Here is a 72089-nt window from a genome sequence, read left to right on the forward strand (position 1 = left end):
GAACACGTCCAAACCCGACAGCAGAAAGAAAGCCATTTAACAATGGAGTTGATGCCCATGTGTAGTATGACCGAGAGGAGGAGTCACTCGATCCTGTGACTCCAAAAAGGCTTCTTTGAAGAAAAACAACTTCTAACACTCCAAGACCAACACTAGATGGCGGTATAATGCACAGCATGTGGATCTGCAGCTACACATGCCATCGTTCACATATAAATATATATATATATATACAGCAACACATATATATTTACATATCATTTAACAATGAATTAACTGTATCTATATTGTTAAAAAGTAGAAATACATGAGCGTATATTATCATAGTTTCCTGCCTCCATTATTTTCTGTGATAGGGTGTTGCAGCACCAGTGGTTGGCCATGTGTGGTGCTAGACTTACTACAGATCTGAGCTTGAGTACATTTATTTATTATTGTTCTGGATTCTGGTTTTAGCTATCCATAGTAACTTTAGAAGGGCAGTTTGTGAAAAAGAATGATCATACTCTTTTGTGGGTGGATGGATGTCTCTCACTAAATCGCTTCTTAACCCTCCCATTTGTAGTAAGTATATCCCATTTTGCAGGCACTTCCCCGTACCATGCACATTAACTACTAAAACGTAGACATGATAGTGTGGAAAGCTCCACAGTCGAGGTTGTGATCTCTGCGCAGAAAAAATAGGAGGAGGAGAAGGAGTAGAAAACCTTCACAGACAGATTTGTGTACAGCATTGTATTGCGCGTTGAGTGGTACTATTGTAGTACTTCTAAACAGATTACAAAATGCAGTTTGTGAATAGTACCTGGAGTCTTTCAGATTGGGCCACTAAAATACATAAGTATCAATATCAATTTGTCAACATTTTTATAATGCCAGATACATCCCCAAAACTAATCAAAATCTTAAGTAGTGAATGAGTAAGTCTGCAGAGGCCACCGAAACATCATAAAATCAAGCAATAAAGGCAAGGTTTTGTGCTCAACATCACTAAAATAATCCCTTTCACTGAAGCAAGGAACATATTTTCATGGGTAATGATTCACCAGACAAAACAAACATAATGTAGTACTTTGTGCAACCCTATCTCGTGCCTCTGTGGAGGGCAATGGGGTAAGAAAAATCCTGTTCCCAAGAACTCTTCCACACAGGCCAAGCAGGCAGCCAAAGCCATCCCCACAAAGGTCCTAATTTCATGGATAGTCCCTTGGTATCAAGTGGTTACTAGGGTATTATTAAAACAAGCCTGGCAGTAGTATGTTACCTACTAAGGTACTGTGAATATCATCCTGGACATAATGCAGTATACACTAGGGTATTGTTTTTTTTCTTCTTTTTTTAAACACTTTTCATTGAAAGTGTAATCTTCATACAGCATAGATGGAAAAATTCACAGTCGTTGTATATCAACAAATCAATGGATCATTAAATTGAAGAGTAGGTATTCACCAACACAAAGGGAGATGGAACATTTATGTCCCAACATCATTTTGAACTTTCTCGTTTTCATCTCTGACCCCGCAGCCTCCCAGGTTTCCCCTCCCAAATCTCCTCTTATCAGTAGTTCCATTACTCAGGACAAGCCCCCACACTTTTTCCCATGCCTTAGGGCAGCCTCTACTTTTATAAATTACTTGCTCTGCCCTCTGACACCAGCCCAAGACAGGTTCCGAGTCTGCTATGTCTGGGAGGAGGGGAATTGGATTGCCCCCAGCCCTTGCTATGTTGTGCTTAGCTACTCATGCTGCCAGCTTTAGTCAGATCCCCCGATACTTGCACCATGCAGCTTCACTGGAAATCCCCAACAGCAGCCACTTGGCACCCAGAGGAATTTCTAGAGATGAGACTTGATACATTATCTTTGAACATTAATGTTGTATAAGCGGACACTCCCAGAGGATGTGAAAGAATGTGCCCTCTCCTGCATATCCCCTTAGGCACAGCTGTGTGACCGTTCTGCCTATCTTACACATCAATGTCTGCTGGTAGTAGGCCCTGTGTAGTATTTTAAACTGAACCAGCCTAAACAGGGTGCATATGGCTACATCTCTTGCGTTCTGAAGGGCCTGCTCCCAGTCCTTATTATTGAGTTCCCCAAGATCTCCCTCCCATGCAGCCTTCAACTGTTCCATTTGGTCAGGTGAGTTATTAACCAACTTTTTAGAGAGCACCAACACCCCTTTTTTCATATATAGTTTCAGTGAGTACTCAGTCTTCCAAAGGGGTTGACTTTGGCAGTTGTACTCCCTCTTGTATATGATTTTTAAGGGCATGTCCAAACTGCAGATAACCTGAAGCATTCAGATTCTGCTAAATCACATTCCTGACAAGGGTCTTAAAATTGGATTATTGCTTGACCTCTCCAGCTATCACTCAGGTGCTCTATACCGATTAGCTCTCACTTCAAAAACCCCTCTAGTCCCACCACCTCAGACAACAGATCACTGTGCCAAAGCGAAGTCAGGCCAGTGAGCCTCCCTTTCCAACCTAAGTAGTTGGTGTCCACCTTCCGAGCTCTGACCACCCTCCGGGTATACAGCGGCAGGTAGTTCTTTCTTCTCACCCCATATAAGACAGCTTCATTTGCCCCACAGCTTCTCTGTCCATCCAGTAGGCTGGGTTCTGGTGGTCCACAAAAGCCCAATCATTAACTGTTAGGAGCTGTGAGGCCCAGTAATATCTCAGGATATACCCCTCTCTGCAACTTGGCCAACACTATTCTTGGTGCACCACCTCCCCATAGCAATTGGCAGACCTCCCGATCTATTCTCTTAAAACCTTTGGGAGGGATCCTGTAAGGTGGATTCTTCAGGACATCTAGAAATTGTGGTAAGTTCATAATTTTATAGAGTGCCGCTCTGCCCATCAGTGTCAACAGAAGGTTGCACCATTGTGTCATGCCTCCCCAGGTGTGGGGGGGGGATATGCTTCTATGCAGGAATTCCTCGGGGTCCTGTGCAACATAAATACCCAAACGCCAAAAACCCTTTGCAACCACCAGTGCCCTGTGATCTTGAGGCAGTTAAGGACTTGCCCGGAAGAGAGGATAGATCACGGACTTAGACCAGTTTATTGTGTAGCCAGAGTGGTTCCCGAAAATTCTAAATACCTGCATTATCCTGTCTAAGGAGTGGGGGGGCTGCATGACGTAAAGGACGTTGTCAGTATAGAGGGAAATCCATTCCTCCCAGCCACCAGGTGCCCAAATTCCTCATATCAGTTGTTTCCTGATGGATCCAAGCTGCCAACTGCTCGAGAGCCAAAGCAAGTATCAGGGGAGAGAGATTGCATACCTGGCGAGTGCCCCTCCATAAAACAAAGCTATGGGACATCACTCTGTTAACTCGCAGCCTATCCTCGGGGGACCAATAGAGCAGTCTAATACAGGTGCAAAACCATGGCCCAAAGCCCAGCCTCGTCAAAGTAGAAAGTATGTAATTCCATTGAATGGAATCAAATGCCATCTTGGTATCTTAGGCCATCAGGACTGCTTCGTCTGCTGCTGACCCTTCCTTCAAATGAAGGACCCCATAGACCCGTTGAAAGGTGAGTAGGGTGCTCCTATTGGGCATAAAGCCCAATTGGTACTGATGCACAAATGAGGTGATTATCCCCACGAAGTCTGGTCATCAGAGCTTACATCAACACCTTAGCATATATGTTTAATAGGGTTATTGGCCTGTAGGAACTATAGCCCTTCGGCGGTTTGCCCTCTTTATGTAGAACTAGAATAGTTGCAGGTCTCCGATCCTCAGGTAGGCAGCCTTCTTTGCATGCCTCCTGGAACATAGCTAGCATAGGTCTGGCCACCATGCCCAACATTCCATTATACAATTCGACCAGCAAGTCGTTAGGGCCTGTTGCCTTTCCCGACTGAAGGCCTCGCAATGCACATGCCAGATATTCCATCAGATCTGTCTCTAGTGCCTCCCCAGTGAGTCCCCTAACGGAGATATCTTACAAGTCATCACAGTCAGCACCTGTCAAGGATGCCGGGGAAGCATAAAGGCCCTTGTAGTAAATGGCAAATGTCTCTGCTATTGCAGCATTTGTTTTCTGTAATGTACCTGGCCCGTCTTCTATTTAGAGTACCCAGAAGCACTCTTTATTCCTTTCATCTAGCCACGCCAGCATCTTACAGACTTTATTGCCCAGATCATACAGTTGGCACTGCCTCGCCTATTCATGCTCTTGTGCAAGGTTTTCCGCAAAGGCATGGAGATCCTGCTAGCAAAGCTGCAGTCTGCAGCAATTGTCTGCCGTATTGGTGGCCTGGGATTCACTTCCAATTCAGCTATGTCCTTTTCAACAGCAGTGCATTCCAACCTAGTGTTGTTGTTTTTTGCCACTATCAAAGACTGGGCCTGACCCCGTATCACTGGCTTGAAGGCCTCCCTAAGGGTGAGCACTAATGCAACCAACCCCAGATTTTCTTTAAAGTAGAAGTCTGTGCCTTCCCTCAATTTGTCTTGTGTCACCCTGTCTCAGAGGTACTAGGTATATATTTTGGTAGGCAGCGTAAAGTCTTGAATTGGTCCCTTCGATTGGACCTCATCCGGGTAGTGATCAGATGTACCTCTGTGACGATGAACGGCAGATCTTAATTTGATTGCATGGGCATGAAGAATAAAGATGTAGTCTATGCAGGAGAAACTTCTAAGTGCGGGTAAGAAATGCATGTAGTGCTGGCGCTGGGGGTTGTGTTCCCTCCACAAGTCTGTCAGATCCAGTGGGGTCATGAACTGAGGTAGAGGTCCCACCCACCCACATCCCACCCCTGTCAGCGCCACTCACCTTATCGATCTCTGCATCCATAACCGCGTTCAAGTCTCCTCCCAATATCAGGATCCCCAGTGTCATCCCCAACAGCAGGTCGCCCAGGTCTGGGAAAGTCACCCCATGGAGCTGTGGTGGGATGTACAAAGAGCACAAGTTCAGTGTAGTACCCTCCTATGTCCCTGCCAGCACCACATAGCAGCCGTCGGGATCATACCACACCCAATGGAGGGTGAAGGGTATTGACTGTTTAATGAGGACCCCCTCTTCTCTAGAGTCGGTGATGTAACCGGCAAGGGACCTCAGTACATATCAAACCTGTCTAGGGCTCTATAGTGGTTACCCGAGAGGTGCGGCTCTTGTAAAATCACTGTCTGGTGCATGCCATAGCAGATTTTGCAGTACTAGTGCATGTTTTATCTTGCGACCTAGACTATTAACATTCCAAGACCAGATGGTCAAATCCTGGGTTGTGTCATATGTCGTTAGCTGATATGATAAAGAAGCATTACAGTCTGCCACCGAGGCTGCACCCCCAAGCCCCTTTGGGGTCTCTTCATGGATAGAAAAACTCAACTCTTAACCCTCCCTGCAACGAAATGAGGGCTACATGAAACCAAAGTGGCTGTAAAAAAAACTGTAGAACTTTCCCCTTGAACTTCCTCCCACTCAGCAACCCTGCGCTGTGAGTTCTGAACAACCCACCTCCTCAACTTGCAGGGCACCTGTCGTCCCAAGAATGAAATCTAGTAATGAGGATAGGCTAACGCTGCCTATGTGGTAAAGGTTTGAATATGCATAATCATAGAAGTATAACATCCCCCATACAATTAAGAAGCATTCGTACTAAGAAAGTCTTGTGTCAACAATACTCTAAGAAGTAAAGTTGCCACTTGCCATCCCTTGCACTGCTGCTCCCTCCAGAATCATATGCATTAAGTCTAGTGTGTCACAGCTCCCCCTTAACATTTTCTGGGTACCTCTCACGTGTCCAGCAGGGAGGGCTGTGATCAGGGTTTCCCAGAGAAAGTAGAGGTTCTAATTTCCAATTCTGCAATGGGCGGATTCATTCTGCGTTCCTCTTGCCTGTCATTCTCCAACCCTTCATCTAGTCCCACGCTTCCTCAGGTGTGAGAAAGTGCCATGTTTCACTGTTGGCGATCACTCGTAGCTTGGCTGGAAATAGCATCATGTATTTAACCACTCTGGCCCTCAGTGCTTTCTTGATTTCATCAAAGCTTTTACGCTGGTGCTGCACTTGTAAAGTAAACTCCAGGAAGAAGCAGATAACTGCATTTTCCGGATATAAGTCACCATGAAACAAGGCCACCTGCAGTATAGCGTCTCGACATCTGTAGTTTGGGAACCTAGCAATTATTGTGCAAAGAGGGGCCCGATGCTTTGAAGGAGGGCCAAAAGCCCTTTGTGCCCTCTCAAAGAAGAAAAAAATTGTCTCTTTGGTTTGAGCTTGTTGAGATTAACATCCTTCAAAAAAGGGTGCATACATGGGCCCTCCCATTCCCTCCGGAACTCCAACCACTCTTCTATTTTTCATCTGAGCCCAGCCCTCCTGGTCTTCCAGCTTAATAGCCATAGCTGCACTTTGTTTTTTAGGGTCTGCATTTGTTCCTCCAGGCGACTTGTTGTAGAAAGCAGTCAATTAATGTGTGTCTAAGCCACTGCCACCTTTTCTGAGATCTTACCGAAATCCATCCTGAGGACATCGACATCCACAGTTACCACGTTTATTTTGGGCTCTATGGGTTCAATAAAGCCCAGTAGGCCCTGAATTGCAGCCATTAAGGAGCTCTTCCACTTGCTGATGTTCTCCACCAGCTCCCACGCCCACCGCCCCCAACAGCAGCCCATCCGTGGTGAACATTTTCACTGCTTACTTGCCCAGGGTGTTGAGTTGCGCGGACCTCTGAGAACGGCCCACCATATCCTGGGCCTTTTTTCCACCGCGTAACCCACAGCAACACACACCTTCAGTGAGTATGTGGAAATATTCATGGCCAGAGGTGGCTGCAAAGCACCGCTCCCGCTTTGCAGGACTGGAGGCCACTGCGTAAATAAGTTGGTCTTCCCCAGGATTTGTTGCAAGAGCACACCCCAATCTAACCAGTGGATGCCACCTATATCTTTCTTATGGCTGGGCCCCAGTGACCCTGCAGTCTCAACTCAGCGCCGCCCCATGGGGCCCTCACTGCTGCAATGTAAAACTAATTTTGAGTGGGGTGAGGGGGTTTCACTGCCAGCTGCATCTCCGAATGACTAACCGTCTTGACCAACAACTCCACCTCCACCGACAAACCATGCTGGGTCCCAACAGGACCGCAGCAACTCTTTTTATAGAGGTCCTGCAACAGCAACAGCAGGACCGAGGCCCAGAGAGGGGGAAGGCAGGATGTTCCCAGCCTGCTGACTCAGATCAGGGGGTCCTGGTGGTGGGGAGTCCCAACACTCCCAGATCCCCGCTGATGCTGTTCTCCTAGGGCCGCTCCATGTCACTGCCACCGGTCAGCAGCTTCAGCCCGGCCTTCACCGCAGTGCCGCTAGGTTGCCCCAGTGCTCCCTCGGGACAGACAGCCGGGATCCAATCTTGCAACCTTCTGAAGTCCCTCAGGAAGGCGTCCTGGCACTTCCTCTGTGTGATGCCGGCACCACAGCCGCAATGGAGGGAAGAGGAACAGATCTTTCCTCCCCTCCCGCCAATAAGCCTCCTGCCCCACTCCTCAAGGTCTCTTGGGTGCAGTCAGCCATTTTCTCAGCTGCTGAGCGGATGGGGTGGCACTTGATTCCTCGCCAGTAGGTCGTCCTGCTTGGCTGCAATCACACAGCAGGAAATTGGAGGGCTGGGCTGTCTTGGCCTACGGCAAAAACTACAGGCACTTTTAGAATGTTACACGGATGTCGGGGATTGCTCAAGGGCAGCGTTGGAGGTCCGTTAGCCTGCTGGAATCTTTGTCGGTGGCTAGCCATGACCCTCACCCAACGATATTGTTAAACGTAGCCGACATATGGTTCTTTCTATATTGAGACATTCTTAAACTACCCTGATTATGAGGGGTTACATTTTGATACTTGGTAATAATTAGCCTGGCTATGGCGCTTTACTAACTCGAAGATTGTGGATACTGGTCTTGCTCTGGTGGCATTGTGAAAATCTGCTGGCATACATTTTGCTTAATGAGGCTTTTTGAACCCTATTTCTTTTTACACAGCTGGGTTTTGTGAAAACAGCCAAGGACAACACCACCTAGTGCAATGCATAAAACTGCAGTTATTTTTCTCAGCATGGGATTTTTGATGGACATTTGTAAATAAGAATCTGCATCAAAGAGGCATATTTTTAATATGTAGACATTTTTATCTTTATCAGTTCAAAACTGTAACAAAAGCCTGGCCATGCACCCGCCTAATTATAGCCTTGTGTACTAATGTAACACACTTAATATTATAAACTATGACCTGGTCTTTGAAAAGAAGCACATCTAGTTTGCAAGTAATTGGGAATAATTTAGATGAAGAGATTTCAATAGTTCAAAGGGGTGTGGCTTAATGAGGTTTGGGGGTGTGGCTTAAGACTTACAAGAGTTTCTGAAATAAAAAAAGATGGAGGTTCGAGTTGTGATCTTGAAATACATCTTCTGGTGACTTTAAAAGACTCTAGAATTATAGGGAAACATCATTAAGACCCATAGTTTCAATCATGAGTTGATAACCTTGATAAGGACTTAATCAGGTGCTCTTTTAGTTCGAATATATTTTAGTTTAGCTCCACAAAAATATTTAACAGATCCTAGGACTCAGAACATACTAAATAGGTACCTAGGTTGCCACCTCTGACATTACTCTGACAAAAAAGGTGACAGTACTTGCAGTCCGGTAATATTTGGCATTTTTGCCAACAGGGTCAAGAGTTTTTCTTAAATATTTGTCCTCAACTAATTTCTACAAGAGTTTAGCTCTGTTTAATATATATTCAATACATATTGTTGAGCTGCCATATTTGTTAACCTTTTAAGGCAACACTGGCCAGTATTGACTTTGCATTGTTAAACTTATGGGATGATTTTTTTTCCTCTTATCAGCAAAGTGAATGTGGAGGTGATTAATGGAGGTTATAGATTATGGGTGCGTCTACCATCCCAAATGGGAAATAATGTATTTGAATTGTAAATATATCATATAGATGTAATTTTAAATGTCGTTTGTATTATATAATAGTGTGCATTTTAATCTGCTTCGTACTGCACAAGAACAATTATAACTTTTTATTGAATATGCTACTAAACAAACTTGTTTACTGGTTTGATGAAGGTGAGGGTGGGTTGAATGAATGCAGGTGTTTATATGAAAGGTATCGGACAAAGGATTTACAAGACATCCTAAAGGTACTATGGAAAATATAAATATTCTGAAAAGTAAGCATTCTTGAAGTCCTTGAAATCTATCTAAACATTGAGATCGCTCTGTGTTTTATTAACCTCTTGACTGCTGGTTTGTTTGCATGCTCCTGCACCACACCTTCTCTACTACTGGTACAAACCTTGTACAGGCATTTTAGGGGGTTCTTATTTAACTTTTGATCTCCATGGCCAGGACTTACGTAATGGCATATTATGATGTAGAAATACGTACGGAAGGCCGTCAAGGATTTAAAAGAGCTTGAGAAAAGTTGCAATAAATAGATAGGTAAGCCACGTACATGCCTCACAATGTGTTTCACCTGTGGGTCACAGGCTCTTCAAGCAATGGGATAGCTCAGGATGGTCAATTTCTGTTGTAGTGATCTGTGTATAAACTCCCGGTCACAATTTTTAATGCTATTTAAATAGCTTGGTGGTTGCCTGTGCTTGTTGTCCATGTATGCTTGTGGGTTCGCACGCTCTAGGTTACTTGTGTGTTATGTTGATTATTTAGTAACAGTATAAATCTAACTCCAAGAAACACTAGGGATCTCTACAAAAAAACATTTTAATGTCTGCAGGACCATCTGAAACTTGAGATGCTGTGCACAGAACATTACTGTGAGCATGGAGCCTGCATGTGTTTTTACAGGTCCTTACAGCAACAACAAAAAAATATATATATTATTTTTACTATAGAAAGGCAATTAGCCCCAGTGGTAAGTACAGTGTTACATGTTGACAACTCATCAGTGTCAACTTCTGAATAGGACTACTAACTATAGTACTTCAAGACGTCAAATGAATTGCTCCACTAAACCCACCTTGTTGCTCAAGTTGAATGTAATGTAATATCTGCACAAAAGGAAACTTTATCAAGTTGTAACTTTGTTGCCCAAATGTTTCTAGTGACAGTTTATGAACACACGCATGCTGCTGTCCTCAAAGCAGCCTTCTGAGGAAGAGGTGTGGATGGCTCTCAGAAAGGAAGATAAAAGACCTGCAAGGGAAGAGCTCTGACCACCTCCTGGTAAAATGGCTAAAAAGGGTATGAGCCAAAGGAGAGCTACAAAGGGGAAGCCACACATAATAGAGGCTGGTCTTGTATTTTAGCAGAGACTGGTACCTCAGGCAGAGAGCGGGAAGCTGTTGCCAAACATTTTTTTTATGTGGGCGTTTAGCCCCACAGGTAGCAACACCTCTGGGATGGGCTAGAGAGATCCACACAACAGGAGAAGAGTTTTCCCATGATGAGTTTGGGCTCAATAGTGTACCCTGAAACAGCTAGCTGCCATACTCCACAAGAAACTGTCATCAGGTGAGAGTGACCTGGTAGTCAAATTGGCTAGTTAGCCACCCTACACCCTGAAATCGTAATGGCCATAAAAGTGGTACCCCGTGTACCCACACCTCAGATTAAGTCTGCCCTGCTGTTCCGTTCAAAGAGAGGCTGTACCAAAGACTGGACTGTGCCTGCTGCACCTTGGGCTAGCAAAATGAGGGCTGTGCCTATGGTTTCCTGCTTGAAGAAAAGTGATTCCTCAGCCCTAGACAGTGAAGGTGACTCTAAGACTCAGCTGACTTCCTGTTACAGCGACTGGGCCATAAAAGCTGAAGCAGCCGGCCTGGGAGAGTTGAAGGCCAAGAATGTTCGACTGCCACTGACCACTACCGTCCAAAGTTGCACCCGAGTCTGCTAGACCCAGTAGAGTCATCAAAGTGCAGTTTGGTCACTTAACACAGAGGTTATTGTAAGTTAAAAGGAACAGCTGGTTCTGCTGCAAATAGAGACCAGTAACAACTGTTTTTTCAGATCAACTTCAACCGGACATCAAGGGACAACCATCCCTGAGGCCAAAGTCACTGCACTGTGTTTGTAGACAGAGGGGTGAACACAGGAGGACCCCTTCTACATTGGCCCAGCACCCTTGAGCATCTTCAGCATCTGTATCCCTTGCATACAACCACTCTATTGATTCCTATGACTGTTTGCCAATAAATCCTGGAACTGAACTAGAGACTGCTTCCCTTGTAAGGTAACAATTCAACTGGACCTTAATGGTCCCTGCAGCAAGTTCCCTGCGGGAGCTGGGCAACACAAGAGTGCCCTTATAGTCATTTTAGAGTCACATGTTGTAGCTAACCCTAACTTGTAAGTTGCAGTAGAATAAATAATTTAATGAGCTAAGTGAAAATCTGTGATTTATTATTCCTTAAAAAATACACATCTCCGGAACTCTGCTGTCGATTTATGTTGTTGGGTGTCTATTTAAAGATAAAATCATTTTTTCTTCTTATTCACATACAATTGTTCGTTTAAAAAGCCTGACTGCTCAGAGCCACAGCTACCCAGGACTGAGCTAAGGGTTTTAGAAACTATCCTGACTGGACCGGATACATAATTGGGTCTTTCAAAACGAGGTCGGCAACCAACAACATATAATGAACCACTCTCCTCCCACTCCTCATATGATACATGGTGGTAAACAAATAATTCTAGTTTTAATTAAAGACTCTGCAGTACAGATGAAGAATAACTTGTAACGTACTCAACAGTGGTCAATAACAGAGTAATACAAATGTGCTTTATAGATGCTTCCAACTGTGAACATTACTGATAATTATTAAATAATTTCATGGTGATGAATGACAATGTGTAAACTCAGAGGACTGGTAAAATGCTCTGTATCCCAATTCCAGCCATTTTATCACTTTCCCAGTGTCCTGCTTTAAGCTTCAAATGCTGAAACCATGTAATATTAAGCACCCGATATTTCCACGTACAGAATTGTGGAAATGTAGGTCTTATTTAGGAGAGAAATACTAAACTGTCCTCTTCATGCATTCAGTCTAGACACATTCATGCTCAACAAGGTTTGAATAATCAGGCTGAGGAAACAGCAGGAAAACGAGGTTGTTGAATTAAGGCTCCATAATAACCAAGGATCCACTTTAGGAGTTAAACACCAATCTCATCTTTAGCGTCTGAAGGAACCAAAACAATAGCAGCACAAATTATTTACAAGGGAGTTTTATAACATATACCACAAATCAGCAGCTTTTGAACTTACTGCCACATTCCAAAATATATTCACAGAGTCCTCAGGTGGGTGGCAAAACCTATAGCATACACCTCAGTCTGGGCCCCGGGAGGTGACCCTCCCTATACAATGCAGTCAAATGTACTTTGTTTTAATTCAGTATGCAAAGAGGTTCCGCTATTGGCCATTCATTGAGGAGAACCCCTTGAGATCCGGCTGCAGTTTTATAGAGTCAAAACAAATCCCAATTGATAAATCAGTAGTTAAAGTTAAAAGGAATCTTTTCAAGTCAACTTCTATAGGAAATATTACTCTTCTTCTCATACTTCCGAGTTGATGAACGTTCTCCTCTTGTCGTTTTCTAGGGATGGATTAAACAGATTGCAGGATTTTGTTCAGGCCGTTATGAAGAATTTGCTGCCAGAACTCTTAAGTGCATTGTCTCTTTCAATTTTTAACTGCCCTTCAGCTTCTTGACTCCTTCATTCTGGCTCGGTTGGTTTTCTCCAAGTGGGAAAAGAACGGGTGCAGTCGTCTCCTTCGAACGATGCTGTTTTCCCTTCCTCTTCCACTCTTGGCATCTTTGGAAAAATAAATCAAGAGGAATATGTTGAAGGGATAGCAAAGTGGTAAACAAACTGCAGCAAAGCCTGTACAAGACAATATACAAAACACCGCCACAGATCAGGGCTGCACATTCCTTCCTCCAGGTGCATGACTTCCTGAATATGGCGCTGCAGCTTTAATTAACAACATTGAGCTCTGCATATTGATTGGGAAGTATCTCTTAAAGGCACAGTCTCGGCAACAAAACTGACTTCAGATTACAGTTTATTTGGATTTCCTTGTTTTAATCGGCTCATCTCAATCTTGGTTCAGGCACTTCTCTAGTTATGAATTCAAACTGGCTATACAGAAGGGATAAATGTTTCCAGCTAGTTTTTCTGCCATGCACACTCTTAACCCTCACATTTCATGAGTTAATAAATTCCAACTCCCTCTCCCTCTCTTACCTCAACTGTATACATGTTACCGGATCTGACAAAGGAGACGTGAGGTCAGACAAAAGTAATGAGCATGGGAATGCTCACTTGGAAGCAACTTAAAATGTCTTGAGTATTCTCTTACTATCTCCTCTTTACTTTTACTCATTTCTCTATTCTTTTCTCGCCGATTTCTCATTTTAATCTACTCTGTCCCCTCTCCTTAATTTCGCTTTGCTTTTCTTTGTTTCATGTCTCCTTTCCATCTCTTCATCTCTTTATTCCAATTCTGCCTCGTCTCTCCCTCGCTTTCACCCTCCCTCCTCTCTCTTCAGTCTCCTGTCTAATTCTCTCAATCCAGCATCTTTTCGATGTATCCATTTCCCTATCCTTTCTACATGCTGCCTCACCCTTATCTCTCTTTGCATAAGCCATTCTAAGTTCTTGTCCTCTCTTCTCCATCCTTTCAAACTCTTTGTCCCTGTTGACTGATGTTACCTGGGGGCCGCCCCCAGGATAACCTCAGTGTCCCCGCCCGATTATGGGGGAAGGAGGACAATCTGCAACAGTGATGTGCTGTGGTCGGCCACTTAGATGAAAGTTTACTGAGGGCTGCTTGCCACTCTCCAGTGAGTGGCCACTTGCTGCAGAATATTTCATTGTCAGGCCAGGTCACAGTGTTTAATTTGTGCCAGTGGGTGTAGGTGGTGGGCGCTGGCACTCACTTTTGGTGATCGAGTTTTATTCATCCTGAGTCTTTAACCCAGAGCAAGAGAGAGAAAGGCCAAAAGGGAGCTAAAGGGAAGTTAAGGAAAACAACTGAAATAGAAAAGGGAGCGTTTGGTATTAAAAAGAACCTGTACAAGTGAGATGAAGAGACGGGAATGTTGGAAGAGAGAGCCATTTCATAGAATCAAAATTAGAAATTATTGGTATTCAGCAAAACGCGCATTTGACAGCATTAGCGCTGGGTTCCCAAGGAAAATGGAAATCTCAGGGCCCATGCGGTTTTTTTGTTTTACAAATTTACCACTGTAGGTTAAGCAGTGCACATAAAATGAAAATCAGGCTGGTGGATGGTGATTGCACGACTGACCCTGAGCACCTGTGCTTTAACAACTGTATAGAAGCACATATAAAACATATTTGAGCGATTGTATATAATACCAAGGAAAAAAACATTCTGGTAATAATTCTGGAAGCATTTTTCACTAGGCCAGTTTCCGACCCACAGAGCCGCCTTATGACTTTCATTATCCCTTCAGACACAAAATTATGAAGCATGGCATAATATTTATTCTCATTTTTTTGTCTCTGTCTACTCTGATTTTCCTCATACCAGCCTTTCTCTTTCCCCGTCTACTTTCTCCGCACCATCTCTACATTTCTCTCTCCCACCTTCTTTGCCACAAAGCCTCTTTTAAGTTTCCCTCCACTGTTTACCACATAGGTATTTGTGCTGTGGTAAACGCAGAAGTGGGCTCAATATTGTTTTCCAGGATCATACTTTGGCTTGTAATGGCTGGGCAGGTGCGATCTTGATGAGAAAATGCATCATGGTTGAGTTAGGTGTTGCCACAGAATTCTAGGATTCGTTTTCATTGTAATAATTTAGCAGTGGGAGAAATTTTGAGCTAACAAGTGTGTGTTAAGCCATCTGTGACTTAGGAAGCACTTGTCTTTTCAAAGAGATATTTTGCTTTGGGGCATTTAGAGGAGGTAGACTTTTATAGTTCAAAGTTGAATGTAGTTGAAGATCATATCATACGCAGAATGCCTTGGTAACAGAACTCCATCACATCTCAAGACTTTGTGAAGTATGACAGAAGAATGAGTCGAAGTTGCTTTACCCACAGTGACAATACAGTCACCAGTTCTGAAGATATAAGAAGATTCAAATTATGAGTTGCATTTACTGCCGAACATGTTCTTTAAAACAGCCATCCCCTTAATTTAGTAGCTTTGTTCTATAAGCCCTAGTACTATTATCTGATCAGTGCTCATTTCCATTCAGTTACCCAGCAATAGTGAAAGTTCATGAAAAGAGGCTGCTACATCCATCAACTGAGTTCCTGTAATCAGGCAACAATGTCCAGGCACTGTGTGCACATCTTAAGGGAGGTAATCCTTGGCATTACCATTGTCACTGGAACATCCAGGCTCCAACATTCCCTCAGGATTTTCTAACCAATACTGTGCTCATGTGTGATTCAGAAAGTTAGTAAAAGGAGATTGCATGGGGTGTGGGTGACTTCATGGGATGCTTTCCCACTAGGCATCCTTCCAGGACAGACACAGGAAAAAGGACTATCAGTACAGTACAGTGGTGCTGATATCTAGGTAAAGTATTGAGAAACAGCTATTCCCAATCTTGAATAGAGTTCCAAGGTGCCAAACCCACTATACCCACCTTTTCATGGACGTAATCAGAGAAAACCGATGAGACCGAAAAAGGAAGCCCTTCTTCAAATTTAAATATAAATGTATGCATGTGCAACTTATTGTGCTTATTGTATGTACCAAAATCTTCAGTTCATCAGATGAATTACTTGAGATAATACCTATTCTGCGCAAAGATGGGTGAGATAGACTGTCATCGACTTCCGCTTTGCAGGGACTGTCTGAAGAAACACTGTAAAATTCGGCCATAATTTGAGTGCATTTGGCACCTACCACTTGAGTAGCTTGGTGCCGCTGCACCAGCTGCACGTCTGATAGCAGCGTCCTCGAGAGGGGCCATGTCTTCAGAACCTTATAGCAATAGTTATGCTCTGTGAAGCCCAGAAGAGGGGGTCGCCATCCCCTGGGTTTTGCAGAGCAGGACCATGGAAGGCCCATGGAGTGTGCCAGTGGCATAGCAAATATGCCATTGCCTTGGTGCTCACTTAGATTCTCCCTGGATATCAACCTCAATCTCAAGGAAAACAAAGACAACCTGGAGCCAGCACTCTCTTATGAAGAAAGGGAAACTGTTTCTTCCCAAAAGGGACTTCAGAACTGCTGTTCAAGCCTGCATACTCCTGCATCTCGATGGCAGTAACATCCTACTCCATAGCCTCCCAGACTCCACACTGGCACCCATTAAGGGCATCCTGTGTGCTGCCACAGCATATCTTATCTGGGGCCTGGAGTAAACAAGGCAGCAGGCTTTTTCCATCTATGCAACCAGCCTGGCTCGTGTATACTCTTTCCTGGTCCTCAATGGGATTGGGTGGTTATAAGGTCTGGGATGCAGGCCTCTGGCTGTGTGTGGCAGGTGATGGGGAAGAGAAAGAATGTGCAGAAATAAGGTTATCAGAGGAAACAGGTGCAAGGTGAAAGAAGACAAAGCGAGAGAGTGAGTGGAAGACAAGTTACATATGTGAAAGAAAATGAGAGGTAAACAGATTGAGAGGGCTGTGAAAAGGAAGGGAAGCTGGCAAAAGAGAAATGGCGGATACATATAGAACACAGCAGAAAAAGGATGAAGGAGATGTGGAGGAATTAGGAAGGGAGAAAGAAAAGGAGGCGAGGGTAAAGAGGAATAGGGAAAAGAAAAGTTAGGAAGGAAAGGAACACTCAATGATGAGTTAGAGAGGGAAAGCGAGTGGAAATGGATAAGGAAGGGGAAGTGACAGAAACAAAGAATAAGTTAACATAAGGATGGAGCTAGGGAACAAAGTAATGAAAATTGGGTGCAGCAGTACCAGGATCCAGGCATTAAATGAACCCTGTGCACCCCCATTTGGAATATCTTTTAATACTGATCCAGGTGTTAAATAAGGAAGTGATGGCCCGTTTTTTCTTTCTTTAATACATATATGATTTTTTTTAAATAAAAAAAAAGTCACAGGGATGTTATAGTTAGGTTCTGAATTTATTCATACAAAACCATAGAAATTCAGCAGTTAAGAGCTAGTTCAAGTAGCTATAAACTTGTACCCTAAGGTAGCTATAACTCGCGCACTTGCCATGCACAGTTTTCTTATGAATAATTTTGCAGTGATAATATCAACAATGCCATACAAGATGTCATCAATGATACAATATGTGGAGTAACTAGCTGTGCATGGCGAAGGCGCGAGTTATAGTTCGATAGGACAAGAGTTATAGTTATCTGAAATAATTAACTATAACTGCTGAATTTCTGTGGTTTTGTACGGGTAAATTCAGAGCCAAACCAAAACGTCCCTGACACCTTTGGTTTTTTCATTGAATTTCTATATTTTTTTAACGTAAAGTAATTTTAATTACTATGCGTTATTCCAAAGCCTGCCACGCACAGCTAGAGGCCTGCATCCAAGCCATTATAACCACCCAACCCCGCGCCATGGACGGCCTTTGGCCGTGTCAGGGGAGGCTGGCCACAGGGCCTGTCTCTGTGAGTGGGTGCATGAGTGTCTGAGTGGGACTGAAAGTGGTTGCGTGAGTCTATGACTGGGTCAGAGTGGGTACATGAGTGTCTCAGTCGGTGTGTGAGTGGGCGTGTAAGTCTCTGAGTGCATGTCTGATCGAACTAACTAGTGTATTATTGAGTCTGTGAAAGTTTTTGCATATTCTCAAAACATCAAGACTATCATCGCATATTCGAGGATACTCGCAAATATCACGTATGGTGAAGAAAAATCTTTTTAAACCCATAATTTAACCTAAAACACCCCTATATGACACCCTTATGGGTCAGGGTACCTCCACCCTGACGCCTTATACCACTTATTTTAATTTTCAGCCCGGGGACAGTCGCCAGTAACATAAAATGGTGGCTGCAACTTTCTAGTCAGGTTTTGGCCAGCCAATTACAGCGCTTCTATTTGCGTGTGCATTCACGAAAATTCACAATTTTTTGTGATTTATTCACAAAGGACCCACGTCCCTAGATATACAAATTTATTTTCCCTTTAATATCTCAAATACTACTGAACAGATTTACACCAGATAAGCGAAAGTGTAATCTGTGTACCGAACACTACCTTTCAGATACATTTTGTGTCATTCCATGGAAAATGCAACTTATTCGATCCCCTTTTCTTGGCTCCCGCTTCACCCGAAACTTTCCACACGCAACAAGAATTACTGGGACACCTTTTTGGGAAAATTTTGAGACGTTTTGTCAAACGGTGCCAGAAATATAGGGAAGTCAAAAATTGCTTTTTCTATGGAAACATTGTCCTAACTATAATTACCTAGTGGCAACCGTATATATATATATATATATATATATATATATATATATATATATATATAAATATATATAGTAATACTATGATGGAGGGTACATGCTGAAACGGAGCAGGTAGGGTCCCATAGCATGGGGAACTTATGAACAGGGGGAGTCTATGAATTCAGATTGGGAAGCACAGACATCTGAAATAATAATATGACAAGGTATCATTTATATATATGTGGACCACTATATAGTTGACATATGAAGAGTTGGCACAATAAAGATATTCCAGTTCCAACGGATAAACGAGTAGTTTAAGCCCTGAAGCAACGTGATGTGAACAAAACACATGTTGGCTGTATGTGCTGTATAAAGAAATTCTACTTACAATTATTAAAGAAAGAATAAAGAAGATGAACAATTGAAATTGGTTTTCTAGTGCATTAATGTATATCTCAGTACTGTGAGCTTTAATGTTATCAATTTACCACATTGGAGGGGACCAGTGTACTGAGATAAAAGCGCCGGGCACTAGTCCCAATACTCTTTTTTTTTTTTTTTAATATATATTAATTAATTAATATTACAGGACACTAACAGTTCAAAACCTCGTCAGGGTAATAAGCGCTAGATAAATGCAAGTATGATCAAATCACCACCCATACAATCAATGACAGCACCGCACACATCACACAGGTAGAAACAGCTTCACTCACTATCACACACCATGACCTAGCGCGGTCATAAACAAATAAATACTAACCTCTGTGAGCCCATCATACACACACACACCCACAAAACCACGATCACACAATAGGTGAAGCGTGCATTGCAGAACTCTGTGCTGTTGTTGTTCTGTGACTGTAAAGTACGGTTATACAGCCGCTAAAACATGCGTTGTAAGCGGTACAGAAATTGTTGCTGAACCACTGTCATTCTTGTGCCGAGTCTGCGAGGAAAGCTTGTCCGATAGCTGTGCTTTCTCAATCAAGAGGCCCGTAAAGTATTCAAGAGCTAACACTGACCTCTTGTGGTACTTGTGGGGTACTTTTTTTTCTGACGTGACCAATTTAAAAATATTTTTCCCCACCTTCCAAGCTTATTGTGTCTCTGTTTCACAATGTTTTCTACACTGCTGGTAAACAAACATTTAGTCATAGCTTTTGTGCCCTTGCTCGGTTTACAGCACACTATAAATAACAGTATGGTGTGTGCACATGGTTAGTTTGAAACTCATTTATTTATTATTCTGCTGTTGTATACAAAGCTGAGCTAGGCACAGGAGGATTTTAGAGAACTTGGTGTAGATAGAAACCACTCATCCATAGCTGCCAAGATTAATTTTCCTTATGTGTGACATTTCCATATTTTCCGTGTGTTTATGTATGACATTGCAAATCTTATGTGTGACGCATCTCTTTTTCTTTCTAACTACACTGTGGTCCATAAGCAATAGGATACTGATTTAATTTACACAATCTTTCACGATACTACCTTTGCACCTTCTCCTGCAGAACTTGAGCATTCACATCTGATTTTGCTGTGAGTTGCCTTTGTATGTAAACTCTATTGTATGTACTCTATTTTGCAACACTTGTACTGCATTTCAGGATATATTTACTATTGTCATATAAAATAAAAGCACCTACTTAACACTGCAAGTGGTAGCAGACGATTAACACTCAATTTAAACTGCCTCATTGCTGACGCTCTCCGCAATTAATTTGAAAGAAAACTGACAATGTGCATTTAAAATAGTGCCAACACCCCCCCCCCCCACCCCCCCCCCCACCAACACGCGATTATCAAAAACCCTGCAGCTTGTCAACTCTGCTCACATCCAGGCCAAGCAGTCTGTGCTTACCCAGACACCGCCCACAGAACAATCAGGGCTGCCGCAGTGCTTAAATTGTTAAACAAAATACCCGCCAGGCCCAAGATAGTTGCTGTCACCTCAAATACTGGTACTGCGCACTGCATTTTGTCCGGGAAAGACGTCTTCACATCCACCTCCAATGACCACAGCTCAACTACTAACGCCTGAAGGTGTCTAATTACTGGTGCTATTCAGCAATTAAAATGTGTGAGCCTTTTATGCTACCCAAATGTATAGATTAATGAAGTCAAAAATGAGCAAAACAAACTAACAGAAACAGAGAACGGCATTCAATCATAACAGACGTTTTCCTTTCTGAAAGCCGGCAACACCACTCTTTCAACCACTTCGTTTTAATGTGATCCAGCACAAGTACACTTTCCTGGTAGCCCAGAGAAATAAAAGGTACTTTCCGCTGTATTGTTTACATTGGTGCCTTAACTTTAGGATCACCAAACTCCATTAAAGGAAATGATGGCCCAGTAGTCCCCCAGTCCCTCGTTCTTATACGGGGATCGCAACGTCAACAATGGTCTTTCATTGGGTATAAAAATGACTGAATTGTGGGGGTCTGGAGGGTCGGGCAAGAAGAGATGGCTGATAAATACATTTACAATGCAGTAACATTTGTGAGCAGCACCTTGCATATTTAGAAAGAACAGGGCGACGCTATGCTTGTTTTATCCATCATTGCTACCAGATGGCCGTTTGCAGTCAAGCTTCACCGGTGCGCTGGGTCCAGTGTGCAGGGGGTCGCAGGCAGAGAAGCTGAGAGACTGAGCTCACATAATGACATAGCATATAGACTATGATGCCTGGGACGGAGTCAGAAAATATGTTTTTCAAAATAAATAAAGCATATAAAACGTACACAATTTTGATCTGTACTGCCACTCGCAGAAGTGTTCCGGATCCCAAGAATAAATGGCGTGGCGCCCATTGGCATAAACTTTATCTGCACTGTGAAAGTGTACTGCACCCTTTTGATCCTGGTTCAAGGGGCACAGGAGTGAATGGGGGGTCTGTGTGTCCAGAGAGGCAGGCAGCCTGAAGCAGAGAGCCATGGCAGCACACAGTAAGCTCTGTCCACTGGCTGGTCCTATGACAGCAGACTGCCTTATTGATCCCCACAGCGTGGAGTTCTGTACATGCGTGACCAATGCATTTCAGTGCAGTTGTGAGGACACCAGCCCTGGAATCCGCCAGTCTAACCCATGAAGCCTGGTACTTGGCAGGGGTCCTCACCAGGGTAGATTTATTGCAGTTATAAGATGGATTCAGAGCAGGTGCTCTCCAGATAGTATAAGATTAAGGTGACACATGCACAGGTTTCATGATATGGGTGGAGAAAATGTACTTTGGGGCGTTGTATTCGGGAAGAGGGGGGCGAGGGGGTCGACATACACTATTGGAACTGAGCGCGAAGGTAAGGAAGTTGCAGTCCCCTGGGTTACAGGTTATCCAGGTCTATGCCCATGTCAACTAGCAAACTATAAGACTGGAACAATCATCACAATATCCCATTTTTTGATGCAAAAGCGGCGCAAACTTACAAAATACAATTGTATTTTGTACGTTTGCGCCGGTTTTTGCATCAAAAACCGACGCAAAAAAATATAAATATGGGCCTGAATGTTCCTATATGCTTTTGTGTGTGTGCGATGGTTTTACTAGCTTATTTATTATATCTTTATGATGCCCATTTGTGGAGTGGATAAAATCAAAGATTATCCCTAAACATAAGTTAACTAAGTTGACAAAAAAGGGCTAATGTATAGGTTGATACATTTAGGGAGGAAGGATGCTAATGGATCAGAAAGGCACAGTATGGTCTTAGGTAAGATATGGATTCACTAACAGAGACCGAATCAAATGTCAACCAATTAAACGTAATTTTTCTGGAGAACGGGAAGACAGAGGAATAAAGGGGAGTAGAAGTTTGGTTTATGGTTCATCCCTTTTCTACAAAGAGTTCAGCAAACGACTTTAGAGTAAGAATAAGAAATGGGACAGTGGGAGTCGCGCTGAAAGAATTTCAGAGAATATCATAGTAGTTGTTTGGGTCGCTTATAGCTGAAAGTAGCTTTGCTCTGTCAAATGAGGTTTTGTCACCACAAATGTACTTTACCGGTTCTTCTTGCAGCCCGGTGTTGTGACATTCGAGGATCAAGGGTTATTGCGCCACATCCACCTTAATGCTTTTACCATTTTTGATTATGTACGTAAGTTAATTCACATATTAAAATATACACCGAAATACATATTTTCTTACCTTTTATACACTTAAACTGATCACAGCAATTCCCAGGGATCCCTGTGCCCCTTTCAATCATTTCTTTCGTTGAATTTTCTGAACATCCCTTTGGACAGTCATGGAAATTGCAGGTGCAGAAGCTCGGGATGGTGGGGCAGCAGTGCCCTGCTGGAGTGTGCGTCATGGTAGCTACAGAATCCCAGGGGCAAGTGGGATGAGCGATCGCGGGGCACGTGACATTGGCACATTTCACTTTCACTGGAAAACAGAAGCATGGACAAAGGTCATAGTGCAGTGAATACCGAATCCTCAGGCCTTGTTTAAGCTAAAAAATAAAAATAAACATTTGTTTTTATCATTCACAGTTAGATGGCCAATTGAGCCTCTCAAATGTTAATTATCTGGTAACTGGCTTTCATAAAGTGCTAACATCAAATAAAACTAGAAATAATGTTACTATAGCTATTCTCCTTTTTAACAGCTCGTATTAGTCCTCTAACCTCATAGTTTCTTGAAGGTGATGTAGGTATGGGTGTCAAGTATGGATAATCGTGTTACCTTAATATGGCAGCCAAAACATCAAAGAAAAAAATATTGACAAGCACATATGTACAGATTTTCCATACTTAACTCCACATTATGTACTTTGGATATACTTCACAGTATGTTGATGTGGGGGTTAAGGATAGTAAGTCTATATTTCCTTCTGTGCACTTAACAGTCAATGTTTCAGTCCTTGGTATTTTCACTATGATATTAAGATAGCAAGATATTCCCTACTCGATATTCTGTATTGAGACCCAAGAAAACAAGTAGCATAGCACAAGAATGATATACTTGTTCACACGTGTGTATGGATATACTTGTGTGTATTAACACGGATTCTGTAGTTTACTTTTGGGCATAGTCACACAGCCTCATTCTCTTACTGATGCAAGCAATAGAAAAGGAGGCGACTTCTGACCCATACTCAATGGGGGCAGTAATAATGGATTCATACTTTGATGTGTACCCTTGAGGGAAAAGGATAGAGTTCATGCAGATGGAAGGTAAAATATTGAATCAGCTCGGATAAGTTAATCAATTAATAGGACTAGAGAGCATGCTCTGTTACAGTGAGAACAAGATTTGGCGCCAATCACCAATATCAATACAGCACTCTCACAAGTATTTCAGTGTCAGGAAAGGGAATCCATTGTCAGCGTCCCTTTCTAATGGCATGCAAGCCTTTAAAGTTCCAAGTATTGAGGGCATTAAAAAAGCTGCTCTCAATTTTACTCCATTTTAGTTTTCTACAAGGATAACTGCTCAAGCTCTTCAGGGTTAGGATGCAAGACCGTCAAACTTAATTCCGTTATTATAGTTAGCCCGATTAATCTGAGTTAGCTTGCTTCAATGCTTGCTTTAGGTCAAGATATCAATGTTAACCCTTGTTCAAAAATAGGAAAATAAATGAGGGCATGAAATAATGATGGGGTACGCATTGGGGGGTAGAATACAGCTATTTTTTAAGTGCAACATCTTTGCTAATATATCAAAAGTAAGTAACCGTTGCACTGGGCTACCTTAATCAATAGGTGCCTACTACAGCCCAAGGTGCTTATGACAAAACATTACTTTCCTTACGGTTTGAAGCATCTTAAACTCACCAAGTGCAGCATTACATTCGATTTGGTCCCAGAACTGATATTTTACGCCACACGTTCGACTCCTGCAAACACACTGCCCTTCGATAATATTACAGCCTCTGTCCCAGCATTCGTTGTTAGAGTCAAACCGATCCTGTTCTGGAAAAGGTAGATTGAATCTTTTTTTTAGCAGATATAGGAAACGTTGAGGCATAGCACACAGCAAGCAGACAGAAAGTGACATTTTCAATCCATCTAATATTGGGGTAATCGCAAGGGGAAGCTGTCAAATACCAGTTCCACCACCTTGCTTAGGCATATGTGGGGGATCCTCCCTCCCCAGTATGAGAGCCTCAGCTGGCTCTGCTGTCAGAAAGTGATTTGAAGGATGCCAGCCTCCACAGAACTGCCAAGTCTTTCGCATGGTAGAAACTGTCTTATTAATGCTGTGCTGAATCGCACTGTACCTCAACTTTGTATTAGAGACGGTTGCATTGCTGCTTGCCATATGTTCCTTAGTTTGTGGGTTAGTAAAGCTTGGTGTAAAAATTTACACTACACGAAAGCCAAAAATTGTCACTAGTATTGCTTGTTGGAGGATAGACGTAGCGCTCACTTAACAAGTATCTATGTTACAGTCACCCATATTATTCTTTTCTAAACTTGTACTTCCATGATAGCCTCCCCAAAGCAGACATGCAAGATACTGATTGAACCCACATCTGAATACATGGGTTTGTAGTTCTGCTTAAGACACTGTTCATTTCTTCATGGTAAGTATAATTGACAAACTTCTTGTCCTTTATGTTAATGAATATTAAAGTATTCATATTCACAATTAGGTTATGGTCATCTAGCAGATATACCACTCTGCAAGGTAACCATCCCCTTTTCTGCCCAGTATCTTACAATTTCACTAGCAGATGTTTCCAGAATAGCAAAACAAAAAGGGTGGCTGTTTAATAGGTTTGCACCTCCAAATTGTTTCGGTAAAGTAAGATATAGCAACTGATATGTACCAATAAGTAATGGTACTAGGACGGGTGCCAACACTAGTGAGCCAACAGCCACCAAGAATGCAAATGTGTCAAAGGACACCTTGTAACATATAAATAGCCAACTAGGGCACACCAACGGTAGTGCGTAATCTTCTTGGTCAAAACAGTTAACAGAAAGTGTGAGGACTCCGTTCTTTATTGTTGCTTCAAATAGTTCATGAAGAAGAGTGACATCACAAGTCTAAAGATGCAACAGTCGACACGTGTTTCGTCAGCAGGACTTTTTCAAGGCTGTAAGATGTAAATGCAGAAAGGAAAAACATATGTACTCCAAAACATATATAACATGTCATGAACAAAGGATACAATACTATTTCAGAACATTCACACCGGAAATTTACATAAAAATACTCCAGGTGCATAAAACACAATTATCTAAAAGACTATTCCATGAATGAATTACCAAAGTGTCTACACGCAAACAATATCCCAATCGCTGTAATGACATGCCGATGACATAGAGACCACCAGTGAATGCAAACAGACCAGTAAAGTACGTGCAAAATGAGACCCACTCCAGAGACATACGCCATACAAGTACGTGGGTGTACAAGATGAAGTAGGAAGTGACGTAAAGATAGAATATATATATATTTTTTTAAACATACCCCAGATATAAGAATCCGATAAGATGTATCATACAATAATATTTTATGTATAAGGCTGAAAAGTGCCTCTATGATAAATAATGTGCGAACTCTGTCAAAAAAAGTCCTTCTCGACTCATGAATGTTCCAAATTACCATGATAAGCCCAAAAAGGAAGATGAATAAATACAAGCAATTTGGGAGCCCCAATACCATAATTAGGTAAAAAGAAAAAAAGAGAACTTAGCCCTTAATGCAAATACCTCTATACAACCTTCACAAATGAGTAAGTTAGACCTATCACGAAATACAAAATAAAAGGAGGGAAAGGCAAATGTTACCAAATTTCCTCCCAGATAGTAGAAGTGCGGATAAAGGATGGAAAGAACCCGTGTCAATATCCAATAAACATGACTTATTATTATCACAATAGGCATTATGCCAAAAACTATGGACCCAGATGCATAAGTGACTTAACACTAAAATAACAGAGCAGCAGTGAAATATATTGAGTGTAACACAAAAGAAAAAAGGAGAAAGTAGGTCATTCCCCAGCATGTTATTCAAAAAGCTGACAAAAACAGATACATAAATACCGAGCAAATCCAAGTAGGTAGTAGACATATGCCCTTACCCCAGATAAACTATGCATGCACCTGGAGTATTTTTATTTACATTTCGGGTGTGATTGTTCTGAAATACTATTGTATCCTTTGTTCATGACATGTTATATATGTTTTGGAATACATATGTTTTTCCTTTCAGCATTTACATCTTACAGCCTTGTTGACGAAATACGTGTCGGCTGTTGCATCTTTGGACTTATGATGTCACTCTTCTTCATGAACTATTTGAAGGAACAATAAAGAACTGACTCCTCACACTTTCTGTTAATCGTTTTGAACAAGAAGATTACGAACTACCGTTGGTCTGCCCTAGTTGGATAGTTAGATGTTTTCAGAATGGAAACCTGACAGATATGTGAGAGAGATCATTGTAGGTCTTCACCTAACCACAGCAGAGGAAGAAGATTTCAGTCACTTTCTTGGGCACCCATAAAGTTAACAGAGAGAAAGAGAACCCCATTGTTGGGAAAAGCAGAGAGTAAAAATATAATGATGGACCTACCTTTAAATATCAATGTGATGAGAAAGATCCCTGCTCATAACTAGGCTATGAGAAGAAAACTGTCAAATGCATCTGCTTCTAAAGGAAGGAGGAGCGCCTACCTCGAGTTGCAGCCCGTCCAAAAAAATCTATCAAACAACTACCAGAAACATGTCAAAGACAGAAACGTCTTTGGTACTTCATCAATTGACTCCATTTGAGGAATCATGTGCCGGTTCCAACAGCAGATCACATGTGGAAACAAAATGTTTTGAACAACCCTACAAAAGTCACAAAAGGAAGTGCTGATATTTCTCCACTTATCGTCTCAGAATCATTATAGGCCTATTGAACTCTAATTTAGAGTCAGGCAACCATAAATTAAACCCTTTTGAGGGAATTAAAATATAAAACAAATCTTTCTAAACACTAGATGAGAAATATTCCCCTAGCATTAAACCTCGAAGAAACCCCAATGGAGACTGAGATGTTTGGGTGGGTGGGGTGTGGGGTGTGTGTGTGTGTGTGGGGGGGGGGGGGGGTGGGGTAGTGGCGGCGGGGTAAAGAGGAGACCTCCACCCCAGACACCCTATTCACTGATCCCCCAGCCTAATCAATCAAAAATCTGAGAGCATAAGTAGAAGAACTGTTAGCGACACCATGACCAGACTCAGCAGGTGAATGAAGAAGATGGTAGGTAGACTTGGCTCCTTATTCAGTGACAACTGATAAAACTGGGGATTCTAGCCACTTCCTACTCAGAACGTAACTACCGCAATGAGCTTCTTTTTCTCCACAAGAAGGTTGACCAGAAATCGAGGAATTAAAGGAAAATAAATCAATGCATAGAGAAGACATGAGGAACAGGGAGCTACAACAACAGCTATCTTGCAAATTCCTTCTACCCAAAACCTGGACAAGTATTTGAAAATAAGGGCGTTATTGTACCTTGCAAACAGGTTGATCTCTCGAGATTCCAACCTCAGCAGATGAACAACACGGTTTGTTGGCCAAATTCTCAGATGGTGGGGAACTTCTCCATAAATGACCTTCCTACTGTACTTGTGACGCGTACAGCTACCAGGAAGTAGAGATTAAATTCTGCCCAGGGTCCTATTTGGAATGTTTAGATGAGCAAGAAGAACGAGACTTGGCCCTGCTTACTGGTTTATGAGGGTTTTTGGCACAGTGGAGTTGCCCCTGACAACAATTGTGTGGCCTATAAGGCTTAGAGAAAGGATTCTTAGGACTGAAACAAGTTTTTTAGTGTTTGCAGACTGCACTATTTTAAAGTCTAATCAAAAAGACTCTAGGACTGATTCACCCACGCTAATCCTCGTGCAATCAGTGGAAATCACCTAGGGGAAAAGGAAGTTGGTAGGAAGCAACCAAACCAGATGACATCTTTTTTTATATGCTGAAGACTAGATCTAGTCTTTCAAAATCCTTGGACCCAAAATCTTAGTACTCTAGCAGGTGGTGAACCAAGGGTCGTGTATACAGCTTGCCCTAAGGTACACTCAGGAGACAGAAGATCTGAAATGAGAACGTTCTACAACTGACTGACGGAGGCATAGTCTTTAGCTTGAACAGTGGGCAGCTGAGTCTTAAAAACAGAACATTGTTACGTTACAGAGTTTCCAGGTGCATCTGGAATCAGTCCCAAATATATTCAGATATTGCATGGATTGAATGTAGGACTTCTTAATGACAAGGAAATTGTGATGTGCCCAGTATTGGACATAGTCTCAGAATCATTTTGTGCGACCAGGCATGCTGAAGTGTGGATTAGCCTGCTGCCTGAACTGCCAAAGTCCTACAGTAAAGTATCCCTACCAACGGTGGACCTTTGCAAACATCCTAGGATAGGTCTTGAAGGCAAAGGCACAGAGTAAACTATTAATGTAATCCCTGGATTAAAAACCATGGAATCTTTTGAGATGGCTAAACAGCCATTTGGAAGTGCACATCCTGAAAGTTAAAAGATGCCATCAAGTCGCAGGGTGGATCATCTCTAAGATGTTTTTAATTTTAAGAGGTTTTATATCATGTTAGACATGTCAACTTGTGCCCAATTCAGAGTGTTCATTAGTAGGAGATGTGAACATTTCGGGATCATCCATTCAATGATCCTCATCAATGGCAATAAATAACAGAGCCCACAAATGACTGATTCAAGTGAATGGGGAGTGACACAGATCAGATTCCTCCCAAGGTAAAAATGCAGGTCAATTTTTCAATTTTTATTTAAATCATGAGTTGGAACTCCAAAGAGGTCCACATGCAAACACAATACAAAGTAACATGCAAAAACCCTAAGATTCCAATTATAAACCAGTATAAAACAATATATTCTCTATCAATAAACCAGTATAAAACAATATATTCTCTATCAATAAGTTACGTTCACTGGATTCCCTAATATGCGACATATCAAACAAACAGTTACTCCCTGAAAAGAAATCAATTTTAAAATATGATCCCAAATCCAAGATTAGTTTGGCTACCATTAAAACCAATTAGGACCTATATAGAATACCTTTATGAATATAACAGGAAGACTACATGAACTGCATACCCTCTGCCCGTCATACAGGCGTACAAACAAATAACATTAGAATGTTTTATATTATATAAGAATCATATTGGGTCATCACCCTGCCAAAATAGGATCAATACATTTCTCTTGTACCCTACTAAAACAAAATTCAATAAAGATTTAAAAAGGACTTGAAGTATTTAAAAACCCTAAAACAGAAAAATTTATTTGGCGGGTTGTACAAGATTTCCAAAGCCTCTTTGGCAGAGTAAATGTTAAGATTCAGGTAGAGGGGTTTCAACCATATCTTCCTATAAACTGCTAAAACGGGACAGGCAAACACAACATGCTTAAGATCTTGGACACCCAATTGACATAAATCACAAATATTCGAAGACCCATCCCATTTAGAGGTGAGATCACATAGTGGCAGTCTATCTAGTCTCAACAAGATAAAAGAAAGTCTCACCCCATGTGGAAGCTTCCAAACTAAATATGGCTGAGAGTTTTTAAACACTACAGATTTAGTCAATATCGTTAATCTCCTCTTTGACAAACTAGATTCCTGATCTAAAGAAAAGCTTTTAGACCATGTCACCTCTTTCAGGGTTTTTAAAAAAAAAACAATTCAAGGCAAGAAAAGAAAAGAATCAAATCAGGGTCGAGATCAAGCAGTTGTGCTGCAAAATTAAACTTTCTGAAAAACTTAGATTTTTCTCTTAAATTACTAAAGATTTCTGTAAAAACGAAATGTCTCAAGGACGAATCCCTACTTTGAGCCAGGCAAAACGCCCTCCAAATCACCTATGCTAGGCCCTGAATAAAGGTACTCTTAATACCGAATTCGAGCCTAAGGGCAGCCCCTGAGATCGAATTATTACAGGAGGCAAGGCGTCTTAAAATCTGTCCATCGTCCTTGTCAAGAAAACCTCATTTAGAAATCTCGATACATTCTATAGCGTAAAGAAGGGTTGCTGGTATCTTTACCTGAGAGGCAGTAAGAAGGTGTAAGAAATTACGCCGGCCAACTGCATTATAAAAGGCTAATAGCCCTTGCACTTGAGAGAAAGATTTACTAACATTATTTTGAATATGGTCTTGGGCACTGAGTGAGTGGGATAAAACATGCCCCAGAAAACAATACGTTTTTACTCGCTCTAACATATGTTGACCCAAGAGCCAGGCGATAATTGATCTTTTTACCAAATCTTTTCCCAAGAAAACAAACAACTTGCGATTTAGATATATTGATTGTAAGGTGGTGCTGCATAGTGTACTGATTTAAGACAAAGGCAGCTAAACGCTGGTTTAAGCCTTTCAGAGTAAGATCAATCACAACTATGTTGTCTGCATATAACAGACTAGAGATAGGTCGGCCTCCAATTTTGGGTGCAAAACCAACTGCATTCGATAGGAAATCCGGCAAATCATAAATATAGAGAGAGAAAAGCAACGGAGCCAAAAGACAGCCTTGCTTCAAACCATTTTTTTTAGCAAACTCAGAAGACACGCCCTGCTCTACTCCTAAAAGAACTTTACAACAGTTGGAAGAGTGTGGAGCAATAATTAAACATAGCAAATTTGTTGGAACATCCATCTTATGTAGTTTCTTCCACAGAATTTTCCCATCTACCCTATCAAAGGCCGTAATGCAGGTCCTTGAGTAAGATCTTGATTGCCGGTTTATACCTAACCGCCCAGATGAGGAGTGAGAGAATCACACCCAAAAATAGGGTCTTTCAGGTCTTTTGTAAACTAAACGTGGTATGGCTGCCGTCTCAGAGCAGGTTCCATCGCATTCCAAAAATGAGGAGCCATGATTTTAAAGGTTCTTCCTCCACGTTTTATTCATTTAGGTTTGCACTGGCATAGTTAGATAACCCATATTTTGCAGGTTCAGTGGGACTCTGAAAAGGCCTTGAGCATAGCACATTACATCTTGAATTAGATACTTTGATATACCTGTAATCAATGAAGCAATCTCACAGCAGCAGTGATGTACTCATGCTTTTTGAGATTTGGACATGTGCTGCCCACCAAACTTTGAATTTGTTGAAATGATTTGACTCATGTCTTAGGTAAGCGAACAATAATAATATACTCAGTAGTCCAACTTCAATAGTATTTAGAGTTTTAGATTGATAAAATGATTGGCATGGACCAGAGGGTTATCTTGTCTCAGTATGTAAAGTAATAGTTTAAACTGCAGACTATAGTTTATCTGAAGCATGAAAGACAGATTGGTATAAAAAAAAATCCTAGATCTTTTCTTTTGTGTTGGAGTTTGGGCCTGGTACAACAGAGTAGGCCATGTAAATGGCTTTAGATGCAAAACTAGGATCACATCCGCAAACTAAATTGAACCTAAGTGCACAAAAGAGTAGCTTCTGAATTTAGATTCTGAGACCCTGCTATTAGTACTATAATTACTAACTATATTTATATAGTGCCTAATATCCAGAGGTCTTTTGTCATAATCTGGATGTGTGGAGGCTAAAGTTCGTAGATGGAATATAGAGAATTTATACACGTCATATCAGGTAACATCAGTCGGGTACTCTCGTCTGCTAAACACTCACCTAACTTTTGGTTTTCGATTCGCTCTGTCACCCATGGGATGCATCGCTATAGCAAAAATGCTGTAAATTCCAAGGGTTTTAATTTATTTTGTGAACCAGTGCCAGTGTTACTACCACTACATCTTTTTTAAGAGCTCAGTACTGCACTTACACTTTGCCAGGGCAAAGACAGATGGAGAATAGCTTTCTGTAAACTCATGAGACCTTTGGATAGTGGGGGACAGGAGGTCACAAATTATGAAGCCTATTATTTGGTCAATGAATTGCAATGGTTGATGAGATGGTTATCTCCCGGGTTAGATACTGAACACTCTGAGATTTTACTTGCCTTTGAGACTGTACCAATGTAGGAGGTGGTACTCAGTAATGTCCTTCTTACACCACACTGTCCTCAGGCTGAGTGTGTAGCCATACAGTATTGGTAACAATTATGGAAGTGACTAGAGTCTTATCAGTGTTACGCAACAGAGATCCCACTCTGACTTGTCCTAGAATTTAAGGCATTGTCCATTTATATATTAGAGTGGTGTACTACATACATGACACCCTTGCGGATCACTGGGATATAGGCATGAGTTATTTTCTCATACATGGCACCCTTATAACGGAAGCCAGGAACCCATGGGGACCAGCTGTTGTACGACCGTCTACAAACAACACGTCTTTTAGGTGATGTTGGCACACGGGTCATGTAGATAAGCCGTATCCCACCTCTATGGCACTGTTCCCATTATTTTGTGTAGAGTTCACAGATATAATGACACAAAGGGAGAGGTAACTAGGTAGATAACTTTAGGATTAAGATTGGGACAAAATATTGCTATACATCAGGACAGTCACTCGGAATCCCAGGTTTAAATATAGTCAGCTGAACTGCTTACATTAGACATATTTGACACCAAAAAAAATGTACAAGAAGATACCCAGGTGCCACTGATTTGTCCGAGGTGTCAGCCAGTGAGTGCTGACTTTATACGTATGGGATGTGCATTTCTACTGATTACACAGTATTGATTGAAGGTCATTAGGTACAATCAGAAGTGACCCATAGATCAATTCCAAAAGATATATTATTGTGCCTCCTGGGCCAGAAATGCAGAGCAAAGGCTGGCAAGGAAACTGATAGGTTTCTGGATCTTGGCAAAACAGGACACTGCTATGGCTTGGAAGGCTAGGCACCCGTCAGATATAAAGTTGTAGCTTGCGGATGGCCAGAAACAGACGAGAGCAGAGTATGGGATATATCCTGCAACTGCGGCTGCAAGAGCATCACAAAATGGGATATCATATTGTTAGTGGGATAAGCCAAGGTATATATGAGGCCCACTAGGTTCTGCAGGGACCACGGAGATCGGTGATGGCAATATAATTATGGGAGAATCAGTGATAGACCCCCACAGAGGTTATACAAAGGCAAGCATACACTTAGTGGTAGCTGACAGACACGCCCTCTCCCCTGCTGCAACAAAGACCATACTTACTGGATGTATGTTTCACCCACAAACCTCACACTTACAAAGCGATAGCTACCCATTTATGAGACTCTACTACACTCTTACTCACATAGTTTATAAGGCAGTGAAAAATGCAACATGTTATTTCAACAGGCGCTACCGATGGGTCTGAAACTTATTTTCAATATTATGTTATTATTATTTAATAGCATATCCTATGACTGTAACAATGGGGTTTATTATGCTGAATGATTGCAGATATCACTTGAGGATTGCCGTACAACCTCTCCCCAGTTATGCTTTATCCTACTAATTTTTCACTGTCTTTATGAAATTGTACCTAAGACAACTATTTATAAATACATGACTGTAAAATGTCAAAAAGAAATGTATAGCTGGAGATATAGTGCGGCGGAAAATGGGATGGGATGGTGGAACTTCTTCAGCAGTCATTTAAAGGTCGGGAGCAGGACCAGCCTGTCGTGGTGCATGGGAATACGGAAAGAATAGAACACTTATAAACTCATAAGTATGTGGGTAGTCACAAACATTTTGAATAGCATTCCCCACTTTGAAAACTTAATACATCTTTGAAAGGCAGAAACAAGTGTGTCTGGGATGGAAAACGAATATCACTGGGGGTCAAAGGAAGCGGATTCTTCACAGGTAAAATATTTGCCACTCAGGGAAAAAAGTTTTAGGGGGGCAAATGCACAAATGTTCTGCACATACTCATCTGCTCATACAGATATTCCACCCTGCTGATAATGCTCGTGCATAAACACAGATGATGAATATGTATAGGAATGTAAGGTGTGCAGTTTTCTGGGCATTACATGACCGAAAGTCATGTAGGGTGTGACCGGAGGGGAGACGGGAGAAATAACCTAGGAGGTGTTTACATTTGTGGATCTCTCAATTAAATTTAGTCCGTTTCAACTACTGCATCTTCGCCTCCTAACAAAGTTTAATAAGAATTTGCGGAGGTTTCTAATGTGGCCATGGAACGATAGCTGGCGGCGGATTTGGGGTATCAGCTATCTATAATGAGTGGCAAGCTAATTTGTGCTTCGGAATAGCTATTGCCACCGATGCACTGAACTGCTTTCACGGATTTGAGAAATGTCCCAACCTATCTTGCCATGTGCCTAAACGTTATGAAGCATCATAAACTGAGCTAATATCTGATTCTGTGGCAATGAACACAGAGGGCACATTATCTTGCTCAGACTATTACACTTACGATATATCGTGTGCTTTCTGCATATATTTATGTTAGGGTAACTAAAAACATGAAAGCAGCTGCGAAGCTGGCCGCAGACACAGACGCTCATCTTGATGTTACATCCAGTCACTTCAGGACAATTTTCATCTTCTTCCACTTGAAGGTATGCTGGTAATCCTAATTGAAAATGGGAAACAAATACGGAATTAGAGATCAAATACGACCTTTTGTTCAGAGTCAGGTTATATGGTGTACGTTTGATGCCTGCATGTCACTGTGACACCATGTGTCAATATTGGGCCTTGAAGTACATACTAATTGATGTTATGAGTTGTGCCTGTGGTTCATTTTGGAAAACTGGCCTAAATCATCTCGGTGTGAGCTTTAGGCCTTGCAAGGATTATGGAAAGCACTATATAAATACCAGCACATCACAAACACAAAAAGTTGATAAAAATACTCCCTATTCAGTGTAAAAAGCCAGTCACAGAAACAGCCAAGTTAGTCCTGATGGGACAACCTAAAATCTTTTCTGAAACTGGACAATTTATGAGTGCATTAAATGTTGCGCTTTCACTCCGATATTGTTCGTGGTCAAATTTTCACAGCCTAAACAAGAAGGTCAGTAATGATGGCAAAACTAAATTCTTGAGCTGGTGCAAATAAGGTGCCTGTAGTTAAGCCAGGCTGGTTTTATTTGCATTGCACATAAAATGAGAAAAGAAAAAAAAACATTACAAATAACAAAATTCAAATAAAAGCAGTACTGAATGAACGTCTCATACCTGATATTTAAAATATTGTTTTTTTAACTATTGGACCATGTGCAGAAACCACAAGAGCAAGTATGCTCCTCAGTTCAAAGAACACAACTCCAGCAACCCACATCAAAGAGAGGCCAACCACTACTAGCTATAACCCATTATAAAGTCCCTGTAGATCACAAAATTCAAACATTTTAGGTTTCGAACATTCTGTTGAACCATTACCTTAGTGATGAGGGTGCAGAGTCCTTCCAAAATCAAGCCACATATAATCTCACAGAGTTTAGTTTAAAAAAAAAAAAGTTCAGGAACCCTAAATTGACTATGTTTTTTTAGGAGCATACGATACTGCCTAATTTTTTGTCGCGCATTACCACCTCAAGGACCCTGTTTTCCTAGTAAGGTGGTAAAAGGTGTTTGAAGCAAACACCGCCTTAACTTATCTTTAAGGGCATGAATAAGTGTCAGTCAAAAGTGATCGTTATCTAGCACCAGGCCTCTTTATCTCATCTTTTCATGTTTTTTCAACTCCACTTTATTGTTCTTTCCAATTTATTCCTCCTTTTCTGTGTGCCTCACGCACACAAAGAAAATCTTATGGCAAAAAATAAGAACTAGTCCTCAAAAATGAGCGACGATGTCCATCACCTGAAAAAAGTAAGGACTGCCACCACCCTATTTACATATTACACTACACAAGATCAGGTTGTTTACTTGGGCACGGCAAGATTCAGTGCTCTGCCAAGAATGACAGGATGTTGTGTCGGCGCCGAGACTCGAACCTGGATCCCCAGTTGGCGTCTCGTACCTTCCTGTCAGATTCATTATTGTCAAGCGAACAGAGCGAATTTCTTAACTCTGGTACGCCACACTGTACGCAGAGTCCTAAGAACATTCTGTGTGGCATTTATTTTACGTCGGTGTGATCCGCCCGCACTCTGCTTCGAGTTCTTCGAATCCCGGGATTTTTTTTTTTTTCTTAAAGAGGGGAGAGAGGGGGGGGGGGTCTAAAGCCTCTCGCAGCAGGTGCACCCCAGCTCTTTGAAATCGCGTCTACAAAGAAGCCCATGCCTGGAGGGGCGTCGTCGTGGAGGGAGGCATTTGATGCTGCGTGTCCCCTCTTGGCCCTGCTCTTTGAAGAGGGGGAGCAGAATGACAATGAGGGTGCGGGGCATTGACCAGGGCTGGCTGTACGAGGGCCTCATGGTGCGGGGTGATTGGAACATCTGAACCCAACCAGCTCAACCCATTCATTAGCTTTGCCGTTCTCTTTCAGTTGGCAGCTGCAGCTTTGTGCACCCAAGTTTTTTGTTACTCATTTGCACATTAAATCCACCCAGTGCAATACGCTCTGTCGGCTTTGTATTGGCAAACCCAGAGCACGGATATGCACTCTGGGGCGGCATCAATGCAATGACGTAGAAGCTTCCAATAAATGTTGCTAAATATATTTGAAGTGCTACTCGAGGGCCGGGGTACAATATGTGCGTTGTTTTGTTTAGTACAAGCAGTGGAACTCAGGGACAGAAAACCTGGCCATGTCCTTAGTCTCCAACAGGTCGACCTTTATCAGCTCCTTCAACCACTTACATGCACTGTGTGACCCCTGGCAAATCCCCCAGTTCAGCTGCAAAGGGAGGCTGGTTAAATCCTTCGGTTCTATATGTACAGAAACTATCACAAGGGGTGGGAGAAAGTTGCATAGTTGCTGCTGGCGAATAATTTTATCACGTAAACTGAATTCTGCCATATCCGTTTGCTCTAAGAGAGAAGTGCGCCGGGCGATGGCCCTATTGTTCACGATAAATTTGGTTTTGAAGTAGAATTTAAAAAAAATGTGTGGCGCTTGCCACTGCAGATTTGCTATTGCATAGCATTATTAAACATTTTATTAAACGTACCTGTTCCATTTAGTTAGCTAACAGTAACTCATTCATCAACCAGGAAGGGGTTAAAGGCAGAGTGGGTCCCACTAGGAGTCAAACGTGCGACCTGAAATTACATACAGATATCAGCTGTGCGAGCTGGTCTTGCTCAAAGAGCGGCCTGAGCGACACAACATTTTGCGCCCCCTCCCACTGACTGTGTTGAAAAAATCTGAGGTGTAGAGGAAGATGGTAAGGGGGAGAGAGAAAATATATCCATGAAAAAATTGAGACAACGGGCACCAGCAACTTCCATTAAGTGTTTAAATGCACTTTTCTTAGGAGCCACGTCGGAAGATGACTGCTACAACCTCCTGTGCCCCTGTGAAGATCTGCGCCCTGGGCGTAGGCCCAGCTCACACATGCAGCTGTGAGTGCTTAACGCACTGAGCTAACTCACCGATAAGCTCAGTTGTCAGCACACGATTCCAGGCTGATCTTTAGGGAAAGATACATAACCCCTGTTAATTACATAATATTCCATAGCAACCCATTCATTTAAAGAAGCTCCTTCAGCACCTATGTACAACAGCAGAGAGACTGTTGTGCGTAATCTAATAGGACAAAGCTTGGATAGGCCTTTGTACTAGACCCTTGCAAACACTATTCCACATCAACAAGCCAGGTTTTAGGGTAGTGTGGTGGTTCTAGATGTTATGACTGGCAAATACTCCCACTGGATGTACCCAGCTTTAACTTGAGAACAAGCAGAAAATAAAACAAAAACAAGAATGTGATTGGTGGGATGCTTGAAGTAATCTCAGCTGCAGATAACTTGGACCATGATCAAGTCCATAGCTTTTGACTGTTATCCAACTCCAGACCAGTAACACGTAAATCATATTTGGTCCTGGTCCAGTAGGAAAAGACCTGAACCAAAATGCTAGGCCAGGCCCTTTCTTGATAGGAACACAAGCAACTCCAATCTGGTTTGCACGTTGTTGGCCCTCATTAGTGAAATGCAACTTGAGTTCTATGAACGTGAGCACAGCGCCCTCAGCTGGGCATTCCCATCACCTAACAGCAAGCAAAGATGGTTGCACAAGTCAAATACAATCACAAGAAACGTGAAAGAAGGCTGATATTGGTGTTGGGTGAGCGATGAACCCTAAAGCACATTGGGTACAGACTTAATTCTTCTTAACCTGCTTGTGTCAAAGACAAAACGTAAAACATCCATTCAAAGTGTTTTTATCGTCCCTTCTATAAGCTTCCACAATCACTCACATTTTCTCCCCACAAAGGGACAGTGTCCCTATCATAAACTGGGTAATTAATTTGGCAGCGATATAACCGAGGGGGGTGATCGCTGCCAACTTAATAAATACAATATGGTTTGTTCAAAATATAAATCTGAGAGAAGTTCGGCTCCAACCCTCTGGTAGCTGCGGCACATTCATAGCGCAATCCTAGAAGAGCTGAACGTTATGTTCAGGCAGTACCATTCATTTTAAAGTAAAGAACACAACAAAATAAAAGTTCCAAACCAAATTAGAAAAATAAAGAAAAAGGTAATGAACAAAAGGAAACTGATTTCATTAAATTGATAATGGGTCCTGGGAATAAGAAATGTGAACGTTTTACGCCTAGAAAATGTAAAACGACATTGAAACAGAATGGTTTGATTTCAGATTGAATGCAATGGAGCAGAGGTTGGATACACTAAGGAGGTCGTCCTAGTCGAAGCTTTTACCTTCAGACTAGACTCTGAAATGAAAGTCAAAATCTTCCAGAGGGAAAGGTTTTAGGCTGCAGCTGATATGTCATCATCAAGCTCCTGCTGAATCCATAGGTTTTTGGTGACAAAATTTCAAATTGTGGCCAACGTGCTTTTCATGGCCACCAGGGGCTCTGTAAAGGATGGATTGTTTGAAGTTTCTTCCCGGTCAAAGGTTTTACCTTAGGAGGTAGTCACATTTTTCAAAGCCTAAATCCCCCAACAGATTAAGGATGGAAGAAGTAACCAGGCAGGGTTCAGAATGGCAAACAATTCTGAGTGGGACAAATCTTGTTTACTTGCATGCCTAGGGTGCGACTTTCATGGGCAAATCTCAACATCTTGTCCAAGTCCTCATCAGGTGGGAAAAAGTCTTACTTTTCTCCAACTGGTGGGAAAGTTCTTCTGGTCAGTCCCGCAGCCACTAGCTCCTCAGGGCAAGTTTTCTAGACACCACATCTCGCTCCAGCCAAGTCTCCCGCATAGCCCCGTCCTCCATTGGTTGAGGGGCCCTCTTGGAGTCAGGAGTCCTTCTGCTTTTAGAGTTCTTTAAGCAGGCAAACAGAATGCCAACCCCTTAACACCTGGACAGCAGCAACAGTTCCTGGTTGCAAGCAGCAGTCAGACATCCTTAAGTACACAAGTGAGTCATCATCTTCAGCAGGCTTTCAGAAGGATTCTTTCTTCCAGCAGGGCACCTTCTTCAGATGGAGCCGTCCCAAGTCCAGGAATGTCATTAGGTGGTGGTCTAAGTGCCAGAGTTATCCTTTGCATTAGCTAGTGATTGTAGAAATTATTTCACCAAATCCGATTTTCGTACAGTTTCTATTTGTAGTACTTCCTCTGCCTTACTATAAAAGTACCATATAACCCGTTTTAAAATGGCGCTACCTTCCTGCCATCAGACAGGACCATACTTGCCTCCTTGACCACTCTCCTATTTAAACAGACTCTCCTACCACCAGACAGGATCCAAAATGGTTCTCTCCCCAACTGCAATTGGACTCTAGTTGCCCAGAAGGGTCTTTTGACTGAATAGGAGAAACCCTCTGTTGGACCTGGCACTCTTTCCAGGGTCATCCCTAAACATTTTGCCTTCCTCCTCCTGTTTTTCTGACCTCTTTGTGTTGGGTCTCAGATTCTGGAACTTTATCATTGCTGATCAGTGCTAAAGTGCATGTGCTCTCCCTTCTAAACTTGGTATGATTGGCTTACACCTGACTGGCACATTTTAATTACCTGTAAGTCCCTTTTACAGTAGTACCCTATATACCCATGGCCTGTAAATTCAATGCTACTAGTGAGCCTGAAGTGCAGCTTGCGCTACCCACAGAAGTAACCTTTCAAACCTGTCTCAGGCCTGCCTCTGCAGGACCAGCGTGCACAGTTTACTGCCACATTGGCTTAGCATCTAAATTTACTTGCCAGGCCTGGAACTGTCCTTTTACTACATGTAGGTAACCCCTAAGGTAGGCCCTAGGCAACCTATGAGCAGGGTGTTGTGTAGGTTAGAGGTAGGACATGGGCCCTATTGTGTGGCCTGTCCTAGTAGTGACAGCCTATTTAGTTTCTCACTACTATGAGCGCTACTACACTCATACAATTGCATTGGAAATGCCCTGACATATGTCTAAGTGCTATTTTCTGATGAATAAGGATTAGCATGGGCATGTTTGGAATTGCAGTGAGGCACAGTGCAACTTGCTCAGTGTTGGTGATTCTTGGGGAAGCAACGTTTCACAATAAGGTTTTTGCACCTCATTATGTGACTGCATTGCTTTTTTATGAACTGATTTCTGTGATATGTTGTTTTAGCCATGTAGAGGGAGACATACATACTGTATTTTCAGGGTTGGCCTTGTATGCAGTGGGAGGGTACTGTTCTAGTACACATGCAATATGGAAATGTATCATGGTATGTGCATTCTGAATGAAGATGTTCCGATAACTGTTTGCTTAGCAGAGTGTTGCTGATCTAAGTTGTTTTTAGTCTAATGATGTGCTATGCAATGCAGTATATTTTTACATAACTTGTTGTAGAGTTTTCTTTGTGGTGTATGTATTGTGTCACTGGGTTGTGTGTGTTGCGCAAACGCTTTACAAATTGCTTCTGGGGTAAGCCTGACTGCTCATGCCTAGCTACCGAAGGGCTGAGCAGGGGTTATCTTAGGAGTGTAGCTCCCTTTCCCAGACTAGAGTGGCAGTTCCTGCGTGCCTTAGGTGCCTACCATAACCAACTTGGAATCTCATCTCTAACACGCTCCATGGCATCTCCCAGTCAAAAGGGGAGGTGCTGAGGCTTCATTTGTTCTGTAAGCTGTCCATGTCCAATCCAAGTTAGCGATTCTGTGCTAAGTGTTGAGCAGTTAACACCATCCTGGGCTCAGAGGCAGACCGTTGTCTTTCAAACCAGGGTTGTTAACACTCAGAGCCAAGGAAGTGAATTCCAGCTCTGGATGTGCGATAAGTGGTAGAAGTGGTTTTAAGCTAGTTATGTTTCAAGCAGCACAAAGTATAACTTTATAAAGTTACTTTTCCACTCAAACCAACATAACAGTTGACTTTAAGCTAATCAGATTGTGAACGCTAAGAAGGAAATAATTACGTTTCTAGCATTTTCCAGGCAGACATGCAGAAGTAAATGTTTTAGTCACCCCCTACTCCTGTCTTTTGGGAATGTGGCTAAATCAACACACTGAAATAGCTTTTAAGCCTTCAAGTCAATGTGAGGGTACACTTTTTAAACAAAGTATACCACCTTTATTATATAATCTGCACTCTACCTTGTGGATGTACAAGGCAGACTTTGAAAGTGACATTAATATACAAAATAGGTTGTCTCACATGTCTACAACACTGTTCCTTGTCATGTGTTACTACAATCCAGGGAGGATACAGTAATGCTCCTGGCAGCCACATATGTTGTCATATAGGTGTGTGGTTTAAACACACAATGTAGTCCACATATCGCATTTAACTCCTATGCATCAATGCTTTTTCTGCACAATCTACCACGGCCTTACAAGACAGGTAAATAGACTAACTGGATGAAGCCAATCTTATAATTACGATTTTAAGGCCAGAGCATATGCACTGCGACACTGAAAAGCAGTGTCACAGTGCACAAAATCCTAATATGAGCTAAAAGATATGGACCAGAAAACAAATGAAAAATCTGGGGTGACCATGCAGAATAATTGATTTTGCTACACTCTATAGAGTGCAAAGCAATAATCCATAGCTATGTAATCAGGTAAAAGGACAATAGGTATAAACATACAACTTCACATGACGATGATGGCCGCAGGGCACCCACAGGTGACATAGAGAACAGTAAACAGACAAGTGGGATACCAACAATCAGGATTACACATATGTGAGAAAACATTTCTGTTATGTGCTTGTCTTCGGAAGGCTGTTGATGGTAATCTTTTCCTCCTGAGGTAAGGCCTGCTGGCACTCTTACTTAGCCGTAGCCAGATTTAGAATGATGCTGGGTCTTGCAACAGTAAGAATAACTAACTGGGAAATTTCTAGTTTACAGGTGTGTGGAGGGGAATCAGAAAACCAGACTGGAGACCTGATTTAGATATTGGGGGAAAAGTTACTCTGTCACCAAGATGACGGATATCCCAGCAGCCAAACTCTAAATCTCATAGGATGTAATGGAAACCCCTCCACCAAGATCGAAATCAGGCCCTAAGTATTTTTAAAAAATTGGGAACTACCACGTGAGCTCGGCAAACGCCTGGTAGGATCCAACTGCAGCACATGGGGTTCTGAAAATTCCAAGGTAAGATAAAACCAGCAAAGGCAGACCATGAACGTCAATTCACCAAAATGCAGGGGGTGGCAGAAGTGACATCACATGCCCTTTGATCTTCAATTTCACACACATTCTTACACATACACACATTTACACTTGCATAGGTACTTTCTCTCACATAAATATACATTCACCCCCAAGCATGCACACAAAATACATTTTCTATTTTTTATTTACCTCAGCTGCCAGGGAAGGCTAAATTCCAGCTAACTGCACCCCATTTTTAGGTACAGAGCTCAAGCGCTTTGACCTTTTTTAAGGATTGTGGGCTTCTAACCATGCCAGTTTGACGCCCATCACTTTCATTCATTCCTGCGCTTGCCTTTCAAAAATCACTTGATGTCACTGGTAAATACTTTACGTTTGTCCCACCATGAGGCTGTTTTTGTCATGCTTTGCAGACTGCCCCTTTTACATGGATTATTGTATGATTGCCAATATACTTCAGCGTGGGCAAACTACTTTTTTTTCATTTGTCTCTCCCCTGTGGTGCATTGTGACCATGGCGCTCACAGCGCGAACAGGCACAACAGTGTGAACTCGATCAGTGGTATTGGAGCGCTGGTCACGATGGTCACAGTTACCTAATCAGAGTAATTTCTTGTGGCTCTCCCCTTAAAACATTTGAAATTGGTAAATGCTTTACATAAAACAGAAATCCTCAAAGCGAAATTGGCTCTCCCGCACAGAGGGAGAGCAGATACTACAGTATTCACTGTACTCAGGAAACTCGCCCCATAATGCTTTGCAGGGCATTACTTTTACAAAACATTTTTGCTCATAACACAGCCTGTGGTGGTGCTAGGACAATGGGACTAACTACAAAAAGTTCAGCACAACATGCTCTTTCTGTCTGCATCATCTCTGGGTCCTCACACTAGGTTAGTGGGGACCCCAAGCTAAAAACCACTCTCACCACTCAGTGTCTTTTTAATAGCTCTCATGGCTGGAACTTTTGTTTTATAGCTGGAAATAGTTTGTTTTTAAGGGCCTTGTTTGTAATATCATTGCTATAGGCCTGCTACCACTGAAAATGTGTAACGCAGTAAGTTCTCTAAGGGCTAAATATATGGTTACACTGCATTATTTAGTGCCATTTTCTTTTTGTGTGGTTATTTCCTCTAGGGGCTAGCTATATAGTTACATGACCATGTTTCTTATAAAAGCTACTTTCATTGTGGTGTCCTCTAGGGGCTGTTCTAAGCATTACAATCATATCAACATACTAAACTATTTCTCTCACAGAAAAATAGCCCCATAATCATTTGCAGAGGGCTTAAGTTTTACAAAACCTTTTTGCTCATAACACAGCCTGTGGTGGTCAGAGGACAATGGGACCATCTTCAAAACATTAACCATATTGTGCTCGTTCTGTGTGCATCTTCTCTGGGTCCCCACACTATGTTAGTGGGAACTCTAAAATAATAACCCCTACCACCATTCATTATCTTTTTTAATTCTTTCATGGCGAAACCTTTTGTTTCACAGTTGAGAAAAGTTATGTTTTATGGGCCTCATATGTAATATAATTGCAATAGGCCAGCTAACCTTGAAAATGTGTAATGCATTATATTCTCTAGTGGCTAAATATATAGTTGCACTGCATTAATTTCTCCTGGTTTATTCATGTGGTTATACTCCCTAAGGGCTGACTGTGTTGTTACATGACCATGTTTCTTCCAAATGCTGTTTTTATTGTAGTATTGTCTCTGGGCTATTCTGAGCATTGCAGAGAACACACTATAATATTTGTGGCTCAAAACTCACCACATCATTCTTTTTAGGGCGTTACTTTTACAAAACATTTTTGCTCATAACTCAGCCTGTGGTGTTCCTAGGACAATGGACCACCTTCAAAACGGTCTGTCTACATCATCTCTGGGTCCCCACACTAGGTTAGTGGGGATCCCAAAATAATGACCCTCCCACCATTCAGTGCCTTTTAAGTTTTCTCATGGCTAGAACTTTTGTTTTACAGCTGGGGAAGTACGGTTTTAAAGGCCTTGTTTGTAATATCATTACAGCAGTCCAGCTAGCCCTAAAAAACATCCTCTACGGGCTAAGTATAGGGATACACTGCATTACTCTCTCCTGTTTTTTTCTTTGGGTTATGCCCTCTAGTGGCTAACAATATGGTTACATGACATGTTTCTTACAAATAGTATTTTAGTTAGGAGGCCCTCTAGACACTGGTTTGAGCATTACAGTCTAATGCAAAAAGTTTACTTCTGATAAAGGTTTATATGATAATTGTATATGTTTTAATACTCTTTACTGTTTACAATTATAACCATGATTCAGCCCAACTTAACATCCTTATTACACTATGACTGTTTGAACACTCTTGATATGTTTGGGGGGGCCTTCTAGTTTATGTCTCCTCTGTGGCTGTCTTGTGTTTTTTGGGGGAATTTGGTTAGCCAGTTAGCGACCCTGACGGTGGGGTGGTGAAATTGATTTTCTATTGGAATTAGCATGGCAGATTTAAATTAGTATGCTAAAGGCCAACATTTTCATTTTTTTCTGCAGACAGAGGAAGAGGGTAATTGGAGGTGATTTAGTTTATTGCAGGGCCGCTGGAATTATATGGCAGGGAAAGACAAATTTATGAGGCAGGGTTAGCCAATTTATGTGGTAAGAAAAGTCCAGTTATGAATTTACAATGCCAATAACTCTAACTCAAGCAAATGCGAGACATATTGCATTGCAAATGCTTGGTTATTCCACTGACAGTGAATATATTATTCAGTGTTACTGTAATAAAAACGTAGAAAGAAAACAGTGGAGCCCTGGTCGACATAAAAGTTGAGCTGCCACTCTGTTCCTGGCACTGATTTTGCCAAATCTGAGGTCAGGGGTCGCTAAGACAATGCCAGGGTTCAGGGCAACCCAGGGGCCGCAGCTGCGATCCCTGGCGACCCCTAAATGACGTTCTTAAGGCAGTCCCAAGGGTAACAGTAACCCTCGTCTTCCGCCCCAGGCTGAGCTAGAAATGACTCTTCAGGCTTCAGCAATACCTTGAAGTTTTCCGGTCACAAGCCAACACAAAACAATTCTTTTAAGAAAAAGCGTGAGGGCAGAGACATGCAATCAGACAATGTGCTTGCGATTCTTCAATCCAACTGGCTCAGTCGAACTAAACCAAAGCTAGAGGCGGCAGAACATTTGTTTGTTAAATGAAAACCCGCAACCAGAACCGTTAACTGAAAACTGCAACAAAAAAAAGAAAAAGAAAATCCCGAGTTTTTAGATCAGAGCACTTTACATGTTGGTACCTGTACTCCCATTTTTATCACGAGAAACGCACATTTATAAATCGGAGATTGGAAATCATTGTTGGATAAAACAGATGACTGGCAGAGTGTATTACACGTGCCACCGGACACTTGGTGGGACAAGCGTGCTTAAATTATCCAGCTACCTGCGGTTCGATCACTCTTCACTCCCTCCCACCACCTGCACACGTTTTGCATAAAAGAGTGCCCAAAACTCGATTGTTAGTAATAAAAATACGGGCTGGAAGAAAAAGAACAGAAAGGGAGAAGGAGGAAATGAGTAAAGCAATACCACAGTGAGGAAGCAAGGGTGAAAAGAACCTTAAGAGTGAAGTAAAAAGTTAGGAAGTGTAGCAGAAAAGAGGCACTCCACGGACTCAAGACTATGCAGCCTTTGTATTCGCCAGCCTGTGATTTGGAGACCGACTCCTGAAGAGCGCACGAATCCGCATTTAAGTTTTCCAAAGTAAGCACCGGTTAGAGCTAAATCAAACAACTACTTACGCTTGCAGACTCCGACGTCCGGTATCTGCACCAGCTGAGTCCCGTTCAGAGCCGCGCACCTGAGCCGGTGGTCGCAGTAGCCCAGTTGCCAGTTCTCGCCGCCGCACGGCTGCCACTCCTCCTTGGCGCAGTGCCTGCAGCAGCCGCACGGGTCCGTCGCGTACTTCCCGCTGCAGGAGAGAGGGCTTGGGGGGCACAGCTTCCTATCACAGGCTGTGCAGTTGGAAGCCAGAGAATCTTTAAAGAGACACGATAAAAAGAAACAGAGAAACACTCGGGAATTCATTGTGCAAATGTCCGAGGTAGCTTGGCTGGTGTGTACCGGGCTCTGTTCCGTGCTTCAATTATTAACATGTGCTGCTGTGCCGCACTGCCCCCTCAGTCTGTATTTATGGAGGGGCGCTGACAAAACATTGACCCCTTTGTTCAAAGAAAGAAGTCCTTCGGCTCAGGTTCTCATGTTTCCTCTGCTCACATACTGGACTACGAAACGGGTCAGCAGCGCCACCTACTGATTCTTTGAACACATCGTCGCATGTTAACGACCATGGAAAGCCTGGGCTAATAAATGTTTGTGGGTTAGTAGGAGGGGATTTCCAGGTGAGATACTAGCCATCTCCAAATTATCGAAGACAAAGAATAATGGGTCTCAAATCTCTGATAAATAGTCTAGGGAGTAAAGTGCAGATAGAATCACCCATTTTCAAACGTGATGTAGGGAGAGTAATACATTTGATTGATTTGATTTTTTATTAAGAGAAAAAAATGAATATATTTATAAAATATCTACTTACCCACCCGTACAATGTATTTTGAGGGCAGTAAACACGGTAAAGTGAAACCAGTGTTCCCATTTTTTACAAGCAGCATAAGGATAGAGGTTTCATGGGAAAAATGTCTCTCATTTTCCAAACTTAAGTATTAATGTAACTACGGTGAGTATGGGCAAGTGAAAATCCGGCCACGCAAACATTTTTAGATAGTGTAAAACGAATTAACTACCTGAGCATGAAAGGCAGACTCGAATCAGGGCTTTAAGTGGCATGAAAAAATTGGTGGTCTCGAAAAGAGGCGTGGCCTACGTAATTAAGGACGTTCCTTAAACTACATTTCTGCAATTCCCATAGCGTGCTGGCCGACGGGTATTTTGGTTCCACTGAGCTTTGTTACTTCTTCCAGATAAATAGCACACACAATTGACATACACCTAACACCATCCAGAACTTTAGGCTTTATGACTGTTGGCTGTTTAAGATAAGTGAGCAACAGTAATACTTTTGTTGTAAGTAATATTGACAATGTTTTAATTCTGAAACTATGAGGCTGCGAATTAATCATTACTGAGGCCCGTGCAAGGGGTAGAGGTTTAAATCAGGCCTATGTTCACTCTATCTTTCTTAGGCACGTATACTCTTTTTCTATTCACATCTCGTCCATCTGCATATTTTACATCTCCTACCTCTTCAGCACCCTCTTTCCTCTATTTCCTGAAAGCACTTCTTCGTATCTCCTTCCTTTCCTCACAGCGCACGCAATCACAGTAAGCACTGTATTTTCTTTTACCTTTGCCTTGTCAATTTTTTAACTGTGTACCTCCTTCACACACGTTTGCACAAAATCACAATTGCAACTGGAAATGAGACCATTGTTCTGTGTGCTTTGCAAAGAGGCCAAGGATTTCATCACTATGTGTTCTGACCTTTCTGACCTACTCACAAGCAGTGTGAGAAAATCACACTGCCTTCAGACTAAACTCCAGAGCTTTCAAAAGCTGCCAGTAATAGGAACATGAAGGCGACTCAGTTCAAAGCAGGCACTGTACAGGAGTAATATGCAACACAAAAAAAATACCGAAACAGGACATCCTGGGAACAGCACAGGCAATTAAGGAATGCAAAATTAAGTAATAGATGTAAATGGGACGAAGTGGCTGATATGGATTACCTTTACGTTTCTTACTTTTACTGTTGCAAAATCAATCAGTGCTTTTGTTACAAAAAAGTTAAGTACATGAACATACAACACCTTAGGGTGCATGGAAGTTAATTCACCAAAATGCCAGGAGTAGGGGACGTGACATCATGCACCTTTTGACCTCCACTTTCACTCAAACACACATACACGCCTACACACACAATCACACTCTTGTGTAAACACACTGTCACCCTCAAGCATGCACACAACATGAATTTAAACTAATTTTTACTTACCTCAGCTGCCGTGGAAGGGTATATGTCAGTTAACTGTTCCTCATTTGTATTACAACAATAGTGACAAAATATGTTAATAATCACAATTAGTGTGATAAAAATAGACAGAAAACAGAGTAAAGTTCCAACTGATGTCCATAAGGACAAGCTGCCACTGTGTTCCTTAGACTGAATTGGCCACCTCTGAAGGCAGGGGTCTCAAAGGGCAAATTAGGAGTTGCAACTGTGACCCCTGGCGACCCCTAAAAGACGTCCATGTTATGGGCCCTTTTGAATGTCGTACAAGGTCTTAGAACTGAGGGTCCCGACTCACAAAGCCCTGACTTGAATACAAATGACTGATGCCTCAGTAAAAAGATTTTGACATCAGTGGTTTCTATTGATTGTGAGTGTTGCACATGTAGGAGCAGGATTTTCAGGCCTGCTTTTAATTTGTGCGCTCTGGTGCTTGCAGTTTTTTTGTACAGATACTTTGCTACATGTTCAACAATATTAAAAAACAAAACATGGTACAAGATCATCAAATTACATCTGATACAGAACAACCAGATATTACAGTACATTCTATCACAAAAAGAATAACAATAGTTCCCTCACGATAACTTAGGGAAACTCTGATTTTATTTAGGTTATTGTTCTGCTTTGCTTCAAACTAAGAGAGAACAAGGCTAAAAAATGCAAAGAATGTAGCACTCTTAGTCTGTGTAATTAATGTATTAAGGCACTGCCAAGGGTTCAAACACAAGTATACAAAAATATTAACAGAAGCACTTAATGTGAATGCAGCAAAACACATGCAGCTACTAAATTAATCACAGCAGTTGAATAATAATAATCAGAGAAAATGCAACATATCCACAATGAATATGTATGCAGTATATATATATATATATATATATATATATATATATATATATAAGCATGCACACACTAAAGCTAGATAATTAAGAATTAAAAATGCATCACCATGGGGATTGAATCCAACATCATCCTTGTCTTTGCCAATGTCAAGCTGTGGAACCTTGGACAGCTGAGTCAGGAGACATTTTCCCCAATGGGACTCTGATTTTCCTAAGCAATGCATCCACCCTCAGAAATAAGTTTCTTTTGCCTCACCGACAAGTTTCCCCACCTTATATACTTTAAACGAACTTAAGAGGAAGGTCTGGTACCCTCCCTCCCTTCGAGTAAGTTGTGAAAATCAACCGCTGGCTGTGCTTGGTCAGTGTTGAAAACACGCACAAAGGTTTGGCCAGATCCCAAGGTATTTCCAAGACAGAGCCGTACCTTTCTCTGCTATAAACATTCTCATCCTTGTACACTCTTATCAGAATTGCATCCCCATGTAATGTTCCCTTCCCTGGTTAGAAAAGCAAAAACACGTTAATAAGCTGTGCATGGAAAAATATCTGCACCACCACTGTGACAGCATTTGAAGCTAAGCACAAAATGGAGTCGGCGGTCAAGATGGAATCGGGGGGTAAACACAGATAGCATTACACTCCACCCTTTAACCAGTGACTCTCATAACATACTGGTCTAAAAGTAACCCTTTATGGTTTAAACATTGTAAGTAGATTAGGTATGCATTGTACACAGTAACATAGCATTATTATAATATAAATCACTACGAGTATTCCACCTAAAATATTGCGTAATTGCCCAAAATCAGGTAACCAGTTAAATAACCAGTCCTGCTACCCTTTGTCAACGTCCTGCCTTACTCCTTTCAACATTCAGATTGGTCTTATAGGTTAAAGCAGCACATGCCCTCAGATTCTGAGCAGCCATGATTATGCTTCAACAGTAAATAGTCAATGGCGGCCCTGTTTTGCAACGCTGCTTTTCTAGTTACTCGTATATCCATGAGAAGTTCACTTAAGGTGATGGATGTCTGATTGATGTTCTTAACCATTAAACATGATAACCTGCTACTAACTCAAGTATTATAAACAGTTAATCATGGAACACCTACTATAGAAATGCTTAAACTCACATTTCATGATTTAGATAATAACTGAATTTCAGAGTCACAGTCTTCTCTTAATTGAACTGTTTTCCTCAGATAGAGAGTATGTACAGAGTGAAATGGAAACATCATGAGTCCTAATCCCGGAAAAGCACACAGTCTACCAGTTATATTGGCAGGAATGTATGTATAAGTGGTATTTTCACAAGAGAACAACCACCCCACTGGTAGTTTGACATGCTTGATGTGGCTAGCAGCAGTCACAATATATTGGCAGGACATGCTAATGTCCATATTCTTACAAAGTTTATCGTTTATATGGTGACACGGTACTCGTTGTTCCCAAGGGATCTCTTGAGGAGACCCTTTTGTTGTCTCAAGGTGCCTTTGAGCACATTTTCTGATTTTGTAAGAATCACAAGTTAAGTTGTAGCAGACATCACCTGTAGTAATATTGTAAGTAATCACATGGTTTAGGTTATCCCGTTTCTAACCACTTTACCACTTGCAAAACCTGCTAGATTCATATGGAGAAAAGTGTGACAACATGTCACTCCTTTGAACTGCTCCATCTTTGTTGGTGGCATTAAAGATTTGCAGCAAAACACTGGCAGGAGTTGGTATAGTGACTAAACAAGTAGTATAAAAGTCCAATCTGTTGACGCGTGCCAGATGAGTACAAACATTTTCGGTCAAGTGCAGTAAAGGTGTCGATCGGCATGACTGGTCAATAATTTTGGAGCTGGGGGCTTTCGATCTCCTTGACCCCACATGCACACGTCCGAAGGGATACCACTTACAACAGCTACCACAAAGACACCTCGTAGAATGATCTGTAAAAGAGACAACTATGATCATTCTCGCAAATAACATTTATCCGCTGGTATGTATTCCCATGTCTCACTTCCTGGTTTCATGACTATCAGGACATTGTCTTTGCCCTTTGCAATGATTTCGGCAGGATCAGGAGGACAAATTGGGGATTCTACACACCCCTTAGCACCAGGGTTTTTGACAGTTGAGCCAAAACTTCTCTCCCCACGCACTGAAAGAAAGGCTGGGGCAGTCCCCTTTTTCATTATTACTCCATTCGCTGGGATAATTACTAGTTGAGCAATTCCATCTCCATGTTGTATGGTTGTATTATCAAGTCAGTGTCTCCACTATTCAGGAGAATAGTTTTGAATTCTCCTTGGTAGTCTGCATTGATCACTCCACCCAAGACCTGAATACCTTTGAGTGCCAATGCAGATCTGGGAGCAATCAATCCGAAATGCTCCAGGAGAATCTGTATTCCAACACCTGTTTCAAAAAGTGCCTTGTGTCTTGGTTTCAATAGGTGGGGTTTTAAGGCAAGTAGATTAAGACCTGGTGATTCTGGTGTGGCTCGGTGAGGGTAAGGCTCCTGGTTTTATTTCCTAATACATGATGGTGCTGGTCGCTACATGGGGTTGTATCTGTAACACTGGGGTCAACATTCACATTAAAGGGGTCTCTACATTTGTCAATGATCTGTTATTCAAAATTTGGAGGGCTTCATTTAAATGCTCTCTGAAATTTCTCAAAGTTCCATCTGATAGTTTTCGTAATTGGCAAAAAGTGGCACATTTGCCAGGGACGGCAATCAGGTAACCAGAATAAGTGTCAACTACTGTGCAATCATAGTGACACATGCGATTAGTCGTTAGTGGCCCAATGTAATCAACCTGCCATATCTGCCCCAGCAACTTCTTTCTCCCCCAACTGACCTTTGACTGTTTGCGGGACAGATCTCTGTTGTATGTGTTGACAAATAGGACACTGCATGATCACAGTTTTTATCAACACTAGGGGAATGTGCATCCCTCTAATCTCTGCCCACCTGTTAGCGGTCTTTTCTCCCAGATGTCCACATTTTTGGTGCACCCTCTTAGTCATCCCACCAAGTCAGAATCTTGTGTACCCACTTGTGCCTCTGAGATTTTGGCTTTGTTGTCTGCAAGGGAATTAAACCATCGTTCTAGTGAGTTGGTGGAACAGTGGGCATCTACATGATACACAGAAACTATACTTTGCTCTAGCATTTCCAAAATTTCCTGCCACAACTTTTTGCCCCACACCTCCTTAGGATGTATTTGTCAGTTATGTGCATGTTATGTGGGAAGCCAGTTGGCTAACCCATTGGCAGTAGACCAGGAATCAATATAAATGTGACAGGTCCCAGGCAATTCTTGTTTCAGTGCTGATATACAGCATACAATTCTACATATTGACTACGCTTCCCTTCTCCTGTAGTGGATAACAACTTCTTGATGACTGGGTTATATGACACTGCCTTCCAGTGTCCTTTGGCCTCCACATACTTGGCTGAACCATTGTAAACCATGCATCCTTCTTATCCTCAGGGGACAAGGATTCAAATGGCTGCCCCTACTTACGGGTGACTCTTTTATCTCTGGTACCTCCTGCACCCTCTGGACATATTGCACAGGGGCTTGTGGCACCTGTTCATGTTCATGCAGGGCTGCTGTCCCTGCCGGTCCCACTTGGGCCCTATCCTGAATGTACCACTTCTATCAGATTATACTGGCCTTTTGTGCATGTCTGATGTGGTAAGATTTACGTGAACTCATCATCCACTCCATTATTGGAATCGCAGGTCTCAGAATCACATTATGATCTAGGGTTATTTGCTCAGTATCCACTAGAGCCCAGTAACAAACAAGTAACTGTTTTTCAAAGGGAGTATTTCGCTCTCCAGCATCAGGTAGCTTTTTGGTCCAGAAATCCAGGTGCACCCTTTTTCTTCCCTTTTTGTGTCATGTGCTCCAATTTGCATATTGCCCCTGAACGGTTACATGTAACTCAATGTCTTCTTCCTGTACTGGCCATAAGTCTAAAGCCTGTTGAATCGCCTCCTTTGCCAAGTCAAACGCACACTGCTGCTTCTCTCCCCATTCAAACTGAAGTTTCTTTTTTGTCACTTTGTACAAAGGGGCCAACATCTGACTGAGGGATATGCTGTCTCCAAAAACCAAACAATCCAATGAATCACTGAGTCTCCTGCTTAGTACGGGGAGTGGCAAATTCCAAGATCTTTTGTTTTGTCTGCAGCAACACCTCTCTATGTCCCTGATTCCACTGAATTCCTAGAAACTTTACATTTTGAGAGGGTCCTTGTGTCTTATTTGGATTAATCATCCACCCTTTGCTCTGCAAGAGTTACACAAACCTATCCAACTGAGTCTGCACCTGTTCTTGTGTCTCTCCATTGATTAATCACATCATCAATATAATGGGACAATTGCAGTCCTGTAATGACTGATACATCATCCAGGCATTCTGCCACCAGCCGGTGACAGATGGTGGGGCTATGTACATACCCTTGGGGGAGCCTTAGCATTCAGAATTGTCTGCGTTCCATGAGAAATTGAATTGTCCCTGACTCTCAGGGGCCATTAGCATAGAAAAGAAAGCACTGGCAATGACAGTGGTTGCATACAAGGTCTTTTTATGTTTTCGTATTCTCTCAATCAAAGTGATGGTGTCGGGGACTGCAGCAGTCAAGGGGGATGTATATTTGTTCAATTCACGGTAATCAATAGTCATTCTGTAGTGCCCAGCCGTCTGTGCACGGGCCACAGAGGACTGTTTCACTCAGTGGTGACTAGAGCCATCACGCCTGCCTCTATCAACTCCTGGATAGTCTCACTTATTTCCTCATGCCCTCCTGGAATTTGGTATTGTTTCAAACGAACCACCTTAGTTGCTGGGGGCACCTTTACTGGGGGTATCTTCAGATGACACACCATCACTGCTGCCACTAAAATGTATCTCTTTGATCTAAACTGGCAAGAACCATCATCCAGTTTTAATTCATCCCCTTCAAAATGTAAATTCCCAGTATATACTCTAGGAGGGGCACAATCAAAAACAATATCTCTTTTTGGTGTTTTCCCTATTTGCATTCAAACAGTAGTCTGTAGGGCCAGGGTTTTTTTTCCACCCAAACCTGTGATGGTGTAATGCTGACCTGTAAACTCTTTTGGATTTCCATAAATTAAATAGGCCTCTGCTCCGGTGTCGACTAATGCCCTGACCCTTTGAATATTTTTGTGCTTCTAATGAATTTCTAAATCAACATGGGGTCTGTTATCTTTACGAGCCAATCCCTGTACCAGAGCTTGGCCTGTGTACTAATCTAATTTAAACTTGTTGACTTGTGCCAAAGTCAGGTCTGGATGTATGCTCTCATATCTGCAAGGGGATTCCTCTCCTTCACTGTTCTCAGCAGTTAACCAATCGCTGTCCAAATCTTCCTCCTCCTTCCCTTCTGAAGAAACATTTTTCTCCCTTTCTTTTCCTTCCTCCTGCATCTGTGGCTGGTCCCGATTCACTTGTTTATTATCTTGCTTGTTCACTTTCCTGCTGCCATCCTTTCTGTCCAGCCCTCGCTTACGTTACATCTCCTACAGCTTTTGGTATCTATCCCATCAATCTGCTCCTTGTTGACACAATCCTTCAGTAATGCCTTAAACATGTCTCCCCTAGATACTCTGGCCCTCAATACAAGTTTGGCGGTGTTTTGTCAAGATCACCCTCCTGTCAGCCGCTAAAAGTCAGCCAGTGATGGCGGTACAGTGACCACCATATTACGAGTCACAAAGTGAAGACCGCACAAATACAGCCACAAATCCCAAACTGTCAGGCAGGCCGCGGGCGGGAGAGAGACGGTTCTACCAGCACCGCTATGCTGACAACACCCCGCTCTCCATATTACGAGCCACAATTCAGCATGCGGTCATTGCACCGCTGAAAACCATTGGCGTTCGAATTTGTCGCAGTCAAATAATCACCTCCACCAGAACCTGTCACCACATTGAACAGTCTGAATACCCCACACCTGACACACACCACACACATCTGCGAACTGCAATATATAACATTCCCTCACGCCCCCTCCCCCACAATCCTTAGCAACCACAATTAACAACCGAGAGACCAAGGAGAACATCAATGGACGACACTGCACGCCAACACCATAGGACGAACACACATCCACTAGAACACAGATACACACACAACTGCACCACCAACACAATACACACATCGCCACTGCACATATACACCAGATACCACCAGCACAATCAACCAAAAAACCCTACCCCACCAACCTCTCAACACTGCACCCTACACACACAACACACACCCAAACCCACAACACAACTACCTTGTCTCATCAGAAGCACCAACGTATCATAGATGATGAGTTGAGGGTCATGGTAGATGAAATTGTCAAGGTAGAGCCACAGCTGTTCGGAGCACTGGTCCAGCAAACATCAATAACCATGAAAACGGAGGTATGGCAGAGGATCGTTGACAGAGTCAACTCAGTGGGCACCCATCCACGTACAAGGTATGACATCAGGAAGAGGTGGAATGACCTACAAAGGAAGGTGCATTCCACGGCATCAAGGAACCAGATTGCCATCAACAAGACTGGTGGTGGGCCCCCACTTCCTCCTTCTGAGTTCACATCATGGGAGGGGAAGGTCTTGGACATCATGCATCCTGAGGGCCTGACTGGAATCATCGGAGGAATCTTCTCTGGTAAGCCAACAACAGTCCCCCGGCACCAACTACTCCTTGACAGCATGCATCCCCACCACCCATCACTCCCTAATCCACCCTTTCTCACACTTCTGCACCCCCCTCAGAACACATCAAACATTCACAGTCCTACTTCACAGTGGAACACCTGCACCGAAAGCCAAAGCACATACCACAACAACTGGATGCTTCGAATGCGTTCCAACACATGGCAATGACAGCAATGCTATCCACAATCCCCAACGCTCAATGGGAAATGGTAATAATGCCACAATATGTCACTCGCAAATAGTGTCTGCAGTGCTGCAGCTGTCATTGCCATCACTGGGAAGCAAGTCAAGCTACTCCATGCATCAGATGATGATACCAGCAAGTACATCTCCACAATGTAACTCCCTCCCTTTCCATCCACAGGTCCCGCTGCCACTGCCACCCGGCTGATGATGACAGAGACAGACAGCACTCCCCAGGATGAAGGCCACAGTGGATGTCTGGAAAGTGACGACTTCCCTGGCCCCTCTGGGACAACTGTCCAGTCCATTAGCACAAGCACCACTCTGGACAGATCAGAGTCCCCCACCCATGTGGCTACTACATCAACGCCAACCCTACATCCCTAAACCTGTTTCCAGAGGACAGGTCAATCAGCAGCGTGCCCCACCGTACAGGGACTAGAGCCAAGGTCACACACCCAAGACAATGAAAGTCCTGGTGCAACTGGTAGTGGGCACACTATGCCCGGGGTACAGGCACAGGGGGGCTTGGACAGTGGGAGGGCACCCGTGGGCCAAAGGATGCGGCACCCACAGCTAACGACCGGCCAGGAGGCTATCTCACAAGTCCTGGGAGCATACTACCAGTCCCAGGACACTATGGGCAAGATCCTCGCTACTGTGCAGGAGAACCAGAAGCTGCAGAGGGTATACCACCAGGAGTCCATGCAGCAGTGGCAGACCCTCAATGCCACCATGGCCTCAATTGCAGGGGTACTGCAGGAACTGAGCAGCATCCTGCGTGTGTCCCCCAGCCACCAGCAGGCACATTCCACTAGCCACATTCCAACAGAGCCATCTACTTCTGTGGCAGCTAGTGGAATGGAGGCCCTGCCAGAGGAGCCACAGACCACCAGCGCCCCTCCCCCTGTAGCTGAGGAACACACACGCAAGCGAGGACGTACATCCACACATCCTGCAGAACCAGATGCTAAGTCAAGACCACTGCCAGGAAGTGACCCTCCCCTGGACATTCTCCATTGTCTGCCACTGACACACCCTGTTGACTGTGCACTGTCATGTCTCAGTTTTCCCATGGCCACTTCGATACTAGGCCTGGACTGCCAACAGCTGGGACAACTACTCTGATGATTTCACCTACCATAACCCCACTCATCACCCATTGCATTTGTGAATTTCATTAAACACCTTTGCGCACAGCTAATGCCTATGGGCCTCATTACAACCCTGGCGGTAAATGCTGCCTACCGCTTTGCTGATGGCCGCCAACATACCGTGACCGCGGCGGTATTTTGATACGGGTATTATGACCCACACTAAGAAATCCGCCACTATACAGACACCCACACAAGTCCGCCAGACCAAAGGTCAGTGATAAACTGGCGGTACCAAAGCCCACACTGTTACGCCAACAGGAATACGCCCACAGTATCACGACCCACGAATCACTGCGGCAGTCTTTCAACCGCGGTAAACCATTGGCGATTCACACTGCTGCGCTCAAAATACACACACACTTGCAAAACTACACCACATTGGACAATTCAAAATCCTCACACCTGACACACATACACACACCACACCCACACACCCAATCCAATATAAAACACACACCCACATTACCCACAACCCCTTACAGCGGGAAAAAAAAGATAGCAAGCAGAGAGAGACAAGTCAGGAGCACCCACTCAATCAGAGGCACAAAATATCATCACCCATACACCATCCACGCACCTCACAACACATCACCCCACACATCCTCACACATATCACTCACACCACATCCATGGCACCCCAAAGACACCCCAGGTTCTCAGAGGAGGAGCTAAGGGTCATGGTGGAGGAAATCATCCGGGTAGAGCCACAGCTATTCTGATCACAGGTGCAGCAGGCGTCCATTGCTGGGAAGATGGAGCTATGGCGGAGAATCGTGGACAGGGTCAACGCCGTGGGACAGCACCCCAGAACAAGGGATGACATCAGGAAGAGGTGGAACGACCTATGGGGGAAGGTACGTTCCGTGGTTGCAAGACACCAGGTAACCGTACAGAGGACTGGTGGTGGACCCCCACCTCCTCCCCAACAACTAACAACATGAGAGGAGCAAGTCTTGGTGATAATGCATCCTGAGGGCCTCTTAGAAGTAGCAGGAGGACTGGAATCTGGTAAATCCACTATCACCCCCCAACCTGCATGCCAAATATACCCCCACCCTCACTCCCATCACTCCACCACCTCACACATACCCCACTATCACAACCCACCAATCCTAATACCAAGCCCTGCATGCCACAACAATCCATGGACCCCCATCACAGACCTACATGGACACCCATCTCCACAGCATACCCAGTAGAGAGAATCACCCAGCCCACAAAATCACCATGCACACAAGGCAAAGCTGACAGGGAAATTACAATCATACAGGGAAACAGACCCATGCACACGCAGATACAATAACACCGTATTTGCATCCCAACAGGACCCCTACTCAGTGTCACCGGAGAGGAGGTGCCAGCTACATCCAGTCCCCCCCCTGAAGAGGCCCACAGTGACGACAGCATGTCTGCCCGCCTGGATCACGATGACCAACCTGGCCCATCAGGAACCTCTGGACAGTTGGTTACCCTGCCACAGCCCCAACCCACCACAGAGCCTCCCCCCCTCAGGAAACACCACCACAGCACCCACCCAGCGGGCCCATGCCACTGTCCCCAGGACACGTCAATCAGCAGAGTGTCCACCACTACAGGAACCCCAGGCAACCCCACAAACACAGGACGTTCAGGGACCTGGGGTCAGTGGCAGTGGGCACACGGTTCAGGGGACAGAGGGACAGGACTACAGGGAAACTGGGAGGACTGCTGTGCGACAGGGGGAGGACAGGCCCAGGGAACCCACTCTCTAAGAGGCACTCACCAACATCCTGGGAACACACCACCATTCCCAGGAGACCATGGGCCAGATACTGGCCAACTTGCAGGAGACCCAGCGGCTGCAGGAGGGACAGTACCTGCGGATCAGGGAGGACCTCAAAGACATCTGCACCATCCTGGTCACCATTGCAGGGGTGCTCGCTGACATGGCCAACAATAACAACGGGCCCCTGACACTAGCCAAACCGAAGAACAGCCCTCCACCTCCGCCGGTGCTAGTGGACAGGAGGCCTGCCACAGGAACAACAGGCCACCAGCACACCACCCCCTGCAGAAGGAGAACCACCCTACAAACGGTCCTTGCGATCCAGGCAGAAGCCAGAGAGCATTGCCAAGACCACACCAGGAAATAAGACTCCTGATTGTCACCCTTCTGTCCCACTCTCTCACCCTGTCCACCTTGAACTGCCATTAACCCCCTTCCTATGCCCCATTGGACAATGCACCTGTGATACCAAGAAACTGGACTCTAACTGGACATTCCTCCACCATCACCCCAGCCCATTGCACATCCCCCTCTACTTAGGAGCACCTAAATAAACACCCTTGGAACAAATACAAATCTGGAGTCTGTCAAATGATTCTAATATGTATTAGTACACCATTATCAAAGCATTGTAAGTCATATGTACAGTTAAATATACATTAGAATGATCTTTAGTGTGCAGCAGTACACATACCAGGAGACAGAGCGGGACACAGAGATCTGAAAATAGAGATGCCAAAGGGTACAGTAAGTGGCCATAGACATAGGTAAATCAGGCTGCCATGTAAAATGTCCAACACAAAACTGAAAAGTAAAGTGAAGTTACAGTGTCTTACCTGTGTGTCACTGGAAGTACTGCTGTATTATATTACTTCTGTTGTCAATATCTTCTTCCTCTGCCTTCTCTTCCTCACTGTCCACAGGCTCCCCCGCTGCCACAAGACCATCTCCAGGCACATCCTCCTGCAAAAAGGAACTGACGTCTCAAGGCAAGGTTGTGCAACATGCAACAATGATCTGGCACACCTTCTTGAGTGAGTAGTACAGGGATCCACCTGTCAGATGGGTGCACCGAAACCTGGCCTTCAGGAGGCCGAAGGTTCTTTCAATAATCCTCCTTGTACGCCCATGTGCCTCATTATAACATTCCTCTGCCCTTGTCCTGGCATTCCTCACTGGGGTCAGTAGCCATGAAATGTTGGAGTAACCAGAGTCACCTGCAAATATTGAGGGACAACTGTTAGACACACACTAACCCTTAGGGACAACCCTATACCCAGACACCTACTTATACTGGGTGGAGACCTTGGGCTCACCTATTAGCCACACCCAGTGCTATCTAGAGTTGGCCCATCACTAATGGGATGCTACTATTCCTCAAGATAAAGGCGTCATGCACAGAGCCAGGATACTTGGCATTCACATGGGAGATGTACTGGTCCGCCGAACACACCATCTGCACATTCATAGAGTGATAGCTTTTTCTATTCCTGAAAACCTGTTCACTTCTCCGGGGAGGGGACAAATGCCACATGTGGATCATCAATGGCACCAATGATGTTGGGGATATGTCCCAGGGCATAAAAGTCAGCTTTCACTGTGGCCAAATCCTCCACCTGGGGGAATACGATGTAGCTGTGCATGTGTTTCAGCAGGACAACACTATAGTCAACATGTTGGAGAACACTGGCTGAGACATCCCTGATACCATGGCCACTGTAGTTTGGAAGGAACTACTTGCCAGGAAATGGAGCACTGACAGGACCTGCACTAGAGGGGGTATACCTGTGGGCTGGCGGATAGCTGACATCAGGTCTGGCTCCAATTGAGCACACAGTTCTTGGATTGTGGCCCAATCAAGTCTGTATGTTAAGATAATGTGTCTGGCCTCCATTGTCGCAAGGTCCACCAGAGCTCTGTACACCGGAGGATGTTGCCATCTCATACTCAGTCTCAGCGGTTCTCAGCATGGCCACGCTAGACGAGTTAGTCAAGGCTATCACCCAGCTCCAAGCAGAGGTGGTATCATCCAAAGAATTGACAACTAGCTTAGCAGAGAGAGTGAGTCAGTTGCAAGATAAGGTAGAGAAGAAGGAACAAAATCCCACAGGTGTGTCTTGGCCAGGTACTTCTTCTCAGGCTTCTGGAAGTAATCCGACAAGCATTTCCCTAAATGTTCCTTCCGCAATTCCTTTAGCTCCCCCAGAATGTTTCTCAGGTGACCCTTTGAAAGCGCAATCTTTCCTGGTTCAAGTGGAACTACACTTCACCTGCAGACCACATACTTTCCCCGATGCCCAGTCCAAAGTAGCTTTCTTGTTATCATATCTGTCTGGGATGCAGCTACTTGGGCAATTCCTCTTGTGCGTAAAGATAGTCCCTTGTTGTACAACTGGGGAAATTTTGTTCGAGAGTTTGAGAGAGTTTTTGATCGTAGAACTGTAACACAGTCAGCAGATCCTGAATTATTAGATTTACGCCAAGGGAATCAAGACCTAGTGTCGCATTTAGCCAACTTTAACCGGCTGGTTGCCGAGACATCCTGGCCTGAAGAAAAACAAGCGGTCTTGTTTTACAAGGGACTCAAAGAGGAACTAAAAGATATCTTAGCGCAAATCGACCCACAACCTAAAGACTGTCAAGAATTAATAAACCTTGTCTTGAGACTTGATCATCGTTTAGCAGATCGTAAAGGAACGCGCAAAAGGATTGAAAAGTATTCATGGCGCGTTCATGATAACAGAAACTCAAGAACTCCGAAAGAAAGAACGCCGGAACCGATGGAAATTGGAACCATCAGAAGACCTTTGACCAAAGATGAAAAGGACTTACGCAGAAAAAATGGACAATGTCTTTATTGTGGGCGAAAGGGTCATTTTGCAAAAGATTGTCCAATCAAACCAAAGAACAAGCAAGGTCCAGTTCAGAAGGTCGCAGCCAATGCACCAGTCGAGTTGGAAAACGAAAACACCTGAGATGCAGAGAAGGGTTGCTCTTGGGTGTCACCGTGGACCCTTCACAATCTAGACATCTGAAACTGGAAATAAGAGTTCAGGTCAAGAAAAAGATCTATTTCAAAAAAGCTCTAGTCGATTCTGGGGCTACAGGGAACTTTGTTGATGTCCAATTGGTTCGTGCATAGGGGATCCCATGTATTGAAAAGAAGACCCCAGAAATCATCCAGGCAGTCGATGGAAAACTCTTGACTGGATTTCCGGTAACTCTTCAGACTATCCCCTTGTCGATGATTTGTGAAGATAAGAATCATCCTTGACGTGATCCATGCTCCCCAATAAGGGATTATCCTCGGCATGCCATGGTTAACTCATCACAATCCAGAGATCAATTGGGCAGAACGAAAAATCGTGTTCTTATCTGCGCTATGTAATGAACAATGTCTTCAAAAGATTCAAGTACCAAAAGTTTGCAACTCTTACATAGCTACTGCCGCGGAAAAAGAAATTCAGCTGCCCAAACAGTATTAATCTTACAAAGATGTATTTGATGAGAAAGGAGCAGAGACTCTACCTCCTCATAGATCTTATGACTGTCAAATTGATCTAGCCCCAGGTGCGATACTTCCCAACTGTCGTGTATATGCCCTGTCAGAACATGAAAATCAACATTTACGAAAATACCTAGATCAATTTTTGGAGAATGGCTTCATTCGCCCCTCTAAGTCTCCTGCAGCTTCGCCTTTGTTTTTTGTTCCAAAAGCTAATGGAGAACTTTGAACTTGCATCAACTATAGGGGTTTGAACAAAGTCACCATCAAGAATAAATATCCTTTACCCCTAATTCCGGTCTTATTGGAACAAGTAAAGAGAGCAAAAATCTACACGAAGCTTGACCTTCGAGGTGCTTATCATTTGGTCAGAATGAGAGAGGGTGACGAATGGAAAACAGCATTCAAGACAAGATATGGCCTTTTTGAATACACCGTCATGCCTTTTGGTCTGTGTAATGCTCCAGCAGCATTTACATTTTTCTTGAATGACGTTCTTAGAGAGTACCTCAACATATTTGCCAAAGTCTACATCAATGACATTTTGATCTACTCAGACAATGAAAACGAACATGTCCAACATGTCAAGAAAATTCTTCCAGCCCTTCGAAAACACCATTTGTATTGCAAACTAACCAAGTGTGAGTTTCATGTTACCACAGTTGAGTTTTTAGGGGTTAGTCTTACCCCTCAAGGTATGGTAATGGCAGAAAAGAAAGTAAAAGCCGTATCTGATTGGCCCACCCCAAAGACTGTTCGTGATGTACAATGTTTCCTGGGGTTTGCACATTTTTACCAGAGGTTCATAAATCATTTTTCCCAGACAGTGGCTCCAATCACTAAGCTACTAAGAAAGAAAGAAAAGTTTGTATGGTCCCCAGAAGCTAATCAAGCCTTCTCGACTTTGAAGGAAGCTTTCTCCACTGCCCCAGTCTTGACTCATCCTGATGCGAATCGACCTTTCATAGTGGAAGCTGATGCTTCAGATGAAGCAATAGGAGCCATCTTATCACAACGAAATAAAGACACTGGTCAACTTCATCCTGTAGCTTATATGTCTCGGAAGTTGAACGAAGCCGAACAGAACTATGTCATTGCTGAAAAAGAGCTTTTGGCGATTCGTGACGCCTTTAAAGAATGGAGACATCATTTGTTGGGTGCCAAATACACTGTCACAGTATTTACTGATCATTGTAATCTTCAATTCATGAGTTCCGCCAGAATTTTGGCCCCTCGGCAATTACGCTGTATGCTGTTTTTTGCCGAATTTGATTTTGTAGTGACCTTCCGGCCTGGTAAAGATAATCGCAAGGCTGACGGCTTGTCCCATCAAGAGTCTCCCACGTTGCCTGCATTTCAAGCCTCCAGAGCTATCATTGCTCCTGACAAGGTTCTATGTATCATAAAAACTGAAGATGTCTTCGAAGAAATTCGCAACTCTTTCACTGTTGAAAAATGGCAAACATGGGCCCAAGCAGATCCCAAAAGGTCAATCAAGCAAGGATTACCCTTTCATGACACTCATTTGTTCGTACCCACTACCAAACTTCGCAAGATAGTGTTTCATTGGTTGCATGTTATACCTACGGCAGGTCACCCAGGTACTCCTAAAACTCTTGAACTGATCCAACGCTATTTTTGGTGGCCTACCCTAACAAAAGATGTAAAAGCAATGGTAAACAACTGCGAAGTTTGTGCTCGCATTAAAACAAGTCATTCAAAACCAAAAGGGTTGTTACATCCACTTCCAACCCGAAGTCGTCCATGGGAGCACATTTCTTTAGACTTTATTACCGGTCTGCCAGTGGTTCATCAGCATTCAGTAATTCTGGTGGTAGTAGATAGTCTCACGAAATATGGACATTTCATTGCCTGTATAAAATTGCCCACTTCTAGTGAATTGGCAACTATTTTACTGAACAGAGTGGTTCGTTATCATGGGCTGCCAAAGATTATCCTCTCCAATCGGGGTCGCAATTTGCCTCCAATTTCTGGAAGACATGGTGTAAAACACTCCAAGTGGCATCTACGCTATCTACTGGTCACCATCCTCAAACAGATGGTCAAATGGAGAGACTAAATCGGACTTTGAAACAATACCTACGTGCCTACGCTGAAAAGGCACTTCATTCTTGGACATCTATGCTCTGGTTAGCTGAGTTAGCTTACAATAACTCATTCTACACTTCTATTGGCGTTACACCCTTTTTTGGTTTATTTGGCTATCATCTTGACACCTTTCCCATCACAATTCCTCAAGAAAGTTCTCCTACTCCAGCTGTGTCAGAAACCATTCAGCATTTGCATCAAACCCAGAAACTGATTCAACAACATTTAGAAAATGCCAAACAAAAATACAAAAGGCATTATGACAAGAAACATTGTGAGGGACCGCAATATCAACCAGGTGACAAAGTGTGGCTTTCCACAAAACATATAGACTTCAAGAAGAAGCACATGCTTAACCCCAAATTCATAGGTCCTTATACTGTCCTTCAGCAAATCAATCCGGTGACCTATAAACTACAATTGCCCAGATCCTTACAGATTCATCCAGTGTTCCACACTTCCCTCTTGAAAAAGGCAGTCCAAAAGGTCCACCCTCATCCAGCTCCTGTTCTAGTACAAGGGGAAGAAGAATACGAAGTCAAGAAAGTGTTGGATTCTAACCTGAGAGGGCGTAATCTATGGTACTTAATCTCATGGAAAGGTTAAGGTCCTGAAAGTAACTCATGGGTTTCCGCATCTGATGTTTATGCTCCAGTACTTGTGAGACGCTTTCATCGTCTTAATCCAGGCAAACCAGGCCCTCGAGCGCATCTGGGAAGGGGAGTACTGTCAACACCAGAGCAGTACGCGCTCTATTGGCGACTAGAATGCAAAAACCCAGCACTCTCAAAACAACGTAATTTATGCATTGTGCTGATATGTTGTGGTTTAACCTTTTGCATTGCAGAGTTAAATCCTGAAAACCTATTTTTAATATGCTTACAAATACTGTTCCTTTGCAATGTATTGCTGCAGGTTTTCAGAGTGTGTTAGGGTGTGGCCCCTTTCCAGGGCCTTCCAGAGACTTTCCCTGCAACATGCCTGTGCATGGTTGTGGGCTGGGCCAAGACTCTATAAAAGAGAGCCATCCCAACTCCCAGTGCTCACTACTCAGAGGTCCCGGTGCAGAGCAGCAGCTTTTTCCTGAGCTCCTGTCCCGGCGGCCTATTGGATCTTCCAGGTTTCTGCCCTTCATCCTTCATTGGTGATCATTGTTCCAGGCGGTAAGACAGTGGTTGGACTGTCCCGACACCGTTATTGAGAATTTTCATATTCTCGGTTTAATTCTTTAATGATTAACAGATTACTTGCGCGCTACCATTTCTGGACATTTATATGGTAGTTTACAAATCGGCAAGGCGCGCAATTTGTTTCATAAAGGTTTGACTTTGTTATTCATTGCGCGTTACCATTTCTTGGCATTGTATGGTGGCTTACAAATCGTCAAGACGTGTGATTCGTTTCATAATGATTTGACTTAGTTATTCATTGCGCGCTGTTATTTCTTGACATTTGCATGGTGGCTTAAGAATCGGCAAGACGCGCTATTCGTTTTATGGTGTTTTAACATTGTTGTCCATTGCGCGCTACTATATCTTGGTATTTACATGATGTCTTACGAATCGGCAAGACGCGCAATTCGTTTCATGAGGATTTAACTTTGTTGTTCATTGTGCGCTACCATTTCTTGACATTTACATGGTGGCTTAAGAATCGGCAAAAGACGCGTGATTCGTTTCATTGTACTTTGATCTTGTTATTCATTGTGAGCTGTTATTTCTTGGCATTTACATCGTGGTTTACGAATCGGCAAGACGCGCAATTCATTTAATGATGACTTGACTTTGATATTCATTGCGTGCTACCATTTCTTGGCATTTTACATGGTGACACTCGAATCGGCAAGACGCACAATTCTCTCCTCGAGTTTAATTCATGTTGTTTATTGTATGCCACTATTCTGAGATATTTATTATGTAATATTCGCGGTGACAAGTTATGTGATTTGTTTCCTGAATCCATATTGTGTTATTCATGGTGCACAATCCTTTTATGGTGTTTACTATATATATATATAAATCTGCAATATGCGCAATTTGTGTTGAAACATTTTAAGAGTACACAGAAGGCCAGAGTTTCTAGATGCAATATTGTATGGTCCTAGTATGCATTCTCAAAGAAGGATTTATATGGCTGGTTTAAAAATTAGTCAGAATGTTTTTCTGATTCTCATGTAAAGGAAAGTACTTGAATAAGAAAGTTTTCATTTAATCCATCTTGATTCCCTTACAGGTATCCGACCATCTTGAAACTTAGTCATTTTAAACTGAATTCTTAGATGGTTCATCTTTTCAGAATGACTAGGCTTAGAATCATAGTCTAGTATTGATTTCAGGAGATATCATTTTCATATTGTGTGTTCTAACCTTTTTCTTACTACAGGTCTCCTTCCCAGCTGTTCCCTTCCTAATCCCCTCTTCCCCTCTTGAACTCTCTTAGCCTCTGTGATTTATCTATCAGAGTCTTGGAGCTGTTCAGTGGTGGACGTGTTGGGAACGTGTGCAGACCCCGAGGATCTGGTGACTCTGACAAAGCCTATGGAAGAAAACGAGATCAGAGGGTCATATTCACACATCTATTGCACTAATGATGCATTTTTTCCTTTACAGAACCAGCATGTGAATCTGTAAATCAGTTGCTGTGCCAGTGTGCCAATGTCTGCTGTGCCAATGTCTGCTGTGACGCAGTTAGGTGCCATGCCTTGTGCCCCCTGAAATGGCGGCTGTCTGACCCTTGAGGAGGGACAAGTGGAAATGAGGTAATTCCGCTGGCGTTGTGCACCGTTGCGGTAGGTGGTCGAAGACCGCCACGCAACTTCGTATTGGTTATCATTGGGCACAATGGGTTCCAGGAACCAATGGCGATGTACGCCGGCGGTGTCGGTACACACCGCTGCGGACGTCGGTACACACCGCCGCGGATGTGACAGCCATTTTCTATCTGTACACTCATGTGCTACCTGACCTTCAACAGGAGAGGACCTACACTGCAAGTGCTGCTGTGACCTGTGTCTGGAAGCGACAATGGCTCCTGTGTCTGGGGAAAGGGCCCCTACCTTCACTGCGGAGGAGTTGGAGAAACTGGAGGATGGGGTCCTACCCCAGTACACGTTACTCTGCGGTCCTCCAGACAAACAGGTGAGTACACTGTGAGCATGATGCGTGGGCCATGAATGTATGGATTGCTGTGTGTGTAAGCCACATTGAGGCGGGGCAGAGGCGTCCTGGCCAGAGTGCTGCATGTATGGTGGTCAATGTATGTGTGTCAGGGGATGGGAGGGATCTGGTGGGCCATGAGTGTGACAATCTGGACGGTTTCTGCTGTAATTTCCATGCAGGTCAGCGCCCACCAGAAAAAGGGTATTTGGCGTGCCATTGCCAAGGAGGTGCGGACCCTGGGGGTCTTTGACAGGTGAAGCACCCACTGCCGCAAACGGTGGGAGGACCTGCACCACTGGGCAAAGAAGACGCGGAGGCCTAGCTGGGGCTGGCCTCCCAAAGAGGAAGGGGTGCCAGTCGCACCATGACCCCCCTGATGTTGGATGGGCCCTTGAAGGCATCACAGCAGCCACAAGGGGGTGAGTACAGATTCTGAATCCTGACTTTGTATGCGTTAAGGGTTACCTGGGTGGGGGATGTGGGCTGTGGGTGCCCCGAGGCCAGGGCAAAGATGGCAGGTGTAGGTCCTTTGTTGGGCAGGCTCTGAAGTACTCCTACCCCAATGGTGTTAGTGGGCATCTACTACTGGGCAGGGTCCTGTGGGTTTCAGGTGTGCAGCTAATGGCGGTAGGCATTGTACCCCATGGGCTGGTGACTATCTTAGTAACTGGTAGTGCATGGCCTAGTGCATAGGGCTGCTCCCTGTGTCTTGTGTACGCTAACGGTGGTGGTGTTGCTGGCATTGACCAAGTGTATCCTCTGTCTCTCCCCACCTTGTTGTTTTGTCACCCTGTGCTTGTGTGCATTAGCATAATCTGGCGGAGGAGTAGAGGCACCGGCGACGGAGGGAGCTGCATCCCACATGGGCTTGGAGGCCGAATCCATCGACGGTGAGGGCACCAGTGGGACGGAGGGTGAGGGGAGCACCACAACGGGAACGGGAGGGGACACCACAGACAGCAACTCAGATGGAAGCTCCCTGGCGGTGGCGAACACCTCTGTGCCCACCCCAACAACAGGTCCAGCCGCCACCCCCCCTACCAGCACCACCCTCCCAGCAGCCCGTCAGCGTGATTCCTGTGCCCACTCACCCAGGAGGGTGGGCATCTCTTTCACCCCAGGCCCCCTAGGCCCTGCCCCAGTCAGCCCTGCTGCCCTCAGTGAGGAGGCTATTGACCTCCTGAGATCCCTCACTGCTGGGCAGTCAACCATTTTGAATGCCATCCAGGGGGTCAAGAGGCATTTCCAGCTAACAAATGCATACCTGGAGGGCCTTTACTCTGGCGTGGTGGCCCAACAGAGAGCATTTCAGGCTCCGGCCTCCTCTCTGATGGCAGCCCTTGTCCCTGTCTCTAGCCTCCCCCTCCACCTTCCTCTACCCAGTCCCAATCCCCTCAACCCCAGCCTATCTCAAGCACACCTTCAGACCAGCATTCACCCAAATCAACACACAAAAGTGGCTCAGGCAAACAGAAGCACCACACTTCATCTCATAGGCACTCACACAAGCACCATCCCCATGCAGAGACTCCAACATCCACTGCCTCCACTGTGTCCCCGTCCTCCTCGTCATCCACCTCCCTCCCAGTAGCATCTCCACTCATACCTGCATGCACTACATCCTCATCCACTACCTCCATCACCAGCACGCCCATCACAACACACCCCTCACTGGCAGTCACCACCCCCGCATCCATGCACACATCCCCTGTGTCCTCTCCCAGTGTGTCTGTGACCCCTCCGCCCAAAGTACAAAAACGCAAGCACCCACCCACCCAACAGCCATCCACCTCACAACAGCATCCAGCCCATGCATCTGCACCCAAACGTAACAGACAGACACCTCCTACAACCACTCCCTCTTCCTCCACTTCCATGCCCTTTCCCTCTTCCCGCCCCAGTATCTCTAAGAAGCTTTTCCTGGTAAACATTGACCTCTTCTCTACCCCCCCGGCCTTCCCCTCGAGCCAGGGTGTCCAGAACCCAGCCCAGCAACATAGCCACCAAGTCGACGTCTGCTGTGGTTCATGCAGCTAATAGAGGCTCAAAGGGGGCACCCGTCACCCCAGCCAGTGTGCCACCAACACCTGGAACGGATAAAACCATTCCGCCACCTACCAAGGTGAATAGGGGGACAGCATGCAGCAAGGGGAAGGAACACCAACCACCCAGCAAGGCCACCTCAAACACTCCAGCTGCCAGACCCCAGGTGACACCACCATCTGCCAAGGTGAGGAAGGGGCACAAAACACCAGGCAAGGCACTTCAGCCGTCGGTGGGCTGGTGGCTACCAGCTCAACCGCCAGCACCGCCACCTGCACCGTGGCGAGCACCGCCAGCAGCCATGCCACACGCACCACTACTGTCAGCAGCAGCAGCTCTAGTGGGCAGACGTCCAAGCCTACAGGAGAAGGGCTGGGGCCTCCCCCCACCACTGGCAGCACCGGCACCTGCACCCCGGCCAGCACCTCCACATACACCGCCGCTAGCACCTCCACATACACCGCCGCTAGCACCGCCGCAAGCACCGCCGCAAGCACCGCTACCTGCACCGCCAACAGTAGCACCACTAACAGCAGCAGCAGCCCCAGGTGGCAGCTGTCCGAGGCTGCAGGAGAAGGGATGGAGCCTCCCACCAGGAACACCTGGTGGCATCACCCCCACCAGCACCGGCACTACCACCAGTTTACAGCCTTAGCCGCCGCAGAATGGAGTCTAGCCCTGCCTCCCTGGACTATGATGCAACCTGGTCCCTGCAAATCACGTGCCTCAGACACCCAGATGAGGTAGTGTGAACTGCCACACCCCAAGTATTGCATCACTGGGCAAAAGGCCCCCTCCAGAACCAGTGGAGAAAGGCATCCACTCACCCTATCCTTGGCAGGATGAAGCACACTGGGCACAAGGCCCCCTCCAGAACCAGTGGAGAAATGCATCCACTCACCCTATCCTTGGCAGGGCGAAGCACACTGGGCACAAAGCCCCCTCCAGATCCAGTGGAGATATGCATCCACTCACCCAATCCTTGGCAGGATGAAGCACACTGGGCATCAGAACCAGTGGAGAAAGGCACCCACTAGAGAGACTGTGGCTTTGCACTCCCCAGGACCAAGCAGTGGGCAACCCACCCACTTGAGAGACTTGTGAGACTGTGGCTTTGCACTCCCCAGGACCAAGCAGTGGGCAAACTACCCACTTGAGAGACATGTGAGACTGTGGCTTTGCACTCGCCAGGAGCAAGCTGTGGGCAACCCACCCACTTGAGAGACTTGAGAGACTGCGACTTTGCACTCCCCAGGACCAAGCAGTGGGCATGGAGCCCCCTCGAGGAGCACAGGCGTTATTCCATCTTCCGGCTGAGGTACTCCCCCCCCTTCCCCATCCCCCTGAGGGGCCTGTGTGTTTTCGACCTGATGCCCCTGCAGTGTTCTCTCCGTATTGAGGCAGGACTGAAGTGTGGGCTTGGCCCATTAATTTTGGCCCAGTGGCCCATGTACATTTTGAATGGACAATGTACCGCCTTATGTACATATTGTGTATTTTTGTAAATACCGCTTTTCTATTTATTACGCATATCTGCCTATTTCTAAAATATCACTGATTTAACTCTATTCCTTTTGTTCTTGCGTTCTTCCAGGGGGTTACGGGGTGTAAATGTAATGTTGATGCATGTGTTTGTGTGTATGGTGTTGAGGGAGAGGCTGTGGGTGGGGGTGTTGCG

The 72089-nt window shown here is 43.8% G+C and overlaps 1 protein-coding gene across 1 annotated transcript; it reads right to left on the minus strand.

Annotated features, from left to right (window-relative positions):
- Nucleotides 1-11671: 11671 nt before the first annotated feature.
- Nucleotides 11672-47086, minus strand: LOC138300911 (cysteine-rich motor neuron 1 protein-like). The gene is made up of 5 exons (XM_069240791.1): nucleotides 46674-47086; nucleotides 34681-34839; nucleotides 24135-24272; nucleotides 22504-22743; nucleotides 11672-12810 (listed from the first exon to the last, which is right to left on the minus strand). The coding sequence occupies exons 1-5, from the start codon at nucleotides 46957-46959 to the stop codon at nucleotides 12695-12697; spliced, it is 939 nt and encodes a 312-aa protein (XP_069096892.1). The 5' UTR covers nucleotides 46960-47086; the 3' UTR covers nucleotides 11672-12694.
- Nucleotides 47087-72089: the final 25003 nt, after the last annotated feature.

Source organism: Pleurodeles waltl, chromosome 6, assembly GCF_031143425.1.
Source record: "Pleurodeles waltl isolate 20211129_DDA chromosome 6, aPleWal1.hap1.20221129, whole genome shotgun sequence".
NCBI lineage: Eukaryota > Metazoa > Chordata > Amphibia > Caudata > Salamandridae > Pleurodeles > Pleurodeles waltl.

Bases quoted from the DNA above. Each gene is read 5' to 3' on its own strand.
- LOC138300911 (XM_069240791.1), bottom strand. From the start codon at position 46,959: ATGAATTCCCGAGTGTTTCTCTGTTTCTTTTTATCGTGTCTCTTTAAA. The intron at 34,840-46,673 runs GTAAGTAGTTGT...ATTTTCAATTAG, and splicing joins GGACGTCGGAGTCTGCAAGC to GATTACCAGCATACCTTCAA. The intron at 22,744-24,134 runs GTGAGTTTAAGA...TCTGTTTTCCAG, and splicing joins CGAATGTAATGCTGCACTTG to TGAAAGTGAAATGTGCCAAT.